Raw genomic sequence first — 60,948 nt, 5'->3', positions numbered from 1 at the left:
GCCTGGCCTAGGGGGTAGTCAATGCTAGGCAGCGAGGAGACGCGCAAAGCGGCGTGGAGGCGGCGCGTAGGCGCGTGAGCCGGACGCGCGCGCGCAAGCCCGTGAAATTTTGCCGCGGCGGCTCGGAGGCGCGAAGCTTTTCCGCATGGCTCGCGTGGCTAGGCGCGCGCATGACGTGGAATCCAGGCCAAAAGGATAAGGCAGAGGGCGCATGCCATTCTTATCCCCTGCTCCTCCCGTGCTCGTCCCCTACTCCTCCCGCTGAACGAGGTCCAGCTGCCGGACGAGCTCCTCTCGCCGGTCCTGCTTCTCCCCTGCTTGTCCCCAACTCGCTCCTGTCGGTCCTTCTTGGCGTCGACTCGCCGCTGTCGGTCCTACTCGTCCTCGACTCACCACCACCGCCTGGAAGTTGCTCATCCCCGCCGGCCACCCTAAGTCCCCAAGGTGACTTCCCTTCCCTCCCTACTCCTATCCCCCTGGTCGTCTCCCCTGCTCTGTTCTTCTCCCCTTCTCTGAACCTCTCCACTGCATTAAATCTGAATGAGTTAACTACATTGATTGGCTTGTTTGTACTTACTAGCTGCTGATATGGTGTGCTCATGGATAGGAATGGGAAGTTGCTGCAATGATTCAGATAAGTGACAAGACAACTTAGTGTTTTCTATTTTTTTTATGAACAACTTGTTGTCTATTGACTTATTAGTACTTACCAGCTGTCAGAATGTGTTGTATGAGCTAAGAACATGGAAGAAATAGCCACCAAGGAATCAGGTATGTCTACTGGACCTCTTTTTATATTTACAGTAACCTGTAAGAATTATTGCTATATATATATATATGGTAAATTTTTCCTACTCTCTAAGAGTAGTTTTACTCCCACTTTCCATGGTTCATTTCACGCACACACACGATGTAGTGCCGTGGTGGTATATTGGTTAACGGGTTCAACTAACAGATCCATTAACTAATTTAATGAATACACAATAATTTAATTTAATAAGAAAAAGATCCAGAGTTGTTTTTTGATCTCAGGCTCGTCATTTATTTGTTGGATCGACCGGCAGCGGCTCTCCGTCTCACCTCGGTGCAACCTCATGCGGTCTCGCTCCCCCGCGATCGGCGGCGGCCCCTCTCCCCCTACCGGGGCGGACGCGCTTCCCACGACCGACAACAGCACCTCCACCATGACGGCGTCATCCTCAACCGCGGCAGCGAGGTGGAGCTCTCATCCTCCCGGCCTTCTCCCCGGTCCTAAGATTCCGCAGGCGGCGGCTTCGTGCCGAGTTCTCTAGCCGGCGGTGGGCCGAAGCTTCTAAGCCGTTGCTCTCCTGGTCTTCTCTCGCCTCCTCGGATCCCACAGGATGCGGCCCTAGTCGGAGTTCTCCATCTCCCCAGCAGGCATGCGGGTGCGGGACGGAGCTTCCCGGTGAGTGCCCATGCGACGGCGGACCCTGGCCGGTTCCCCGCGGTGGCGGCATCCACCAGGTTCCGATCTTTCATCCCCATATGGTGTCGGCGCCCCTCGCCCGGAATGGCTCCAGGCACAGCGGTGGCTTTTCTGTGGAAGAAGGACACGGTGCTCTCTCTCCCATGATTGGTGGCAGTCTGATTCTGATCCACTTGCGATAGGCATCAACATTCTAAGGCCTTGTTTACTTCCCAAAAAATTTTACAAAATTTTTCACATTCCCCGTCACATCGAATCTTTAGACATATGCATGAAGTACTAAATATAGACAAAAATAAAAACTAATTGCACAGTTTGGTCGGAATTGACGAGACAAATATTTTGAGTCTAGTTAGTCCATGATTGGATAATATTTATCAAATACAAACGAAAGAGCTATATTGTCCATTTTGTAAAATATTTTGGAACTAAACAAGGCCTAGGTACAAAATCTCCGATCCCACTCTTACACCCGAAATAGTTCCGCTAGCTTTTAAAGTTTTCCACATTTATATACCAATCTCACATCGCACATCTTCTTCCTGTAGCTTTGAGTCCGTGAAATTTGTTGCTGATCCGTAATATTTTTACTGTACATCTGCACCATTCTCCTATTAGCGTATATACACGCCAGACTTGGAAGCCATCATGAAAACCACCGTGAAGCTGGATATCTTTTTTAGATGAATTGTCTGATACTTCGTCTTTCAATACTCTTGTATTACTGGATACTTTTTTAGATTATAGTATCAATTCATACATATGTAGTATGTACAAATTCTACATATGTTTGCATGAAGTATTTGTTCATAGTCTTATACTGGAAGTATTAGTCCATAGGTATATATGAGTCAGGTATATACACATACTTAAATAATTTTTGTCCACGAAAATAATACCAGTGTATATGGATATACTCCCAAATATATATATATATATATATATATATATATATATATATATATATATAGATATACTAAAATAATCTCCTAAGTATATAGATATACCAAAATAATTTTATGAGTGTATGAATATATAAAAAAAAATCCCCTTTGTATATGGGTATACTTCCTCCACATCAAGCGACAGTATCTTCGACGTCAGCGCCGGCCATGCTCGCCACCGCGCCCCTGCCCTTCCAATGGTGGCGGCAGCAGGCTCCCTCCACTAATACTCTGTCAAAACAAGTATATGTATATATACTCTCCAAGTGCAAAAGTATGTTAATATACTTATTTTTCTAATTAAAGTATGCACTTATATTTTATTCGCGCAAATATGTACGTACTTTATGTTAACCTGTGTAAGCACTAATTAATCTTGTCAAAAAGTTGTACACAAGCATAACATTTTTTTCTCCTGTAAAAATGCCGATAGATAAACAAACAATTGTATATGGAGATACTCCCAACTGATATTGTCATATACGCACTCATATTAAAAAGTATGAACGCATACTCCCTAACATATATATATATCCACATATACTATATTTGTATTAGGGTATATAGGCATACTTTAATCTTCAAAGTATGAACACATACTACATATACTTACCAAGACCATTTTTATACGTATTAAACAACATTTTTTTATGGCATGTAACCATCACCCGAGATCTAGGAGATTAGCTCTCGTGCATGCATGCAATTCTGAAAAGGTGCGACGTGGCTAATGGATCTAGTGGCTACATTGAAACCCGATTAGAAGAGGGAGTAATTACTCTTGGGAGTACAGAAAATGCATATATATATATATATATATATATATATATATATATATATATATATATATATATATATATATATATATATATATATATATATATATATAATATCGTGTGGTAAGATCTAGAGTATCTTAATATGAGTATATAAACATACTCAAACTGATAAACAAGTATGAATACATACACAATGTAGTTTATTGAAAATGAGAGTAACTACACGTACGTGTACAAAGGAATTTCCATATATATATATATATATATATATATATATATATATATATATATATATATAATATCGCGTGGTAAGATCTAGAGTATCTTAATATGAGTATATAAACATACTCAAACTGATAAACAAGTATGAATACATACACAATGTAGTTTATTGAAAATGAGAGTAACTACACGTACGTGTACAAAGGAATTTCCATATATATATATATATATATATATATATATATATATATATTTGCCAAAACGCCTAGGAAAACGATTAAGAGCGCCTAGGACCGTGTACTCCCGACTAGGCGCTAGGCAATGGGTCAGCGCCTAGATTCCGCCTAGCGCCTAGCTGAACTTTGCTTACTGGGGTGTACACACCAGATCCACGCACAGTGACGTGAGCGAGTCCGGTGTTGTGCACCCAGTGGTTCACTGCAGAAGCGCTCGCGGCGTCGGACGCATGAGAGCGTCTGGTGGCCCGCGTCCGGTGATCCCGCACAAAAAACATCCTCTCTGCGTATGGGTCCGGTGTGCACCGGACGCATTCGATGCCCACTTCACCGTGTCCGGTGGTTTGAAAGTGACTGTTAGAAATCGACGCGCGAGATTCAAAAGTTTGACACGTGGCTGCCATCTGAGCACCGGACGCAGGGTTCCAGCGTCCAGTGGTTCACAGGCAACTAGGGATGAAAACGGATCGGATACGGACGGATATCACCGATATCATATTTGTTTTTATATTTCTGGTCAGATTTGGATTCGAATACGGATAATGTCAGTCATATCGGATAAGATATGATTGGATGTCGACATCATAAATATACGATTTAAATATTTGTATACGGATATGGTATCAGATGTTAAACATTCGGACTCGCATACGGACAAATCTGAACCTCTCTAAACGAATTCGGTCTCGAATATGATCGAAAAATATTCGTACCATTTTCATCCCTGCTGGCAGCGCGTGTGGTGCCCTCGACTTTTGTCTAGTGAAAGAGCTAATGGCTCTATTTGTTGAGGGGACTTATAAATAGTTGTTGACCATCCTTGCGGGTATCCCTCTTGCACTTTGGAATACTTGAGGCATACTTTGAGCTAGGGAACACTCACTCCACTCATCTCCTTGCTTGATTGTCAATCCTAGTGAGATTAAATGAGATTCAAGTGCATTGCTTAGTGAGTTGTATCTAGTGACACTTGATCTTTGAGTTTGCTGTAGATTTCTTGTTACTCTTGGGTGTTTCGCGATGCCCTAGATGGCGCCTAGCTGAACTTTTTGGTCACTAGTGGGTTGACGATAATCCGGCGCCAGTGGTGGGCCTAGTGCCTACCGGGCTACGTCACCACCATGGGAGCGCGGCAGCGCCAGCGCTGAAGTCACCAGTGCTGCCACGAGTCCACGACGACCCTGGTCTTGCTTTAGAGGGCTTAAGAAACCGGTTTATAAAATGTTTAAAATGGGATATCAATACATTCCTCATAGAACTTGTAGTAAGACATGTTGTCAAAAAAAGAGAGAGAAAATAGTCTTAATCTCAAAGAAGCCAATTTCCCTTTGTATACTATTGTGGTAGCTCCTTAGAGTTAGGTGTCACTTTATAACTTCGTTTTTGAGATTATATGGACATTTGCATTGATGTTTGTAATAATGAACAATTATATGCATTAGTCGATACAGAAGTTGAGATATTAATATATTCTTTTTTATAAAAAAAGTGTCATAGTATGTAATAGGTAAAGAATCAATAGTACCCTGATTTAAGGTTGTGTTGTGTAAAAAAACCTGGCTAAGAGAGCATCTCCAAGGGTTTTGCATTTGAGGTTTGTATTTGAGTAATTTATCAAAAAGCTCCAAAAGAGGTATCCAACAGTTTTGCATTTGGAGTTTGCAATTTGGGCAACTTGGCAAATGAGGGAGCAAACTTGGCAAAAATGCCAAGCTGTGGACGGCTTTGCAAACCCGATCGTGCGAGCAAAGTCACGCGCGAGGAAAGCGCGTGCGCCTGAAGACCTTCTATTTTTATCCTTTGCCAAGTCCAAATGCCAATTCTCTTGGAGATGACCTATTTTTATCCTTTACATTTTGTTATGAGAGTTTGCAAACAACAACAAATGTTAAGTCAATTTGCTAAAGTCTTTGGATAAGAGAAGGGCATAGCTGCCTAGCTGCTCTTCGTGTGTGTGAGAGAGAGAGAGAGAGTGGCTCTCACTTTTGTTGATGTGAGTAGTAGTGGTTTCCTAGGTCTTTGTAGATAGATGTGATTTTTTGCAAATCTCTTCGTGTTTTTTTAAAAAAAAGATCTTTGTAGATAGATGTGATTTTTTGCAAATATCTCTGTGGGATAGGTTAGGTGCGACTCCATTATCATCAACATATATATAACCTAATCTGGAGCTATCATCATGCTTGGTTCGTTTAAAAACTTCACTAAAAAAAAGGAGGTTAAACAACAGTGAAGGAAATAGAAGAACCCTCCTGTCCGATGGCCAACGTGACAGCCGACAACAAAATCCACATCACGCTTGGCGACGAGAATCTCCACTTCCCCTTCTCCACTTCTCGCTTTCCCTGCTCAGCTCACCTCTGCTCTGCTCCTCTCGCCTTCGCATCCCCAACCAAGCAAACCGAAAAAGCAAAGCACCCCACCCCACCCCACCCCACCCAGTCAAGAATCGCCACCGGCGGAAGCAAGCCAGGCATCCCCCTCCCCCGCCCCATCCCCCAGATCGATTCCGCCGCCCGCCCATCCGTCCATGGATCCGTCAGCCGAGCCACCAGCAGCGGCATGGCCACCATGGACATCTCTCCTCCTACGAGCACTAAGCCGGCGCCGGACCTGGGTAGTCCTCTTCCTAGCCGTATACGCGGCGCTGCTCTCCTCCTCCTGGTCTCTCCTCGCCTCCGTCCGCGCCTGGTACTACTCCTCCGCCTCGTCCACCTCCTCCTCCGCCCCGGCGTGGCCCGCGGCGCTGTACGCCTCCGTCATGTACGGCGCGGTGTTCGGGCTGCTCTCCATGGGTGCCGCGCTGGCCGTGGCGGCGCCCGCCATGCTCGTCACCTGGACCACCGTCCTCGTGCTGCTCGCCTTCGCGGGACGACCGCCCCGGTCGCTCGTCGCCGAGGGCCGACGCGCCACCAGGGACATCGCGGGGCTCGCGCTCCGCGTCCTGCTGCGTGAGGGTAACGCCGTCGCCGCGCTCTGCGCTGCCGCCAGCTTCGTCGCGCTACTCCTCGGCCGCCGAGATGTTGAGGACGAGTCGGCGACGACGCTTCCTAATCAGTAGCTGTAGCTGTAGTTGCTGTCCTCTTCTTCTTCTTCTTCTCAAGCTATAGATTTGAGATTTCCCCACCTCCACCCGACAGCCCTGTCCTTCTCCGTCGGGACCGCAGCCGCCTGCGCAAGCCAAGATTGTGACATGATTTGGGGACGGGCTGGCTAGCGTCTCGGTGTGGTGTTTTCCGGCGGCCTCTCTTCTTGGTCTGCGCTGATTTGTTTACTACTTGCTAGGTGTAAATTAGTATCACACCAAGTTGTTTCAGTTTCAGTTACTCCACAAATTGGACAGTGATGGCATCTGTAATGAATGTAGCTTGTCTTTAGCTCTTGGCCATGAAATTGTCATACACAGTACAAGATACCGAGATTGGTTCTTGTAACTATGTGCCCATGTTCAAAAGATTGTTGGGATGACAAAATTGATTTCAAGGCTAACTAACCTTGCAGAAAGCATACTACATCTGTTATTGCTAGCACAACAGATATTGGAGTAGTGCTTTCTTTCAGATGATGTGATCTTTTCTTAGGGAGAATATTGGCCTCTCTGGTGGAAGCCGTCTCGACGAAATGGGCATGCATCTGTGAAGGTCCAGTTGGAGCCGGTTATTACAGATGAGATTGTAAGTATTATTTTCTTCCTTTCTTTCACAGACTTCATGATATTAATGAGCACGACAAATATTTGATTCGACTAGCACTTTCTTTGAAATGATGAGTTTATGAAATTTCTTTGTAGTTCTTAGCTAAATGTGTGGCTTATCTGCCATGCACAGTATTTATCCTCAAAATATGTTATTTAACTTGTATTGTTGTATCAACTATCCGGGTTGTGCAATCTGTTATGAAATTTTTTTGCACCTTGGGGATTACCAAGATGGTTGAAGTGACACAATGTAACCAAAGCAGATTCCACAAGTTGTGAAATGGCAGTTCCCTTAGAGTTGTCAGTCACTGTACAGTTATGATGCATGCCCATTACTACTTTATTTAGCTTGGACACAAAATTAGCAAGGGCCAACACAATGGCAATGGTAACAAATTTGAAGACTAATCAATAGAATGACATAAACATTACTACTTTACTATGAAGTTGCACAAATATAGGGTTGTTCTTAAACTTTTGTGAGTCCCTCTTTGTCATGAGTACCATCATAAAACCCCAGACAGAAATTGAATGAAGATTCTTCATATGCTGATTTGGTGGGGAAAAGCATGTTAAGTTGGCTTGATGCAACCATCTCTTGTCCGTCATCCAGCCTCCAGCCTGAGGAAAGTACTAGTGCAAGGTAGGCTTCATTGTAATTCTAGGTAGATAACTCCTGTATAATATTGCCTTTACAATGTGTTTGAGAAAAAAATGCCTTCACAGCCATGTTTTCAGATCGTATTATCGAATCTAGTTGTCTGACCACCGATCAGACGACTAATCGCGATTAGTCGTCGATCAGGGTCGATTAGTCGGTCTGATCGGTCTGATCGGGCTGATCGGACATTTAGTCGTCCTTATGCCTAGATAACCTGATCGACCATGTATATACTATATATATATGATGTAAATATATGAATTCATGGCATAATGAATCATTATCATGGTGATTTGGCCACTTACATGTAATTGCAGCTTGCTGATGCCTGATTTGGCCACAAACATGAACTCCTGCCTCCTGGACACTCACTCACTCACTCTTGTTCTTTTCTTACCCTAATTGGCCGGCTTAAGGTGGGCCGAATTCTTCCTACAGGCCTAAATACAATATTCCTGTACTGGCCCAACTTATCGTCCTGCTACACTTATCGGACGACTAATCGCGACTAATCGCATCTAATCGGACAATAAGGTTTCTGATCGACCTGATCGAATCGACGAAACTTATCGAGCACGCAATTACGATAAGGACGACTAATCACGATTAATCGCGATTAGTCGTCCGATCTGAAAACATGGCTTCACAGTCATGTAATATGACCTATTACTTTGTCAGGTATTGAGGACTTGATGCAAGTGGCACTGGATTGTTTCCCATCGAGCATAACTGGAAGAATTTAAACAGATGAGCGAGAGATCTGTGATGCAGAAAGATCTGTGTTGGCTCTCTTCAGAAATGCCAGATTTTCTAATGGTGCAGCTTTGTCATTGTCCGAAATTCTGATATTTAAGTATTTTTAGTCATCTGTTTTACTAGTGGAAGAAATGGCAGATGGCATAAATGATTCAGTAAAGATGCCTTGGAGAAGCTTAAGCTAGTGGTTAGTAGTACAGACTAGTTAACATTAAGCCTTGTGGAATCTGCTTTGGTTACATTGTGTCACTTCAACCATCTTGGTAATCCCCAAGGTGCAAAAAACTCCCAGAGTTTGCAGCTTATTAGTTCAGGGGTCTATGCTGAGAACTGCCAAGATGGTAGAGAGTTTGTCCTTGGCTTCTGGTGCTTCAGAAGACATTGCAAAACCCTTCAGTGATATGGCGTCATCTGTAGTAGATTCTAGTTGCCATGCTTATTCGCATTTTTGTGAATTTGCAGGATCATTCATAAAAAGTGGTTCACCACAGATTAGAAGGTTTGCACTGGAGTCCATGGAATTGTGGGGACTGACCAAGGGGCAAGGGTTTCACAAGTCACAGCCAATATTCACGTACCCATCCTGTCAATTTTCATTAGTCAAAGATTCTTTTTTGGGAATGAATTGCTCATCTGTTCAACAATATGACACAAGCCAAAGTGTGAGTTGATGCCAGATTCAGAGCAGACCCTATGTCTCGGTGATGAACTCTCAGCCTTAATTGAGTCTCCAAATTTCAACTCCTGAAAACAGAGCTGACAACACGAGATAAGGTATAGTATATTTACATTTTTTAGATTGAGAGGATGTTTTCATTGTCTTATGCGTAATGGTTCTTTGGTGTTTTCTCATAGAGGTTGACGTCTTAGTTACATGAGAAATGTTGTTGTCACACTTGTCACGTCTTAGAAGGTCGGCCCATGCATATTGGATTGCATTTTTCAAAACATCCCAGTACGAAAAATGCTGCATCTAGTGGGGAGAAAAAGGATGCTGAAATATCCTGTGAAAGCATTTCTCATAGAGGTTGACGTCTGAATGTTTTATCTATTCAGCACTTGTTTTACTAGTATTCAGTCATTTGTTGTGATATAAGATGAGAAAGAGAGAGCAGAGTAATGGGTGGATTAGCCAATGTATGGCTTTTATGGTCTCCTGTAATCATTTTTAATTAATTAATTTTTAGTAAACAAGTGATTACACTAGTCATAGTTGTACTATGTATCCTCTGAAATACCCTGTGAAAAGCAATATGATCAAACCTGTCAATATATCCTTTTAAGTTGCAATATGTAAATTTATTTGGTTGTTGTAATATCAATACTTTTCTCATGCTTTTGTTGCCTCCGTTTTAAATACAACTAGCTCCTGAACTGAAATATAATTTGTCCCAATGGGTTGCTGCTATATGTTATAAGATGCACAGAGAAAACTAAATAATGTACTGTTTTGAAAAACCACATTTGGTCATGTCTTTATGTTTTGCTAACTCTTGTTTGTATTTCAGCCATTGAACAAGTTGGAAGCAAAGAAACTGATGATACAAGCATGCTGATGAAGAACCGCAAGGTTAATACTAGAATAGATCGGCTATACAAGCAAATTACGTGGTTGTAAGGTCTATCTGTTTACTTATCAATTATACAAAATGGAAGCTAGTAGCTAACTAGCTATATGCTTCAGTAATAGCTATATCTCTCAGGCACACTGACATGTGAATAGGGCATGGTTTCTTGGTTCATATAGTTTCAGAGAACACGAAAACTCTTCTGGTTTCTGGTAGCTTTTTTGTTGTTTTGGCCATTCAGTTTCAGCACTCACACTTATCTAGTTATCATCTTCATGTCTGTTGCTTTTTCGCGATGGAGTTACAGTTTATCATACAAACCAATGTGGTCTTAAGTTGTTGAAAAAAAAACAGTATTAGCGAAGGTATGAATTTCTTGTACATGTTTTTTTTCCTTTCTTTGAAGAGGTCTGCACGTTCCACTTACATTAGCCTTTTAAGTTTAAGACATGTAGTCATCACGACAAAAACCATAACAGTATTTGGATAACCGACGACAACAGTTAAAACAAGGTAGGTAATAAGCAAAGTCACTGCAGCATTTGTCGTCCAATTTAACCCCCTAAGCGCCTCTGAATTAACCTACTTCTGAAAAGGCATGGATAAATTAGAATCGACGGGCTCGATCAGCTCTGAAACTCTTGGGCTTGTGCTTGAGCATGCGGATCCCCCCTTCACCGGGCACGGGCAGCACCTCGACGCCGGTGAAGACAGTCACCGGGATCCAGGGACGTCTTGCCTCACCAAAGTTAAGAATGAACTTGTTGGCAATGCAAAACCTCCCCGAGCCAAGGTTCACCAGGTCGTACGTGCACTAGAGTAAAAACCACCGTCCAAAACTAACTGAGCCGGTTTTAGAAAGTTCAAGGAATAGAAAATTCGGTTTTTATAACTTGGCTGTTATGTAGACTTCTTTCTACCGAAACTTTTGAAGGAACAAACATGTTCTTATTAACCTAGCACTACATTAATATTACCTGCAACAATAGATGAGATGTGTGGAACTCTAGGTAGTGAATATTACCTGCAACAATAGATGAGATGTGTGGAACTCTGGCCCATCAATAGCCAACAACTAATCCACCATGCCTTAGGGAATTTAACTAAAGCATGACCTGTAATTGGCATATGTGGAACTCTATACTACTAAATAGGTTCAGAACTCCACCAATAATCCTAACATCCCTTAGAGAATTTAACTTGTTAGGTATATTATATTCGTCTACTGGGTGTAGTGCAGCTATTTCCCCTTTAATTTTTCACAACCCAGAAGATATGGTTCTGCTGCATCTTTCTTCCTGTCACTTTTGGACTTGAGGGCTGTCCACGAGTTTGAAGCTCTTCATCATGCTTGATGGCTGCCTCATGCAAAACTAACTGCTCCTGCCTCCTTTGTAGTTTGTACCTCATCCTCCTTGCCTTTCAGACAATTTGATCCACCCTCAAGCGTTGATCTTGCTCGAGTCGCATTTGTCATTTCACTTGGCGAGCCTGATGCATCTTCACAAAAGTATGGACCTTTGGCTTCCATGTTGCTTGGCCATCGTTGTGGCCATGTAGACGCTACCAAATCCACCTATTCGATGAACTTGCAAGGCTATGTGTAGAGTGGTAGATGTCATGGATTATGTAGAAAAATTATAATGAGAAACAAAAGATTTAGTTGTCGCTGTTATCATAAAGTCATTATTCAGGTCCGGACACTTGAAGAATCTGTAGACGTAGTTGGCTCGAGGCACTTGACCTATCCGAACGCACAACATCGTTCTCCAGCCACAATGGCACTTTGGACACTCATGCCACTTTGGCACTTCCATTGGGTCCGACATCCATGAAGACATTGTTGTCTAGTAGAAGTGTTATGGCTTGAGGAGGAGATATGGTAGCGAACTTTGTTGAGCTTTTTACAAGCTTAGATACATTTTATATATGGTTTACAAGTCTTATTATGTATTTACTAGATTTTTTTAACTAACAAAAGGATAGAACGACTTCCAAAAGCACTCAAAACCATGGTAGGGAGATACTTTTAATTAGGGATGAAAACGGATCGAATACGGACGGATATCACCGATATCATATTTGTTTTCATATTTCTGGTCGGATTCGGATTTAAATACGGATAATGTCAATCATGTCGAATAAGATATGATTGGATGTCGACATCATAAATATACGATTTAAGTATTCAGATACGGATACGGTATCGGATGTTAAACATTTAGACTCGGATACGGACAGATCTGAACCTCTCTAAATGAATTCGGTCTCGAATACGATCAGAAAAATATTCGTACCGTTTTCATCTCTACTTTTAATAGATTTGGATGTCGTCTAGGCCCAAGCCCAACCAAACACGACGGCCCACGAGTGCACCTGAAGCGGCGCACGTTTCAGTTTCAGTTCCACTCCCAGCCTCGCGTTCGCCTGTTGTGTCTCGTCTCGTCTTCCTCGTGCCTCGCGCACTCGCCGCGCCTGCCTTTTCTGCTCTCGGCGGCATCCATAATACTCCCCCTCCCGGCTCCCGCACGCAGCCCCGGAGGTCCCCAATCTCGCCTCGCGATGGATTCGTAGCCTCGCGTCGCGAGGGTACTGTCGTTCTTTTCAGGGATAGGTAGATAGATTCCGACTGCTCGCCATTGGGGGGCTGCCGCTTGCCTCCGCCAGGTGTCGTCCGTCGGTTCGGCGAGCTGCGGGCGGGGCGCTCCTCGTCGTCCGTCACGATGGGGGGCTGGAACCGGAAGCGGTATGTGACCGGCCACCGTGACCGCTCCGCCGGCGCTTCTCGTCCTCCTCTGCCTCCGCCTGATTACGGTACGGACGGATTCCTCCCTGCTCCCTCTCTCTCTGAACCTGATGTTTCGATTTGGGTTGTATCGTCCGTAGTCTCGTAGGCTACGATCGGATGAGAACTCGTTCGGTGTCTAGATCTAGTCCTCGATTCTTTGTTGGTCAGATGATTTGGACACTGATTAAAGCTCGGAATCATAGTTATTGCTTGTCACTGTAGGCTTGCTTTCTCATGTGTACGGATTGTTCTTTCCATTGTGCATTGAAATGTCCAGAAAAAAAAATGCTATCTTTGCGTGACTATCACATCTGTTGGGCTGGAGGTAGAGGCATTCCTTTTGGGGGGAATAGGAATTGATTGGGAGGACACTGCAATTGCAAGATAGCAGTGTTGTGCAGGTGGGGATTCAGATCATCTGTTCCAGCAGCAGTCCAGTCTGCACAGTGCATATAGTATTTTGAAGATGTGTGGGAGTGCTATATCTGCAGTTATGTACCACGTCGACTTCAAAAATACTGAATGCCCGTCGCGCGCCATGGATTCGGCGGTTGGGTTCTTCCGGGCCCATGCCTCACTTCGCGCCTTTCCCGCCATCTTTGATTTGTACACTTTGTCATTTTGTGCACTTTGTCGTAACGCCTAGTCGATTGCCTTCTTCTGATTAAGTAAACGATGTCTGCTGGAATACTGGATGTGCCTGTCAATGGAATTATTTGCTACTATTCATCCCCCTCATTGTGTCTGTATTTTTTTTCCTCAAGCAATCTGACCTCAAAGTTTTGTGATCTCCTGGAAGACAAATGCTCACTTTCTTCGTACTAATTATATTATTAAATACATGACACGATGAGTCCAGTTGTGTAGGAGATATTGACTTGCCTTTAGAAGCAATGCTGTCATTTTCGGATCAAACTCTTTTGGCAAGAATTATGAACGCTCCCTTTATTTAGCATGCCATGTGTGTAGTGTAATTGTCTATTGTTTCCTGCACACCTTTGATTCATATGAATGAAAAGGAAATGAAAGACCATTCATACAATTAATGGGTTTATATCCTATCTTGAATGTTGTATGAGGGAATACCATTGTGAGCTTGGCTTATGAAATAAACACTTTACAGCTATGGGCTCAGAAGCTAGTAATCCTAGAATGTTGGGTTGTATGTATAAGCTAAGTTATAGCCTTTAGGGATATGATTTTGGTTTTAAGGTTAGGGTTTTCCTTATCATTCTCGATAACCACAGAACTCATAGGAGCTACTTTGGATTGAAATTAAATATGAGTAAAACAAAAGATTGACCACAAATAACGTAGTATTATGTTGCCACGTAACAAACACAGGAGCTACTCTGGAGGGCATATCTGCCTAGAAGGCATCTTGAATGACCACACAATAGCTTCTAAATTTATCTTTTGTTTTGGATGGATTCAGATGATCTCCTCTGTAATCGTAAACATGGAGGATTGTAACAAGCTTTATCTCTGGGGTATTCAGCTTCTACACGGTTACGGGGCTAATTTGAAAATTTTGGTAAACAAAGGCATTTTCTCTTCCAGGTTACTTGAACTAATCCTAAAATTTCAGTCTGATATCTTCCAAATCTGCAGTGGAGCTATAAGAGAATTCTATTTATGTTTTCTTTTTCTCCCACTCTACTGAATTTTGAATGCAATAATTTAGGGAATCTTTTGCCTTTCCTTGTTACCGTGCTGCAACCATTAATTCTTATACTCATTTTTCATATATGCAGGGGACAGTCACTACCCAGTCCCATTATGGGAAAGGGAATTCTGCCGCCATGTTGGCAACATTACTTGGGAGAGTTTCTGTGAAAACAAGCAATATGTTGAACCATTCGATAGACTTGAGCCCTGGGACGATTCCGAGGCATTTGATTGTTTCCAGAATGCAAAGGCAAGGTTCTGGGCGAACTATCATGGCAAGCCTTCTGACACTCCTTTGCTGGATGATCCTGATTTGTACATCGACAAGGTCGACTACGAATGCAAAGTCGACCCAGAGTTGGTTGCTGAGCTGGATAGTGTAGGGCTACCATTTGAGGATGATAAATCCGCCCCGGCCACAGGATGGCCCAACGCCGGGGCAGACAACAAGTGCACCCAGAACGGATCTGGAAACTGGGATGTATTCATAGAAAAGCCGGCCGAAGTCAATAAGTGGAAGTCTGAGGTCAATCTCGCACCCGACACGGTTTGGGGAGGCCAGGCCAAGGTAATAACACCTGAGGCAGTTTGGGGAGGCCAATCTTCCAATAAATGGGGCAATAATAGCAACACCAGCTGGGGCGCTTCTTTGGAGAAACCGAGTTGGCGTGACTGTAGCAAGAACCACTACTCATCCAACAACTGGAACAACTTTCATAGCGGGCCATCCAACGACAGGTACCGGCAGCCGGAGGATCCGAGCTACACTTCTGGGTCTGGAAGGAAACGGAACGGCAGTGGCGGTGGGTACTTCAAGCAGAGGAACAACAAACAGAGTTACCAGGACGAGGGGCAGCACCAGCAGCACAGGACCGGCGGCTGGCAGCAGGACCAAAGAGGAAGGAACAGGCAGTGGCGTCCAGTGTACAACAGAGCTCCCTAAAATGGTCCGGACTCTTGATCCCATGGCGAGAATTGCAGGTGTCTTTTCTTGTGCAGTCAGTGTTGAGCTGCTGCTAGCAAAGTGGTGCTTGTAAATAGATGTTTGTTTGTTTGAGTTTTATGCTGCAGCTGCTGAACTTCCGCAGCTGCAGCGATGAGATCCTCCATTGGAGGGTTGTGTTTCGATATTTCAGAGCTTGGGAAGAGTTTTAGTGATTTTTGTGTGGAGTGGGTTCGTAGAGAAGCGAATTCAGTGGCTCATATCTGTGCCCATATGATCTCAGCCACTGAACGTTGCTTATTTTGGTTAGATTGGATACCGGACTGGCTAATCGACTTAGCTGCCGGAGATTGTAATTCTTCCATGATATAATGAAGCTCTGAATTCTCAAAAAAAAAAAAAAAAACAGCTGCGGCCTTAGTATACTTCTGGTGTAATGTTTTTATGTTAATCAAGATGGGAGCATGACAGTTCGGTGCAAGGATAGTCCATTACTAACTCTGTTCATCTTTTCAGTGTAAGTGTAGAACGCGCCGGCGTACTGCATTTAGCGGAATGCCTTCTTCTATTTTCTTTTCTGGAATGGGTGAAAGAAGTGGCAAAACTGCTTCTATTTTTCTTTTCGAAAGCGAGCGCTGCACATTCTTCTTCATTAAGAGAGATTAGAGTTTTGTTACACAATAGGAGCCAGCCATGGCGAGCTACCAAGGCATGCCAATTGCCAACTCGAAAACACTAAAACATTGATGGCTGGCTCTAACGGCGGCGCTTGTGGTTGCACGTGTTTGGTTTCTCTTACTAAATTTTAGTTAGCTAAATTTTAGTCACTTTAATAACTAAACTTCTAAACATACTAACTAAAAATGAGCTAAAATAGTTTAATTATACTAATAATCTAATAGTAGCTAAAATAATTTTAACTAGCTAAAATTTAGTAAAAAAAACCAAACCAGACCTAACAGAACGGTTTGTGCGACGGAGGAGCAAAAGCCGTCCATGGTGCCAGCCTGGCACCATGGACGGCTTTTGCTCCTCCGTGGACGGTTTTTTGAACTAGAAAAAAACGTTAATTATGGTTGTTCGAAATGTACAAAGATTATTACGAGATAAAAAATGAAAATTAATACATAATTAACGTTTTTTTCTAGTTCAAAACTAGAACAATACTCTGTGTGTAGCTCCAGAAACAACAGATGAAACTATACTACTTAGAGCAACTCCAATAACTTGGTTATTCTTGTTGTGGATGCTATTTTAAAAATAGAAAGTTAGTTATTCCTTGATTTTAGCTGGCTATATATAGCCAAGCACTAACACTAACTATCTAATTTTGTAAAATAGCAAGGCTCTTGTGGATCTTTTTTCGAAGTTCTCTACTTTATAAAATGACTAAACAATAGAATTTGGCTACTAATTTTAGCCAAGCTCTTAGAGTTGCTCTTATATCTACTTATATAAATAAAAAATATCATAAATACATATTAGTGGATGATTTAGCACTGTACGTGGACAAATAATATATGTTAGAATGATGTGGTTTGGTGATGTGAATAGCTCTAACAAAGACATGACTGCATGTGCTAGTAGATGTTAATGTGGACAGTTATATGAAGAAAAAGAACACTAGTGGGGATTAAAAATATAAAATACTAGGATAATACCTATGCATTGTTGCGAGACTTTCTTAGAAATAAAATGGCTGTATTATCATTATATATATGCATGAGATATACCATCAAAACTAGTTAAGCTAATAGAAAAAATTAAATATAACATTTAAATATTAAATCAAATTATAGAAGAATGTGACAACCAAACAAATAGTATAACGTGGATGCCTCGAAGATGTCATAGCACTTATTAGAGGTAATGACATGGCACTTAGTGGAGTATGACATCTGGATAGTTTGAATGTGAAAACTGAAAGATAGTGATATCTCTTTTTATAAGAGATATAGATATAGAAAAACATATAGATAAGAGATATAGATATAGAAAAACATATAGATATATATTAAAAAATATAGAATATAGTTATAGATCTGGATCTAGATATAGATATAATGAAAAAAGAAGACTAGCCAATGATTAAAATTAAATAAATAAAGATAAAAGAAAACATTGACCGACTATTAAGATTGCATATGACAACAAGTAGAAAAAGCGATGGTGGGTGCTTGGGTGGTGATAACTTTTGTGTAAATAATGCGAACTTGAAGGGCCTTTATTGAAAACAAAGCCATTGTCTTGTTCGTTTGGACTTATCAGCCGAATCTGCCAGCCATTCAGCAGTGTTTTTCTCTCATAATAAATCAGCCAACGGTACTTTCCGCAATATCCATCATGTTTTGGTTAATTTCCAACTATAAACTAACTAGGCTCAAAAGCTTTGTCTTGTAAATTACAGGCAATCTATATAATTAATTATTTTTTATTTATATTTAATGCTCTATGTATATGCCGCAAGATTCAATGTGATGGGAAATCTTGAAAAAAGTTAGATTTTAGGTGTAACTAAACAAGGCCTAAATATAAAATAGGAATAGCAATGTGAACGAGGAGGAAGATTGAGTTGCGGCCTATATATGCATATGCATGTTTGGCCTCAACCAAGTCCTGGCGTCATTTAAAAGCATAGTCACATAAAACAGGTTTACTATCTTCGACCATTAACTCGGATTCATGGATCCTGACAAATTTATAGGTTCATTTTTTATTTAAAATGTAAAAATTTTCTGCGATTAGCATACCACGTAATGTGACCCCGTACCTCGACCCTATTAACCCAGAAACTTTATAACTATATATATGCTTAAAATAAATATTTTGTGTATCCCAATGTATGTCTAGAGTCAAATATGGTTAACTTTGACCAAATATTCACAAAAAATATCAATCTTTATAATGTGTAATAAGCATAGTTATATTAATTGCAGAAGATATTTTACAATAAATTTATCTGGATATTGAAATATTAATACTGATTTTATATATCTATTTAAACTTTTTAAAAAAATACTCTGAAAAATAAGATGTGCGTTTATTTGGGATGGAGGAAGAAAACAGTAAGAAAAAAGAGATTGGAACAGTGATCATCAGAGTCTACTGAACTACTCACTTCATCTTAAAATAGCTGTTTTTTAAGTTTTTGTGTCATAAATTTGATTTATAGAAAATATATATACCATTTGTATTTCTAAATAAATTTATTAAAAACTAGATTCAAAATTTTTTTTTGATGACACTAATTATGTATGATAAGGTATTAATAATTTTTAGTGTATATTTAATATTTAATTAAAGTTGTTCTTTTAGGAAGCCAGAACCACGGTTATTTTGGATTTTTTATAATGGCGCGTAAAGTGCCCCTCGACCGTGCACCCAACCCCCCACCACCCCCCTCGCTTCCGCTGCCGCTGCCGGCTAGGGTTTTACCGCCAATCTCTCACTCGCATCGAGGCGAACCGCCCGATCGGGATGGTGGAGGAGGCGGGCGACATGACCATGACGCAGTCGCAAATGCGGCTCAACCACGCGGCGGCGGAGGGCGACGCCGGCCTCCCGCCGCCGACCCTCCTCGGCGGGGCGTCACGGCTCCACGCCGTCGACCAGGTCCGTCCGTTCCCGCGTCTCCTGATACTTTCTCCGGAATCTCATCCCGCAAGGCACCGACCCTTGGCCGATCGCCGCACGTTTCCGCTCCCGGTTTCAGTTTCCGGCTCTCGGTGTCGTCTTCCTCGTGCCTCACGCGCTCGCCGCGCAGGCGGCAGCACTCCCGCTGCGTCGATATATTAATTCCCCTTCCAGGATAGGCACTGGCACCACCCGAGTCCCCATTCTCACAGCGCGAGGTTGTGTTTTGTGAGGGGCGGATTCCGGTTGCTCGCCATTTGGGTGGGCTCCGACGCTCCGTCTGGTAGCTCCGGCGAACCGTTCTTGGAGTTGGGGCGGGGTGCTCCTCCTCTTACTCCTCAAGATGGTGGCCTGGAACCGGTCGAGCGACGTGAATGGCGACCGTGAGGACTCCGGCAGCACTTCGCATCCTCCTCTGGCTCTGCCTCGGCCTGATGATAACGGTACGGACGGATTCCTCTCCCTCTCTCTGAAACTGGGTGTTCCAGTTTGGGTGGTATCATCGGCAGTCTGTTGGGTTGCGATCGGATTTGAACTTACTCGATGTCTAGATCTGCTACTTATTCTTTGTTTATCAGATGATTTGGATACTGATTCAAGATTAGGATCAGATCAAGTTATTACTGGTTAGTTATACTTGCCTGTCGCTGTAGGAGGCTTCCTCATGTATAAGAACTGTTCTTTCCATGCCAGAAATGTTATCTCTGCACGATTATCACATCTATTGGGGTTGGGGATATCCATTTCTTTTTGGAGGAATAGGAATTGGGATGGCACTGCAATTGCTAGATAGCAAGTTGTACTTGAGTGATCACATAATAGCTTCTGAATGCATCTTTCTTTATGGATCAGTTCAAATATTTCCTGCAGTCATAAACATGGATGATTGTAGTAATTTTTATCGCTGGGATATTTGGTTTACACTGAACTAATTTACTAAAATTTCAGTCCGGCATCTTCCAAATTCGCATGGTGGAATACTAATCAATCTAGCTATAAGACAGTTCTATTTATGTTCTTCCAGATTGCTGAATGCAGCACATCAGGGAATCTTTTGTCTTTCTGCATTGCCGTGCTGCTACCATGAATTCTGATACCCATTTTTTTCATATGCACAGGAGACAATAATGTCCACCCAGTCCCATTATGGGAAAGAGAATTCTGCCGCAACGCTTACGACATTCCCTGGGAGACCTTCTGCGAAAACAAGCGATTTATTGGGTTATACAGAAACGTCATGGACTGGGATGATTCAGGAGCGCTCGAGAATTTCGAGGAGGCAAAGGAAAGGTTCAGGGCACAGTATTTTGGCGAAGTTGGACCGAACAACGGTAACAATAACTTCCATGGAGGTGGATCATCTAGCAATTTGCACCAGCAGGTGGTGGATCCAGGCCACACGTCATCCGGGACTGGAAGGATGCTGACCGGCGGTGGCACGATGTGGATGAGTGGTGCCTTCACTGGCGGTGCCACAAAGTGGAATGGTGGTGGTGGCAGTGGCAATGGCACCGGCAGGAACTGGAATGTTGGCAGTGGCAATGGCACTGGCAGGAACTGGAATGTTGGCAGTGGCGGTGGCGGTGACAATGGCAATGGCAATGGCAGTGGGAGGAACCGAAATGGTGGCGGTGGCGGCAGTGGCAGTAGCAGCAATTGGAATTGTTTCGGCCGCGGCAATTACAGGAGCCAGCGCGAGGGGCAACACCAGCAGAGGAACGGCGGTGGCATCCACAGGAACCAGGACGATTTGCAGCACCGGATGAGGAGCGGTGGCCGGCAGCAGCAGGGCCAGGGGAGGATGAAGGAGTGGCGTCCTGTGCAGCACAACAGGGCTCCCAAAGATGATCCTGCCGCGTGATCTCGCCAGGTGAGATCGCAGGTGGTTTGTTTATGCAGCCAGTGTAAGTGTAAATTCAGAGGGGCTGCTGCTGGCACAAGTGGTGCCCGTAAATACAGAGGAGCTGCTGCTGGCAAAGTGGTGCCTGTAAATAGATGTTTGTTTGTTTGTTTGAGTTGTATGCTGCATCTGCTGCTCTTCCGCAGCTGCGGCCTTACTTAACTTCTCGTGTAATGTTATCATGTTATAATGTTAATTAAGGAGGTGTTTGGTTAGAGGTGTTAAAGTTTAATAGGTACAGTAGTTTTTTCGTTTTATTTGGCAATTAGTATTCAATCATTGACTACTTAGACTCAAAAGATTCGTCTTGCAAATTATTCTCTAGTTGTGTTTTTAATTTTGTAAATAGTCTATATTTAGTACTCTATGTATTTATCCAAACAATACGAGAATTAAAGTTTACCGATGAAAACCAAATATAGCCTAATATTAGAGCATGACAGATCGGTGCAAAGATAGTCCATCATTAACTCTGTTCATCTTTTCAGTATACTGTAGAACACGCCGGCTGTTGGGACCACGCCGATCCGCACACAAATCTTGAAGCCGCGACATCAGGAGAGGAAAGCCAATTCAGCAAACAGGCTCGGGGCTCCAGCTCCTTTTAGAAAACGACTTCGAATTTTGATCATGAGTAGAGCTGAACTCGTTCAAAAAAACATTTGGCAAAATTGCTTATTCAATTTTCTTTTCTGAAATGGGTGAATGAAGTGGCAAAACTTCCTCTGTTTTCTTTTGTGGAAGTCAAACGTTTAAAGTGGGTGTACATACGATTTATATCAGTTGTGATAAAGTTGTTTGAATTGAACAAAGACTATTATGAGACAAAAATGAAATTTAATCCATAATAATGGTTTCCCTTGTAATTAGAAATAATAAAAAAAATCAACATATCATTCAGATTAAAATGAATGAGGCCTGAGCGTGCTAGGGTGGTGATAATTTCCGTTTAATGATAATAATGCAAACTAAACTTGAGGGGCACTCAATTTATTTTTAAATACTTTTATCTACACATCATCTATATCTATATCTATATCTATATCTATATCTATATCTATATCTACTTATATCTTGTAATTATTCAAAACCATGTAGAGTTCTATCTCGACATACAAGACATCCATATCAACAACTCGATCACTAGCGCATGTAATTATGGCACACTACAACTATCCACGTGAACAGACCACATTAATCTCTAACATGCATTTATTTATTCACATCAACAAAGCCACTGCACATCATTCACTAAAATTCATTCGCAAGCCATATCACATTAACAAGCTACATTGTTGTTGGCATGCTTTTAGTTAAGATCGTTCGATTGTCTTATAAGCCGTATTTTTTCTGTCAGCTATTAGTGCTTTTCTCTCACGACAACAGCGAACAATATTTTTAGTCATGACTCTTCAGACCAGCGAACATGCTCTAATTTTTTATCCTCCATGTCACTACTCACTTCTTTCGGTTTCCATCTCATTTAAATAGATGTTGGAGCAAGTGTGCTTCGTATTGGATGAGAAATTACCATGCTAACGTTGAGTCACTCAGCCCAACAAAATAGGCTAAATACTTCACTCGTAGTCGTCTCTCTATTTTTCTTCTCGTCAACTCTGTCCAATCCCTTCTAGAGTACTGAACTTAGGGCATATTTGGTACAACTTTATGAGTTGTTGTAAGATGTTTTTGTTTTTGTCAAGCACTTATTTTTAAAACAGTTTGATGGATGAAGCTGTTTGTCTTTTTCTCTCACAAAGACATAAGTTGAGATAAAACTGAAAAAATAGCTTATTGTAGCTCTCTTCCTCATTTCTCTCTCGTCTATGCAAAAAGTAGTTGGTGAAACTATTTATCAAACCGTGTGTTTGGTTGGGGGTTGGGTGGGTTGGGTTGGATCCAACCCAGTTTTTGGAGACGGAGCCAACCCGTCCAGTGTTTGGTTGCACTTCTGATTTTGGGGACGGAGCCAACCCATTTTAGTGTTTGGTTGAAGAATTGGGGACAGAGCGGCTCCGTTCAGTGTTTGGTTGAAGGAATTTAGTGTTTGGTGGGAGCCAACCCGGCTGGAGCGGCTCCGTCCGCCAGATTTTGATGGACGAGTCCAACCCGCATCTGAGAGGAATATTCCACTCTAGAGCCAACCCAACCCTCCCATCCTCCAACCAAACAGCCACAAGAACGGGTTCGCTCCGACCCGGCTCGCCCCGCGCTCCAACCAAACACACGGAAATATTTTTTCTAAAACAACTTAGCTTTTACTGAAAAGTTATTCATGAAACTATTTTCTTAAAAAAATAGGTTTAAGCTATGCCTATTGTACCATAGTGGCTTGGAGCCTTGGACGGAATTTTATTTTTTTATGGCGCGTAGGTGCCCCTGAACCGTCTCGTTCCTCTTCTTCGTCCCCAATCCCCCGGCACAGTGCTGCTGCCCGAGCTAGGGTTTTACCACCAATTTCTCACCCGCATCCGGGCGACCCCGTCCGATCGAGATGGTGGTGGAGGTGGGCGACAGGACGCAGTCCCAAATGCGGTTCAACCACGCGGCGGCGGAGGGCGGCGACGCCGGCCTCCCGCCGCCGGTCCTCCTCGGCGGGGTGTCACGGCTCCACGCCGTCGACCAGGTCCGTCCGTTCCCGCGTCCTCTGGCACGCTCCGGACTTTCTCCGGAATCTCGTCTCGCAAGGCACCGACCCCTGGGCGATCGCCGCACGTTTCCGCTCCGGCCGGTTTCAGTTTCCGGCTCTCGGTGTCGTCTTCCTCGTGCCTCACGCTCTCGCCGCACAGGCAGCAACCCGCCTGCCTTTTCCGCACTCGGCTGCGTCGATATACTCCCCCCTCCTGGATAGGCACTCGCAGCCCCAGAGCCCCCATTCTCGCACCGCGAGGTTGTTCTGTGAGCGGCGGATTCCGGTTGCTCGCCATTTGGGGAGCTCAGCCTGGTGCGGCCCGGCGCTCCGGTGAATCGTTCGTGGAGTTGAGGCGGGGTGCTCCTCCTTTTCCTCCTCACGATGGCGGCCTGGAACCGGTCGAGGGACGTGAATAGCGACCCTGAGCACTCCGGCGGCAGCTGGCGTCCTCCTCTGCCTCGGCCTGATAACGGTACGGACGGATTCCTCCCCATCTCTCTGACTCCGATGTTCCGATTTGGGTGGTATCATCTGTAGTTTGTTGGGTTGCGATCGGGTTTAACTTACTCGATGTTTAGATCTACTCGTTATTCTTTGTTTATCAGATGATCTGGATACTCATTCAAGCTTAGGATCAGAGTTATTACTGGTTAAATAAACTTGCCTGTTGTTGTAGGCTTCCTCATGTGTATGAACTGTTCTTTCCTTTGCACGATGAGATGCCAGAAATGTTATCTTTGCATGATTATCACATCTATTGACTGTTGGGCATAGTGATTTCTTTTTGGGGAAATAGGAATTGGGAGGGCACTGCAATTGCGAGATAGCACTGTTTTACCTGTACAGGTGGAGATTCGACACATCTATTCAGCCACAGTCCGGTCTGCAACTCTGCACAGTGCATTGTATTTTTTGAAGATGCATGGAATTGCTAGTATCCGTTATGTACTGCGTTTGATTTCAAATACTGAAATGCTCCTTTCGCGCCATGGATTCAATGGCTGGGATCTTCCGGATCCATGACTCAATTCGCGCCTTTCGCGCCATCTTTGATTTGTATACTTTGTCGTTTTGCGCACTTTGTCATAACGCCTAGTTGCTTGTTCTGTCCTGAGTAATAAGTAACCGATGTCTGTTGGCATATCGAATACGACTGCCAATGGAATTACTGACTACCATTGGTCCCACACGTGGTGTCTGTACCTTTTATTTCCAAGCAACAATATGACCTCAAGTTATGATATGCTGTAAGACACATTTTCACTTTTTTTCTTACTATTTATATTACCATTAAATGAATGACATGATGATGCCTGTGTAGGAGATAGATACTTACCTTTAGAATCAATGTTGCCATTTTTGGATCAAACTCTTTTATTAAGAATTATGAATGTTTCCCCTTATCTAGCACGCTACCTGTGTAACTGTCTGATGTTTCTTGCACACCCTTGATCTCCATTCTTATGAATAAGAGCAAGTGGAAGACCCACTTTCAGTGTTGGAAACTTCTCATTGCCATTAATTTCTTACATCATGGCTGCCTGGCGGGGTTTTGTTAACTATTTCAGTAATACGTGTAGTTGTCCACTTTTGTTTCTAAAATATTGGAAGAGTTTGTCGTAGTTATTTATTTATCATTTTTTTAGAACAAAATGGTCAGCACCATTTCTCTACTGAAACAAGCATTACTGGTGCAGAGGTCATCATATCTTGGAAACAACAATCCCTTCTGGTAATTAGAGAGCGGCACACGGCAACATGTAAAGCTAGCGCCGCCAATGAAATTATAATGACAGGACATCACCTTTTGTTTTCTCAGATAACGTAACAAGTACAAGAGCTGGTTTGATGACTTGTGTGTCTAGACAACACCTTGAGTGACCATATAATAGCTTCTAAATGTATCTTTGTTTATGGATCAATTCAAATATTCTCTGCAGTCGAAAACATGGATGATTGTAACAATCTTTATCTCTGGGGTATTTGGTTTACTGAACTAATTTAAAATTTCAGTCTGGTGTCTTCCAGATTTGCATGTTGAATATTAATTAATCTAGCTATAAGACAATTCTATTTATGTTCTTCCAGATTGCTGAATGCAGTACATCAGGGAATCTTTTGTCTTTCTGCATTTCCGTGGTGCTACCATGAATTCTGATACCCATTTTTTCATATGCGCAGGGGACACTGTCCGCCCAGTCCCTTTATGGGAAAGAGAATTCTGCCGCAACGCTTACGACATTCCTTGGCAGACCTTCTGCGAAAAAAAGCGATTTATTAAAATATTATTCAAAAACGTCATGGACTGGGATGATTCAGGAGCACACAAGAATTTCCTGGATGCAAAGGAAAGGTTCAGGGCAAAATATTTTGGCGAACCTTATGAGGATCCTGTGGAAAACCCGGATTTGTACATCGATGAGGTTGATCACCACTGTGAAGTCAACCCGGAGTTGGTAGCTGGCCTTGATAAGATAGCTGGCAATGACTTGGTAGTCGACCTGGGTTGGGGAGGCATGGCGAATATGACACCGATGAGTTGGGGTGCACCGATAGGCAGTCTGATGCCCCCAGGTTGGGGACAACCGGTTCCTAATCTGAAACCCACTGGATGGGGGGAACCAGCCAACCCGACACCTGACACTGCTTGGGCAGGTACGGCGAATATGACACCCATGGAATGGGGAGCACCGGCTGACAATCTGATACCCCCGGGTTGGGGACAGCTGGTTCCTAATCTGAAACCCACTGGATGGGGGGAACCAGCCAACCCGACACCTGACACTGCTTCGGCAGGCACGGCGAATATGACATCCATGGAATGGGGAGCACCTGTTGGCAATCTGATACCCCCGGGTTGGGGACAGCCGGTTCCTAATCTGAAACCCACTGGATGGGGGGAACCAGCCAACCCGACACCTGACACTGCTTGTGGAGGCCAGCGTAATCAAACACCAGGGGCTGTCATGGGAGCCCAGCCTTACTCCACACCAAACAGCAGTAACAATTACTTGCATGGAGGTAGGCCATCCAACAACTGGCAGCAGCAGGGGGTGGATCCAGGACAGACATCATCTGGCACTGCAAGGATGCTGGGCGGCGGTGGCGGTGGTGGCAGGAATCGCAACCGTGGCGGTGGCGGTGGTGGCAGGAATCGCAACCGTGGTGGCGGCGGTGGCGGTGGCAGGAATCGCAACCATGGCGGCAGTGGTGGCTTTGGCAGCAATTGGAATGGCAGCGGCCGCAGCGAACAGAGTATCCAGCACGAGGGGCAACAGCGGCAGAGGACCGGCGGCGGCATGCAGAGGAACCACCAGGACGAGGGGCAGCGCCAGATGAGGAGCATGGGCCGGCAGCAGCAGGGCCAGAGGGGAAGGAGGATGGAGTGGCGTCCCGTGCAGCACAACAGGGCTCCCAAAGATGATCCTGCCGCTTGATCTCTCGCCAGGCAAGATTGCATATTTGTGCAGCCAGTTTTGGGCTGGGCTTCTGCTAGCACAAGTGGTGCCTGTAAATACAATGTTTGTCTTGTTTGTTAGAGTTGTGCGCTGCCCCCGCCGCCGCTCTTCAGGAGCTGCTGCGGCCTTGGTTTACTAATGTTGTGCTGATGATGTTGTAATGTCAATGTTAATGGGAGTATGACAGTTTGGAGCAAAGTTAATAGTGCTCATCTGGTTATATTTCACTGTCTATTTCACTGGTTAATAGTAGCTCCGACTGCAGACAGAGAGCAGGACGCGATGGACTACGGTCCGGATGTTCCGCCACGACATCCGTCAGGAGAAACAGAGGAAGGGAAACTGGACTGTGTGTGTGCATCGTTCGCTTGAGCTTACGAGCTGAATCTGTCAGCCATTATATTTCTCTCTCCTAACTAACAAATTAGATAACAGTACAAACAATCCCGGACCATCACCACCAAAGCCGTGCCCTGCCCTCGCGACGCTCACAACACGATCCCTTTTTCACGTCTCCGCGAGTCCGCCGCTGCACGATCTAGGGCTTTGCCGCTGTCGATCCACGGTCGGGTGATACTTCATTTCAGAGTACATAGAAGATGTGTTGGTGTTACCAGCAATGAACAATCACTTGGAAACTCTGGATGGAATGCCAAAGCTAGCTTATACTTGATGTTGCCGTCACATCGTCTTTTGGCTTATAATGCGTCTTTTTTCTTTGTTTCATTTTTCTTGTCCCAAATTTCGGTATAGGCAGGGTCGCAGGAATGCCAGCACGCACAGGCACTCTCGGAGCCTCCGAGGTGGGCCGATAGGACTAGTGACGGCAACATCATCTTTGGAATCAGAGGACAGGGACAGGTGTCGTTGGCTCGTTGCAGTTGAGCATGTCCTGCCACCTCGATAGCATCGTGCTCAGCCCTATAGAGCTCACGGGAAAATAAACAAAGGTCTAGTTTAGTTTTCAAAAGTTTTTAAATTTTTTATCATATCAAATTTTTAGACATATGTATATATGGAACACTAAATATAGATAAAAATAAAAACTAATTACATAGTTTATCTATAATTTTCGAGATGAATCTTTTGAACTTAGTTAGTCTATGATTAGATAATAATTATCAAATACAAATGAAAATGCTATAGTAGGTAAAACTAAAATTTTTTGTCAACTAAACAAGGCCAAAGGCGCGGGCCTGGGTGTGTGGAAGGGAATAAAAAAGGGATACATGCATGCATATTTTTATGTCTTCACTAGGAATATCTTAGAAGAATAGAATTTTATGCCTAATTCTGTTTCTTCATCAGAAATGTCTCAAAAGAATATGCATAATTTTGAGTCTTCACTAGTAACGTCTCAAAAAAGCCGAATTTTACAGAACCGGCCGCTAGAGTTCATGGGAAAAGTTGTGTGGGTGGTTAGAACAAGGCCCGCGCCTGAGCGCGTGGGTAGGGAATAAAGGAAGGATATATGTGTAATTTCGTGTTTTCACTAGCAACGTCTCAAAAAATGTATTTTATGGGTAACTTGCGTCTTTACTATAGGAACGTCTCAAAAAGTAATTTTTTATGTGTAATTTTGTGTCTTCTTCTCTAGTAATGTCTCAAAAAAGTAGAATTTTACGGAACCGACTACATCATGCTTGATAGAGTTCAGGGGAAAGTTGCGTGTCGTGGCTAGAACGAGGCACAGGCTGAGGTGCGTGGGTAGAGAATAAAAGAAGGCACATGCATAGTTGTGTTTTCACTAAGAACATCTCAGACAAGTAGAATTTTATGCGTAATTCTACTTTTTTATTAGGAATGTCTCAAAAACTTAAATTCTTATGCATAATTTTGAGTCTTCTATAGTAACATCTTGGAAAAATTAAATTTTATGGAACCGACCGCATCATGCCTCAGCGCGTGAGTAGGGAATAAAAGAAGGATACATGTGCAGTTTTGTATCTTCATTAGGAATGTCTCAAAAAAGTATATTTTTATGCTTAACTTGCGTCTTCATTGGGAACATCTCAAAAGTAAAATTTTCTATATAAATTTGTGTCTTCACTAATCACATCAAGAAAAAATAGAATTTTGCGGAGCCAGACGTATCATGCTCATAGAGCTCATGGGAAAAGTAGCGTGCGGCGACCGAGGTGAGACACAAGCCTAGGCGTTTGGGTAGAGAATAAAAGAAGAATAAATGTGTAATTTTATGTTTTCATTAGGAACGTCTCAGAAAAAGTAGATTTATATGTGTGATTTTGCTTCACTAGGAACTTCTCGAAAAAAGTAAAATTCTATGCGTAATTTTGGGTCTTCACTAGGAACGTCTCAGGAAAGTAGAATTTTACGAAACCAGTCGCATCATGATGATGGAGCTCTCTTTGGGGAAAGTTGCGTGTGGCGGACGAAATGAGGCACAGGCCTAAGCATGTGGGTAGAGAATAAAAGAATGATACAAGCGTAATTTTGTGTCTTCACTAGGAAGTTAGAGAGAAGTAAATTTATATGCTTACTTGTGCGTCTTTCACTAGGAACGTCTCTGGGTCTTCACTAGGAACGTCTTAGAAAAGTAGAATTTTACGGAACCTGCCACATAATGTTGATAGAGCTCATGGGAAAGTTGCGTGTGGTGGCCGGAACGAGGCACTGGCCTAAGAGCGTGGGTAGAGAATAAAAGAAGGATACATTCATAATTTCGTGTCTTCACTAGGAGCGTTAGAGAAAAATTGAATTATATGCTTAACTTTGCACCTTTCACTAGAAACGTCTCAAAAAAAAAAAGAAAAATTATGTGCGTGATTTCGTATCTTCACTAGAAACGTCTCAAAAAAGTAGAATTTTACGGAACCGGCCACATCACGTTAGTAGTGCTCATGAGGAAGTTGCGTGTGGCCATCCGATCGAGGCGCAAACATAGGTGTAGGGGATTAAAAGAAATATGCATATTTAATTTCACGTCTTCACTAGAAACGCCTCCAAAAAATAGAACTTTATGCGTAATTTTGCGTTTTCACTAAGAACGTCCCGGAAATTCTGCCCACGGCGGATATTTAGGAACAACTGCAATTTTATGCCAAGGACCCCTAGTTCACTCTACTCCCTTATCAACACAACACGTACGAGACAACCATTTTGTTTCACTACACTTTGTGTAAATATATATACTAGCATTGATAATCAAATAATGTTTCGTGTTTGGCAACTTAATATTTGCATTTGGTTTGAGGTTGTTTTCGGCGAAAACACTCGGCATGAGCTGACGTCACCTAGAGCATCGCACTCCACGCAGCAAGGTTTGTGCCAAGCGGTTGGCAGTTCCTTTCCCGCGCCCGGCGCGAAGCTTCCTGGAAGCTCACATCCCCCACCCCCCCGTCCTCCCCCCCCCCCTCCCCTCCCCTATAAACTCCGGCGGCCTCCCGGACCCTCTCGTCTTCTCCACCCGGCCTGCTCGTGGTCGGTCGGTCGGTCGGTCTCGATCGATCGATCCCCACCTTACCTTCCTTCCTTCCTTCCTCGGCGAGTCCTCCTCCATCGCCACCTGCAAGCAAGGTACGTATACCAACCATAGCCATGAAGCTTACCGTGTCGTTCTGCGGCGGCGGCTCCTCCTCCTCCACCGCCGCCGCCTCTCCGAAGGCGAGCAACAAGAGCAAGAGCACGAGACGGTCATCAAAGGACGGCAACAAGAGCGGCGGCGGCGGCAGCTCGTTCAGCTCCACCGCGTCCGCGTCGTCCTCCCACGAGTGCAAGTCCGCGGTCACCACGCCGCGCACCGTGCTCCTGCCAGTGCCATCGTCCTCGCCACCGCGGGCGCCCCGGACGGCCGGGACGACTAGCAGTAGCAGGAAGCCGCCGGCGGCGGTGACGAGGGAGGAGCTGGAGGTGGCGCTGCGCCGCGTGGTCTCGAGCGAGGAGGAGCTGGCGGAGATGCTCGCGGAGGTGGACGCCGGGCTCGTCGTCCCGGAGGAACTCGTCGGCGGCGACGACGACGCGGCGGACGACGATGAGGGCAACCTCAGGGAGGTGTTCGCGGTGTTCGACGCCGATGGGGACGGCAGGATCTCCGCTGAGGAGCTCCGCGCCGTCATCGCCTCGCTGGGAGACGACCGCTGCTCCGTCGAGGATTGCCGCCGCATGATCGGCGGCGTCGACGTCGACGGCGACGGCTTCGTGTGCTTCGACGAGTTCTCGCGCATGATGATGCATGGGCTGTGATGTACTGTGCGTGCGTGAATGTCAGTATGTCACCTCTTTGGTGCCGTCGATATATATGATCGACCGAGATGTCAATTGTCAATGCTTCGATATATCATTATGTAATATGTTTTCTCAGCTCTCTTGGTCTTGCGGTGGGACCCAACAATTAATAAGAGTGTCTAGAATGAGCTTCGACACCAAATGGGGGTTGCTAAAATTCAGATGTGTGATTTTCAAGCTCTTCTTTTCCAGGCAATGAACGTGAGCCGTTCGATCAAAATCTTACAACTTTCCTCTTTTCTTCTTCTTAGGCCTTGTTTGCTTGAACTTATCATCTTGATTTATCAACGGTGCAATGTTTTCTTCTCACAACAAAACAACATCAACTGACTTATCAGCCTGAAAAAAACCATGAGGTGAAACAAGACCGCTGAGCTCCAGAAAAACAAAATCTTTATTTCTTCCACTTCGTGCGGTTGGGCACGGTAGGTCTCGCTGGAGATCAGCGACCGCTTAGCTCCGGTGAGATCATGTCGCTCTAACTACTGCCCTTCTTACCCTCCCTCTCCCGCTGCCGCCATGGACATCATTGCCCTTGCCTCGACCTGGCCCAACTACCTCCTCTGCCACTAGAACATTAACTGTCGCCCACCCGCCGACCCCACAGCCTGACCGTCTTGCCTCTCATGAGCCCCTTCTAAGCCCACTAAAGCTGAGAAAGAAGAGAGGGAGCTGAACCCTAGCCGCCATTGTCGGAACCCTAGCCACCACCGTCTTTTTCTTCGTTGATGCGAGCATAGGCGCAAATGAGTGGGGTGCGGGCGCGTGGGAGCAGGTCGCCTGAAATCTAGATCGATTTTAAGCACTTGCAGTATAGGAATTGTGGAAAAATATAAATGTTGTACTAACTTTTGATTATTTAGTTCAAAGAATAAAGTTTTGTACGTAGCATTATATTCAAATATACTTGCAGGATCTCATAAAATTTATGGATTATAATATTATATTTTAAAAGAGATTTATGGATTATAATATTATTTTTAAAAGAAGTTACTGGTACAATAAATGTGCAACAAAGGACGTGCAAAGTCTAATGCAACACATATTGTATATATAGAGTTAAATATGCAAACTCGCTTTTAATTTCTTCTAGTTCAGTAATTACCTTGGTGCCTAAATAGCATGGCAAAGCTAGTGGACACCGACCCATGGAGTCCACATGTCATCGACACGGCAGCCAGAGCCTGCATTCGTCACCACCCGCCGGGCCCCTGCTTGTCCCTGATCGTGGTTGATGGATGAGAGAGAATAATAGGAGGAACAAGAGATATATGATGTGGATGACATTTGGATCCCACAGGTTAGTGTCCACATCAGTACCCCACGTAGGCTACCAACATTCCTCGCCTCCCCCCTTCCACCCATCTAAAAAAACAAAACATAGGCTACCAACATGTGGGCCCATATATATAGCGATAAGTTAATGGGATGTTCTTGTAATTATAACTCGATTTATATAGAGAGTATATATTTTTCTTGAATGAACAAGGGGCAAGGCCCCTACTGAAATTTATTGAAAGGGAAAAAACCAAACAAGGTGAGGTTACAGGGAAGTACAAATTCAGGAAACAAAAAAAGGAGAAGAAGAAAATACTCCAAGCTGAAAAAAGGAACCAAGCTAAACTAGATTTGCTATCCATTGGTTAATTTTGGGGGGAGTAGCTTTCTTTGCTCTCAGAAGCATTAGCTCAAACTCTCTTCTGAATTCATCCTTTGCATTCTGCAACCAAGGGTTGCTCTGACGAAAGATAAGATCATGCATTTCTAGTCTTCCAAACTGCCCAGCACATGAGGATGGTAGTTTTCATGAAAAAAGGCACGGAGAGCTGATCTTTGAAGCTTTGGTGTACTTGGAAAGGATACAAGTTTTGATCTACCTAGACATTTAGCCACACTCAGTAATGCACTGCAAATGGACAGTGCAGATGATGAAGTACAGAGGATGCAGTCATAATCTTGTAAAGTCATATTCTTCCTCTTCAACAGTGCTCTCGTGCTAATTCTATCTTTTAGTAACAGCCAGAAGAACTGCCCAAGTCCATTTGAATGCAGGATGTGGGCGGCAGTGGCCACTGAAGTGCTTGTAAGCCTTCTTTACTGAAAATAAGCTCTGAGTTCCAAATGTATGACCAGGTATGAGTTGTCCAAAACAATATCATTGAGTTCACTCTGTAGATTGGTTAACTGAGCTTGTTGTGATAGTGGTAGATGAAAAAGCCCATGTAGAGGGACCTGAGAAAATCCTTGTCTAAATGTGATTTGCCTTTTCACACTATAAAAGAGCGAGTTTTTTTTGAGGGAGTTCTCCATCTCTAATAACCGTTTGATCTAAACGTCATGCTATATAAGCCCTCCGTCACATGAGATCTTATATGATATAAGATGTAAGACTCCTCCTAACCCAAGATTCCTCCTAGACTCCAAAATAGAAAATAATATAAGATGTAAGACTCCTCCTAACCCAAGATTCCTCCTAGACTCCAAAACAAAAAATAATATCATACTATTTATTTTTATTACGTGTAAATATGATAAATAAGGAAGCATAACTTGAAAAGAATAAGAAAAAAAATTGTGGCCGACAAGGAGTTGGCTCTCTACATGTTTCTATATTTAGTTAAACATGTAAACGTGATAAATAAGGAAACGTAACTTAAAAAGAATAAGAAAAAAATTTCATGGCCGACAAGGAGACTCCTCCTAACCCAAGATTCTTCCTAGACTCCAAAACAGAAAATAATATAAGATGTAAGACTCCTCCTAACCCAAGATTTCTCCTAGACTCCAAAACAGAAAATAATATCATACTATTTATTTTTATTACGTGTAAATATGATAAATAAGGAAGCATAACTTGAAAAGAATAAGAAAAAAATTATGGCCGACAAGGAGTTGGCTCTCTACATGTTTCTATATTTAGTTAAACATGTAAACGTGATAAATAAGGAAACGTAACTTAAAAAGGAAAAAATTTCATGGCCGACAAGGAGTTAGCTCTCCCGTTCCCATCCGCTTGTTGGTCTTCTCCAGCCAAAAAAAAAATGAGCTCGGTCATTCTTAAAAAACTTGAAGAAAATAAGTAAAACCTAAATAAAAAAACTTGCCGTGACTTATAGCTATTATATTAGGAACATACTTTTACTCCTTTTTCTATTTGGATTAGGATTCTAGGATAATTTAGATTGGGATTCCTAACTATGTCTATACTAAAGTTATTCTAACTCATTTGAGTACGGGTTATATACATTAATCCAAATGAAAAGAAACTCTCCAGTTAGTTCAAATTGACGACTCTTTGTATATTATTTGTGCTCTATTTACAAGAGATTTTAGTTTATTTGTATCACATTAATAGTTGTATGGATATGTAGTTTTCATATCTTTTGATAATGAGAATAATTATTATTTTGAATTATAAATTTTTAGCATTATACTACAATGCTACCTTTGTCTCACGGTATACTCAAAATACAAGAGATTTAAAATCTTAGCGTGAGCATGAGGAAAATGATGAGACAACGACGAAGCTGACCTAGGGGCTGGGGCGGCACCCCATACTCTTGGACCCCCTCTTCTTCCCTATTTCCGGATTTCGGCTGCTGAGGACGCAAAAGCGAGGTACCGACGACGATGCCATGGCGAGGAGTGAGTGATGAGGAAGAAAAATATGGCGCTACTAGCCGTTTAAAAATGTGTCAAATGAAAGTACAACAATATATGCAGCTGAGGCATCCTACGAATAAATGATTTAAACCTTGTTCTACACGACCTGATCAAATCAATCAAGTACTAGCCATCTAACTTTACTGTATGCAGACAAATCAATTAATATTTCCATTGCATTTGAAATAGTTTTTACAAACACGTGCGTGTCGCACGTGCATATTTTACTAGTCTTTACAAAAGATAGAGTTCTCGGAACTTGTGAGCCAGAGTGTCTTCTCCCCATAGATCCTCCCAAAAAAATAAGCATGATTTACCATCATTAACTGTCCTCAGACAAACTCTGGATTCCGAACAAAATCACTGGAAGTGTTACCCTATTGGGAAATGCATTGTCGGACTTCATCCTTGTTTTGGTCCAATCGTTGAGTAAACTGCCAGCCATTCGGTAGTATTTTTCTCTCACAACAAATCAACGAACAGTACTTTCAGCCACGATTTATCAGCCAAGTGAACTGGTTTTGACAGAGAAAAAAAAAAGATTGAGTACCAAATCAATTGACGGGCACATAATAATCAGAAAAATCAATTGACAAGATAAAATGTTTAGACGCATGTGTATGTCGTGCATGCATGACTGCAGCGGTGGTGGCAGCTGGGATGCTCTGCAAATGAAATCCACGCAGCACCGTACAGTATGTGCCTCGCACGATCGCACCGCAACTTCTTCACTTGAATTTCAGGTCCGTCAACACTGCAAGGTTGCACCTGCACGTCCGGTGTATGTGTCTCCACGTGCAAGACAAATGCTAAGCTATCGTCGTCGTTGACTGCTGCCACCGCCTGCACTCTGGACCCTGGTGCATGCAGCATCTACACTGTGCACGAGTCAAAAGCACGGAGCCAGACTCGATCGTTTTCACTTTTCTCAAGTGACAAACACAAGAGGCCAAGATGCAGCCTTTTTTTCTACCAACTTTTCGTCAACTTTCTAGTTCCAACAAAAGCGTATTTACCCGCATGGGACGTCGACAAAAAGTGCACGACATAAATCTCACTATGGTCCATGAGACGTGCGCTTTTGAATGACGTATTCCTTCCATTGTTTTAGTAACAATTATTAAAAAGAAAAGCTTACTAGGAATTTCGATCGGTCGAGCTTTGTTTATGTTATTTTTATTAACTAGCATAGCAAGCAACGAAATATACATCTTATTGCGTTATCACCTGAACACGACTTGTGACTCAAACATTTATATAACGGTTGCATCATTTGTTCAAATATGTATTAAGTTAGACTCTATACTATCGCTTGGCATGTCTTGAAATTGGTTTCGCATCGCTAGACTCAAATTAGTCTAACTCATATGAGTATAGATTATGACTATGAGTCACATACAAGACATGGATGATGTAACGATAGCTTGGAAAGTAAAAAAACACACAAAATGAAAAAAAAAAATCTTTGTTCGTTAATATTAACTAGCAAATATGCCCGAACTATATATTAACATCTTATGTGATCTCGTTCAAATAAGCAAGATCAACTATGCTCGCTGCCACACCATGGACATCATGATGACCTTTAGTACAAAATAGGCCATGAACATCATATATAATTTTGTTTGCGGTAGAAATTAAATTAGGGGAGGGGACGCATGCCCCTCTCCTTCCGCCCATGCTTACATTTATCTAGAGTAAGTTTTGCATCTATAGCATGCTTACTTTTTAAATATGTTATATTTATTTTCTTATAGTTGTACCATGCTATAGATTTGGCGAATAATAAGGAGATTGCCGTATTTCTTGATTATGACGGACCCTGTTGTCAATACTCAATAAACATAAAAAGATTTATATGACCTCCGAAGTAAATATAACGAGTTGATATATATTAATATTCCTTGTCAGGTTCCCCTAACAATGGAAATTTGCATTGCTAGCTCTGCCACTAGTCAGAGATATATTTATTTTAACTAGTTGTTGATGACCAAAGCTACACTTTTTTTTTAACATTTTCTAATAGGAGTTACTAAGATTTCTGGTAACACCTCAAATTGTATTAGCAATGGCGAGTTCTCTTGGTTGAGTTTGAAGGGTGGGGATGCTAGGTGGAAATTGAACCGCCACTTCTACAAAGCACAGGGCTTTAGTAGGCACAATAGGACTGGTGGACAAAGCAGGTGGTGAGTGAAGCAATGAGGTGGGGCTGATTCTGCATGCCTAGAAGAGGAGGCATCAGGTGGCATGGAAGGTTGAAGACGATTTCATTATGGTTTGATCTAGATCGAACAACTACCAAGTGTCACTTAAAAAGATGCAAAAATACATTTGCTTGGCAAATAGCATTTTTTCTCTCTCAAAAGAATGGTGAAAGAATTTACTTTCTACTCCCTCCATCCAAAATTGTATGTCATTTCAAGAATCTTGGAGAGTCAAATTATCTCAAGTTTGACCAAATTTATATGGTAGGATAATAATATTTATATTATCAACTAAGTATCATTAGGTTGTTTATTAATTATATTTTCATAGTACATCTATTTGATGCCATAAAACTTTATAAATTTTCTATAATTTTGGTTAAACTTGAGATGCTTTGACTTTCCAAGATTCTGGAATGACCTACAATTTGGGATGGAGGGGGTAGTAAATATTGTTATAAGAGAAATGATCAAATTTAGTTTAGGAGGGAAATCAGGTTTAAAGAATGTACACCTATATGAGTAAAAAACCACACACAACTTGGTTCATGAATCACACAACTTTGAGGTATACATTGATCATCTCTACACAACTTCTGACCCTATAACTAGGAGATATATAACCATATCCCTAAACAACTTTGGTAGAAAAGCATTTCCCCTAAAATGGAGATGAGAGCATAATGGACTCGTGGACGAAAGGCAGGTGGTGGTCTAAGCAAGGAGACGGGGCGAGCACATCTAGAAGATGCGTGAGATGGCACATAAGTTTTTTTTTTTTTTTGATAACTGGCATATAAGGTTGAGGGCAATTTCAACATGGTTTGGTCTAGATCTTATAGCCGCCAAGCGTCACAAGAACGTAATTTTTTTACTTTCCATAAATAGTATTAGAAGATGAGAAACATGTTTAGTTTATAAAGGAAACCGGGTCTAAAAATCCTCCATCTATGAGTAAAAAACCATACAAAACTTTGGGTCTATAAACCGCACAACTAAGAGGAATACACCGACCATCTCTAGATAACTTCGATCCACCGACCCATTAACCAGGGCGGTACATATATAGTCACATCTCTGAACAACTTCGATACAAATAACATTTCCCCTTTCAAATTTCAATTTTCTATTTCAGGTGTCTAAATTTTAAGACGATTTCAAACAACGCTCTTATGTAATCAAGAAGTAAATTGTTACTTTTGTGATTTACTATATGTCTTTTGTATCATCATTTTTTTTTTGATATGCAAACCAATTGCACACTTCAAACAACAGCCAAACAGATTCAAGGGAGCACACCGTAATGGGATCGATATCGACGACGCAAATATGGCACGATCGTCGAGAGATGGCTGTACATAGAGTAGACACGTGCGTTCATGCATGCAGTGCAGCACCAGCAATCGATGCGATGGCCTAAACCGAGCTCAGCTAGTAGCCGCTAGGTGTGCCGGCACGCCGCCGCCGGCCTCCAGGCGGAGACGGAGTAGAGCGGCTTGCGGTGCCAGCAGAAGAAGAAGGCCTCGCCGCCGGCGTCGTGGGCCACCTGGTACGCGTAGTCCCCGCCGCCCCAGCCGCAGCTCTGCAGCAGCTTCCTCGCCTCCATCATGCCGGCGTAGCTGAGCCCGACGCGCTCCATCCCGGCGGCCTCCATCCGTCGCGCCCACTGCGCCAGCCGCTCGTGCCGCTCCTTCCTCTCCGCGCCCTCCCGCGCCACCACGCCGCGGATCTCCTCCCCGAGCACCAGCCGCTCGGCGCGCGCCCGCTCCCCGGCGCACCGGTGCGCCTGCGCCGCCGACGCGCGCTCCAGGCAGTCGAACAGCGACGCGTAGTAGTTGAGCGCCTCCTCGAACCGCTCCAGGAACGTCGCCGCGTTGTGGTTCGCCTCCGGCTCCGCCACCACCATGAGCGTCGGCGACAGCGCCCGCACCGCGCGCAGGAAGCTCCCCAGCTTTGCCTTTTCCCTCTGCTGCTGTTGCTGATGCGCCGGCGACAGCGACGACGACTGCGGCGACATGGAGAGCACTGCCGACGAGTCCGGGCTCAGCTGCAGCCGCGTGTTGAGCTCCCGGTCCAGCAGCTCGCCGAAGCTGCTTGGGCTGGACCGCGCGATGATCTGCACCGGGGTGAGGCAGCTGCTGCCCGGGACATGTCTGCTGTTCCTGCCACCGGCGTCGTCGACCGCCAGGAGGCGGTGCAGTTGCCCGACAACGCTGACGGCGAGCGCCTCGCCGGACCGCACGCGGAGGACGTGCCGGAGCGCGTCGGTGTCCAGCTCCTCCAGCTTGGCTTCCACGGCGCTGAACTGGAACGGGATGTCGAACGCCTCGGCCTCCTTGGCGAGCACGGCGGCCATGTTGGCCAGAAACTCCCTGCCGTCGTGCACGGCCGTGACGCGGAGGTGCGGTGGCCCGCCGCGGCGGCCGCGGAAGGCGTGGAACAGAGCGATCCACTGCACCGGGTTGGCGGCGGGGCCGGAGAGGTCGACGACGTGCACGAACCTCTCCCCTTCCATCGCCTCCAGGATGGCGTGGTTGGTGGTCAGGTACGCCAGCTTCATGAACGGCAGCACGTCGAAGAGGTGGCGCCGCGCGGCGGGCACCAGGTGCGCCTCGCCGGAGTTGCCCCCCGTGGACAGCAGCGCCCGCGACAGGCCGGGGACCAGGTTGAGCAGCTTCCGCGCCAGCGCGTCGGCGAAGACGGCGGCGAGCCGCTGCAGCGTGTGCGGCGCGTCCAGCGACGCCAGCTGCGTGATCTGCTCCAGGTAGAAGTTGGCGCGGTCGAAGGCGCCCGCCGCCACCTCCGCCGCGCACTGGTACAGCAGGTTGATGAGGCGCAGGCCCTGCTGGTCATGGCTCAGCTCCTGCACCCACGACGACCCGAGCCCGCCATGACCGTGCGGCGACGGCGTGTACAGCGACGACGCCGGCGACGACGTCGCCGACGACAGCGTGTCCTCCTGGACGAACATGTCCATGTCCAGAGTCCAAACCCCGGCCTGATGAGCGATCGAAATCCTCACCAAGCTTGAAGCTTTGGACGGACGGGGCTTCTGGTCAATGGATCGCTGCTCTGGATATGAAGGCGATCGAGCACGCCATTGTTGGGCTTGGATCTTGGTATGGCGACAAATGTTGCAATGCAAGCATGCGCCATGCCATGGTCTCGAGTTCATACGTTCCTAGGTGGTGACCTTGTCATGAGGTGCACAAGAAGACGACCCCAGGAATTGGATGTATGTGCGGCAAGGGCTAAGCCATGTCGTCTGCATCTCGGTGGAATAACTAAGCTGCTTGGAGATATTCGCTTGGAACTTATCTGCAGGGTTTTGGATCACAAGGTACCAGACAATTTTGCGATCAATTCAATCCCTACAGGCTTTGCTGCAGGCGTACTATGTACAATATATACAAAATTTTTGCATAGCTAGTGTCTGAGTGATACAAAGAATGTTTGACAGAAAACTCTCAAGCTATATGGAGATATATGTTTGTTTTCCATGAGCAGCCAGTGAGGTTCAAATGCTGTGCAGACATGGCTCCAAAATCTGCATTCATGTGCAGGCTAGAGTTTGCCAGAGGACAAGAAGCAAACACTTCAGTTTTGTCAGCTTTACAAAACAAATGGTAGGTGATTGCAAGGTGGCCTTTTTCTTGGAGTACTCGTTCAAATTTGACCACATGCTTTTTGTTTTTGCCGAATAATGCTAATTTCCCGCTGCTTATTTTACAGAAACTTTAATCAGGGGGGCCGGGCGACCCAGTGTGTTCTTGTTTCGTTTGCAAGGAAAACTTCTTGTCCATCCTAGGAATGACGTCTTAAACGTATGCACCAGAAAATTGTCCAGTCTCTTGGCATGCTCATATGCTTCGCCAATTTCCCTGTTCTCTTCTGCTGGTCCATATAGATAGCCAAAAAGAACACAACAGAACCAAGGCACAAGGCAACAACACTAATTTTAGATGAAAACAACTCTCAAAAAGAGATGTTAAACTAGGAACTGATGATGGAGAGCAATCCAAAATTGCTATTATGAATTAACTTAGACACTTCTTCCGATTCAGCTCGGTTACAATATTTAATTTTCATCTACACATCACTATGCTTCACACGAGATGGTGCTCGCTATTCTAAAAAAAAGAGATCGTCACATAGGATCGATCAGCTAGAGCATAGAACTGCCAGAAATATCCTGCACAGCACCAGCAAAATGGAGAAAGAAATTACCATCAACAGGGAGGCCTAATTGTGTGGCCATACCTGACGCTGAACTAACATATGCTCTCTGCTCCCAGAGGTTGAGCCTTTCTTCGGCCTCCATGCCGATATAGAGTAGAGCCGTGTGGAACTCCATCCCAACAAAAGGCAATCGCTTTCTACCTGGTACTGACATCCATTCAACCCGAAGCTCATGAGCTTCAGTTCACCCTCCCTAATGGCACCGAAGCTGAGCGGAACATGGTGAAACCCTGATGTATCCATGTACATTGCCCACTGGCTCAGCGTCTCGTGTCGCTCATGCCGATTGACTCCTTCACACAGTAATATGTTCTTGATCTCTTCCCCCAGGATCATCCTTTCTACTTGTGCCCGCTCATTGGCCCTTTGCGAGTTGGTGGCAGCCATTGCATTGAAGCTGTCAAAGAGGGCTGCATAATAGTTAAGTGCCTCAACAAACCGGTCGGAGAACAACAAGGCGTTGTGGTTTGCATCTTGCTCCATCACCAGCATGATGTTTGGTTTGAGCGTATGGATGGCATTGAGGAAGCTTGCCAACAAAAGAGGGGACGGTGTTCGTGGATAGTTCAGTATGGAAGCTGGGCTGTACACTGAGCTAGCCATCTGCTTAAGCTGCGCAGCGTTTGCCATTTTCTGGAGCTGATCAATAGCGGAACAGCTGGCATTGTCATCAACCACGAGCAGGCGATGCAGCTGTAGAGAACAGCTGATCGCAATCGCTTCACCATATTTTATCCCTAGGACACTACGGAGGTTACTGAAGTCCAAGGTCTCAAGCCTGCCATTTACATCATTAAACTGGAACGGGATTTTGAGCATATCAGCTTCCTTAGATAGCAATGCCCTCATGTTGGCCAGAAAGTCATTGTCATCGTGGACAACTGTAAGGCGTACTTCAGGTGGCCCTCCTGGGCGCCCATGGAAGCCATGAAGGAGCTTGAGCCACTGACGTGGGTGGGAGGCTGAGCAGGACAAGTCGATAATGCGGACAACCTGAAATACAATTGTCATCAGAAGCTCATAGGTATGTATGTAGTCTTGATAAAAAAACTAAACTGCTTTATCATAAAGTACTACTTGCTAGCCACAAATAAAATTTGAATCATGGGTGGCGATGTCATGTAACGTTTTAGAAAATCTATAAAGTTATTCAAACATGTGACATAACTATACACAATGGTTTGAATACATAGATAGTGTCAAGAAAGATGCCAGTATCATTGGGACATAGCACGGCATCTGGTGCTATAAAAGGACTAAAACGAAATCTCAGGCCAAATTAATTGTACTGTAGTGGTCTTTCTGTAGATATTGAAACTTCAATTTCTTCATATATTATATTAGCATATCAAAATTTCAAGAGTTTATCGAAACTGCATCAAAGTGGGTTTTGACTATGGTGTGTTGAAGAAAAAGATATATCTTTTGATAAAGTGTTGATATTAGATCAGCTTTATGAGAAAGCAAGCAAGAAACAATTCTGACACTGAAGCATGACACTAGCAATTTGGCTTTCATGAGAAAGAAAAAAGTTAGAGATGAAAGTTCTGGGAAAAAACATACATGTTTTTACCTTTTAGCACAAAATAGAGCAATACAAGCTAAGATAGCGAAAAGACTGTATAACGAGGATATTTGCACTGGCAAGAATATCCAAAGTACATGACCTTTTCAACCTCCATTGCTTCAAGGATGGCCCGGTTGATAGTAGCAAAGCCAGTGTTGAGGTAGGGACTGAGGCTAGCAAAGTTATAGCGAGCAGACTGAATGCTCGACTGCTCAAAGTAGTCAGATGGATGAATGAGGGAACCAGTAAGGCCCTCACAAGAGAAGAGAAGACGGCGAGCTAGGCTGTCAGCCATAATCTGGGAGAGACGCTGCAGCGGCCCATCAACTATGGAGGAGAGCCTTTTTATCTCACTAAGACTATCGTTAGTCTTTCCGATGGATCCCTCGCTTACATGTGTTGCGCACTGATACAGAGCCGGGACAAGCCGCACCTGATCCCGCACAGATGGCATACACATCATTCTTTGATATCCTGAGGCTCGCTCGGTATACTCATACACGTAGTAACTAGTGTTCTGGTGTTCGCTGGAGTAACTCCTCTAGTTGAGAGGCTGCTACATTTATAGAACTGCATTTTACACCATGGATGGACAGATAAGAACAAGATAACTGGCTTTAACTTTACACACCAGGACAATGCAACGCTTGGAATGATTCATGGTAAACACAAAGTTGCACAGGTTGAACAGTCCGCATTGAACCGAATACTATGGGAATGTTCAGTGTGTTCCCTTTGGAGTTGTCCCCTTGGACTATTCATATTTACTAGGTATAAAGTGACAAACGTTGGGGTCAATGTCATTAGACACTGCATTGGAACTTGAAGAACAATTGACAGGGAATACGCTGACCTGACCATTGTTGGGGTTTTGGCCTAGTGGCTGGCATAATTAAATCAAGCAATCAATGTGATTCAGAACAAAAGATGACCACTAGTGATGAGATCCGCGGCTCTGTCTCCTTTTTTCTACTGGAATTTGAAAAATTAGCTGCTCAATTCAGAACAAATGTACAAGCTTCAATGTCAAAATCGAAGCCACCTCCGACAGATGATTACAAAATTAATGTGGATGCTTCTTTTCATGCCTCTACAAATCAAGCAGGATGGGGCTTTGTGGCTCGGATTGGGAGGGTTAATTTCTTAGGAGGAGGAGCAGGGAGCATTTCTAGATCTGCCAGTGCCTTGCATGCAGAAACATTAGGGGGTCATGAGGAGCATGGAGTGAGCTGCTAGTTTGAGAATGACAAGAATCATAATGAAAACGGATGCAGTGATTGTTGGCAAGGTGAATCACATCTACAGTTGTCTGTTTAGATGAATTCGTGAGGTCATGATGTCACAATTTGATACTGTAATGTTTTTTTTTTTTGATGGTCACCGGGGGGGAAACGATCCCCACCTGAATACTTTATTAGCCCATCTTGGCTCAGGAGTTATATTGGGTACAGAGAGATTACAGGAATAAAACTACAAAGTACCCTAGAAATACAAACACATGGAGCCCAACTAGGCCTAGCCATGACCTTGTCTAGCCATATCAAAGATGGAGCACCAGATATCTGCAATGGGACGCTTCCTCCTGGCTAGCCTAGAGCGCCATTTTTGGGCGTCCAGTTTGCAGGCTAGCAGAACTTGTTCTACAGACCGCACCTCGGATCTGAAGACGTAGCTGTTTCTCGCCTTCCAGATGTGCCAGCACACTAGTGCTAAGAAAGTTGGGAACTCTTGTTGCGGCATAATGGCGGCAGGCGTCACGGTATGCAAAGATTTCAGTTCCGTTGAGATCACCGTTGAAAGCCCCAGTGTCCTCCACACTGTGTTGCCAAGATTGCAACCCCAGATGATATGCTCGGCCGTTTCTTCGTGTTGATGGCAGACCTCACAAGTAGTGTCGCTGACCACACACTTTTTCACTAGCACTGAGCGAGATTGCACCCGCCCCTGCAACAGTAGCCACATGAAAAGCTGAACTCGCGGGGGTGCGGCATTGTTCCAGATGAAAGATGCTTTAGCATCCACTGCAGCTTCCCTAGCCTTGAGCATCCTGTAGATAGCGCCGCTGTCGAGGTTTGAATCTCCTTTACTGAAATTGGAGATACGCCTGTCCATTGCTTCAGAAAGGGTGACAGAGCTCAAAGCAGTTCGCAGAGAGTTGAGTTCAGAAACTGCTTGACTTGAGAGCCTGGGCACGAGAGACTGCTCGATCCCCAACTCCATCATCTGACAGACGGAAGCAGTCTTCAAGGTGCAGTGTGAGAACAGAACTGGGTAAGCATCCTCCAGCGCGTCATCCCCCAGCCAGACATCTTCCCAGAACGAACAGGACTTCCCATCCCCGATGATAACTGAGGTTAGTGCTCTGTAGAGTGGCAGCAGAGATCGGAGTGTCTTCCAGTGGTCACCATGGACGTCTCCGGTTAGAGTGACAATGGAGGCCCGCCCCTGCACCCACCTTGCCCACGTAGAGGATTCAGTACAATGCAGACGGTGCAGGAGTTTCAGAAGTAGACAGACGTTCTGAGCACTTAGGTCCCTGATACCAAGCCCACCGTTCTCCTTTGGCTGACAAACGTTGGTCCAGGCAACAAGGCAAGATGCCGGTGAAGCCCTTCCGTTCGAGGATCCCGACCAAAGGAAACCTCGCCTACGCTTGTCCATCTGACTGATCGCCCCTGGAGGTAACTGCAAGGAACTCATACAGTAGACTAGTATTGAATCTAGCACAGAGTTTACCAACACAGCACGGCCCATAGAGTTGAGAAAGGATGCCTGCCAGGAGCTAAGGTATTTGTCGGCCTTGTGAATTAACGGCGTGAACGCTGAGATTGGCAGTTTGTTCACGGATAATGGAAGACCAAGGTAATTCTGAGGAAATCCCTCGCGCCTGCAGCCAAGGATATCGACCAGTGCAGAAACCGTCGCTTCTGGCACATGAATAGGTACAAGAGTGCTCTTGTGGTAGTTGATGTTGAGTCCTGTGATGTTCGCAAATAGTTCAAGGAGGACCTTCAGCTCGCTGGCCCCTGTCAAAGTAGCCTCGAAAACAATCAGGGTATCATCTGCATACTGAAGAACTGCCGGCGGAAGGTTGGCATCCGTCGGGTGTTTGATGTCTCTGCTGCCCCTTATCAACTTCTGAAGCGTCTCCGCGACAAGGAGGAACAGATAGGGTGAAATCGGGTCTCCCTGTCGCAGGCCTCGCTTGCAACTGATCCACGGTCCTGGGCATCCATTGACGAGAACAGCCGATCTGGAAGTTGTGAGCAGTGAATGCAGCCAGTTGCACCAGCGTTCACAGAAGCCTCTGGCCTGAAGCACGTTGAACAAGCCTTCCCAATTGACAGTGTCGAAGGCCTTGGCGAAGTCAAGTTTCAAGGCAATGGCTGGTCTTTTCCTCTTGTGACAGACCTGGACAAGCTCCAAAGCATAGATGAATGTGTCTGTGATCGATCTGCCTTTGATAAACCCTGTCTGGTGGATGTCAATGAGCTGGGGAATCTCTTTCTGCAGTCTTGTGGTTAGCACTTTGGTCAGAACCTTGAGTGCACAGTTCTGCAGGCAGATGGGCCTGAAAGCGTCTACATCCACAGCATCTGTCCTCTTCGGCAGCAAAACCATGAACGATCTATTAATGCACTCCAGCTGGGCATTACCGCTGTGGAACGCGTCGAGGAAATTCATAACCGAGTCTTTGACAGAGGACCAAGCAGCAGAGAAGAAAGCCGGACCAAAACCATCCGGACCCGGAGCACTGTTCTTGTTCATTGAATCGATTGCTGTCTTGGTTTCTGAGAAGGTGAAATTGGTAACCAGTTGATCACTTGGCTTGTAGTCATTCTGGAACAGGCGTTGAAGATCGAAAGCTGTTGACTCTCCAGGCACCCCAATGATCGACTGGAAGTAATCTGTTAGCGCGGCCGTTTTTCCAGAGTGCGAGACTACCTCAGCACCCTGAACCCTGATCATTCTTATGTAATTGCGACGAAGTCTTTGAGTTGCATGAGCGTGGTGGAACTTAGTGTTTGCGTCCGCCTCTCTGATTGCCTTGTATTTGCTTCGCTGTCTCCAGTACGTGGCCTGGTCTTTTAGAAGCTGTGTCAGTGTTTCCTGCGCCAGCCTTCGGACCTGAAACTCCTCATTGGACAGGTTTCTTGTTTCTTCGAAAAAGTCAAACATTTGTATAATGAATTGGCAATTTTGAGTAAGTTCGGGTGGTGCCCTGTTACACCGCGACCACGCCATAGCCGCCGCCCTGGCGGCCTTGATGCGCGCGACCAACGTACCTGCGTCGTCTGATCGTGTCGGCGCCTGCTGCCATGCCTGAGTAATCGATGTTAGGAAGGATTGGTTGCGAAGCCAACTATTTTCTAGTCGGAAGTGCGAGGGTTTAGGCAGATCAGTTGACAGGGAGAGTAAAAGTGGCGTATGATCAGAGGTGGGTTGGGGTAGGGAAGTGAGGCAGGTTAGAGGGAAAATCAGGTTAAGCTCGTTGTTTGTAAGGGCACGGTCCAACTTGGCAAGGATGGGGAAAGGCTGTTTGTTGGACCAAGTGTAGAGCCGATCCGAGAGGACGACCTCCTCGATGAGGAGATCATGAATTGTGTCATTGAAAGCCGTGGCCAGGTTAGAGTTGATCTGGCCATTGTTTTTGTCCGAGGGGCATCGAACCAGGTTGAAATCACCAAGCAAAATCCAAGGCCCATTGATTATAGGATGAAGATCCCTAAGGTGCTGGAGGAAAGAAGCAGAAGCTGTGTGGTCAGCCGGTCCGTAGGTGTTTGTCACCGTGAAGTCGAGATTAGAGGCGTTGCAGGTGAAGACGGTCGTTAAGGTGTAAGGTTTCAGGAAGTGGCTCTGCAGAGTGAAAATCGTGGGGTCCCAGGCCGTGACCAAGCCCCCACGAGTGCCAGCAGCCGGTGACAAAACGAAAGAGTTAGAGAGAGATGTAGGTAGAAAGGTTTTAGCCTTGAAGGCATCAATCTCAGCAAGTTTGGATTCCTGGATGCAGACAATATCCGGTCTAGCATCAAGAAACACACGTCGCACCAAGTTGCATTTGTCCGAGTCGCCTAAACCACGCACATTCCAGAAAACAACGTTAAAACAGCGATTGTTCGAGTTCATCTAGTCCTCACGAAACACCAAGAACAAGCAAAGGCGGTACAAGCAGAGGATTGGATTACAATAGAGGTTACAACAGCACAAACACGAAGTAAATTGAAAGTTCTTGCTCTGCAGTGACGGCAGTTGAAGGAGTGGAAGCTGACGTTGAGGCAGTACTTGGACATGGCGACCTTAAGGCACCGGGCCGTCGATGTCGACGGTCTTGCAGCCAAGCTTTGCCGCGCTGACCAGCTTCCTCAAGTCAGCAGCGCCGATAGGAAGGTGGTTGCGCGAAAGGATGTTCTTGTTGGTAACATGTTTTTTGAGCGCCTTGGAGCAAGAGGAGAGCGAGTTCAAAAGTGCCTTGCGCTGGACAGCCTGAGTGGTCATGTCCACGAATTTTGCAGGAGCTTTTGCCGCTAGGCGCGAGCTGGAGCGGCGAGCAGCAGGAACGCTAAGCATGGGGCGCTGGCGGCGGCGTCTGCTGTAAGTGAGAAGAGGAGGGCTTGCAACACGTTGGCTCATAAAAGCAGCAACCGGCGAGTCAACCAGCGAAAGGATCGGACTCGGCGGTGCAGAGACAGCAGCAGCAGTAGTTGAAAAAACAGCATCAGGAACATTTGCAGGTTCACCGGAAGAAGCAGTTGCCGGTGCACCGGGAGAAGGCAGCCTAGCAAGCAACAGAGCAAGGCTCAAGACCTGAACAGAGGGGTGGCCCTCGGGGAGCAAGGCAGGCGACGCAGCCGAGCCGAGGTTTGACACATGTAGGGGATCAAAAGCAAGTTGCTGGGAAGAAGGAGCAAGCGCGCGCTGGGGATTGAACATCCTGTTGTAGTGATGCGGTTGCTGGCGGAGTTGCTGCTGGCTCCGAAGCGGCCCACGAGGACCGAGAGAAGGTCCCGGTGCTGGAGGTGCAGGCGGACCAAAAAACCTCGCCAAGTTGCCGCGACCATCAAGCTGGAACTCGCGCGGCCAAACTCTGATCGGAATGATTTTAGCGACTGCCCCGACTCTGCCAGTCCCCTGAGCACTGGAGATTCTGAGCTCCCTTGGAAGCTCGAGGCGATCATTGACCTCCAGCAGCAATCGAAGAGGCCCAATGTTTTCCCCGGAAAGGCTCTCGGGATCGACCTCAGCCACATTGCCGAAGCCGGTGAAGCATTTCTGGATTTTTCCATCGTACCAATGTTCAATGGGGAAGTCCAGGACGGCGACGAAAGCCAGCCAAGTCGGAATGCGGAAGAAACGGTCAGAGGTTTCCTCCGGTTTCAGTAGATGCAGCTCATGGCCATCAAAAGAGATTGGAGAAAGAAGGTGGAGGGATTCCCGTTCCGGGAAGGAGGCGCAACGAAGGATCAAGGCTCCCCGGGACGAGGGAAGGAGCAGACGTTCGCCGAGCTCAGGTCGTCCTGGGGAGACCCAAGCGTCGGCATAGGCTGGACGCCCCCGCTGCCAAGAGTCGCCTTCGGAACTGGAGTCAGAACCGGGGAAGTCCCCGCTTTCTGCCTCATCGTCGGACGAGCCGAACGCCGCGTTGGTGCCGCGGTCCGCCAGGTCAGGCAAAGGCTGGTGAAGATCCTGACCAGGCGACCGACGTGACGGTGACAGCATCGGCCCTCGTGAGCCCCCCGCGCCCGCATCGCCCCTAACAGGCGACAATGGCGACGTCGGCTCGCTCAAACCTCCCGCGCCCGCGCCACCCCCGGAGCCGCGACCCGACTCGGTGATGAACTTGTCGATGCAGAGCGGCTCGGTGGGGTGGGGCTCTTGGGCAAGCGCGAGGAGGGACTGCTGGCCGAGCGCTTCGATGAACCGAGGGCCAGAGGAGCTTGAGGCCACCATGTTCTCCGGCAGGAAGGCGACCGATGGCTGGAAAGCGAAGTCCTCCAACTGAGCTTCGGCAGCTACCGGGGTTGGCGAAGGCGGTGAAGCCGGGGGCGATTGCGGGGAGGTTGGAGCCGGAGCAGAGTGGGCGCGCGTCGCCCTTGCCCTAGCAGCCCCCGGGGTGCGAAGGCGGTTGGCCGCCGCACGAATCAACCGGCGGAAGGGCATCTTGCAGTCTGGACTGCGGTGGCCGGACACGAAGCACAGGCGGCAGCGCACCGGGTCACGGCAGTCTTCGACAACGTGATCAGAGGCGAGGCAGCGAAAGCACCCGTTGCTGGGGGGCCGAGGCTTAAGGGTTTTGACGAGGGAAGGAGCAGGCGGTGCATGGGTACGCGCGACCTGCAGATAAGACCGAGGCCGCTGCGCATTGAAGGAGCACGCCTGCACCATACCTGCTGCCTTACCAGGGACAAGACCGCGCGGCGCACCCCCAGCAGGAGACAGGAGGGGGAAGCAGGGGAAAGGGATGGGCGGCAGGGATAAAAGATTTCCGGGTACAGATCCCAGCTGCGGCGCAACAAAGCCCTGAGCAGCTGGCAGGCTCTCTTTGCCAAGGTCAACTGTAGTTAATACGGTAGTTGGGGTCGTACAACCTGCAGTGACTACAGGAGGTTTTGGTACAGCAGAAGGTAAGCATTGAAACGCCCTCTCCGCCGCGGCGAGAGAAGGATGAAGGTGGAGCTCAACGTCGGCGATGCGCAGAACACCGAGGACTAGCAGCACATTCGCAATGTTCCTGGAGGACACAACGAACTCGAACACGCCGTCTACAATGCGCCGTACGTCTAGGCGACTCGGACAAGGAGCCAACAGGAAACGGAGCGAGTTTCTGATGAAGAACGTATTGAAACGACATAGGCGAGAGGGAGGAGTTACCCAGATAGGAACCGGCGAGGAGGATGGTGCGAGGAGGTTCGGCACCACGGTGGAGAAGTGGTCAGCAAGAATCCTGTTCTGAAGCTCGAGGCGGGCAGAGGCAGGAGGCACGACGACGACGCGACGACGCTCGGCGTTGAGGTCGTGGACAACAAGACGACGCCTAGGGGGCGGCGTTGGCGCGGCACGGCTCACGGGGAGAGGTGGCGGCGGTGGTGGTGGAGGCGGGGGTGGGGGTGGTGGGGGTGGCGGAGGCGGTGGGGGGGTGGGGGTGGCGGAGGCGGTGGTGGAGGAGGCGGAGGTGGTGGCGACGCGAGGTCGCCCGGAGAAGGCGACGCGGGGTCGCCCATCCTTCTCACAAGAGTCCTATCGCTCCCGGGGATGTACAACCCTGCCCGATACTGTAATGTTGTTGCATTGTATGCCCAAAAGCATGTAATAGAGTTGCTGATAGCGTAGCTGGCTACGGGTGTACATTGCAAATAAAGGTTCATGCATATATATGAGCCATGTTCCAGACTTTGTTTTAGCTTTGGCTTCGGACGACCACCTTGGAACCAGTGTTAATGTATGGAAGGTTCCATTTTGTGTCAAAAAAAAAGTAAGCGTGGAGGTCTTTGGTTTGGCACTTTGGCTAATTTTGATATACTACAAACACAATCTTAGGACAATTTGATATGAAAATCACAGTTGACATTGTACTCAATTGAATACATGGCTAGGAGGAATCAACGAGAATTTGATAGATCGCCAAGTCGCTAGACTGATATAAATTGCTGCACTTCAACATCATTTTGCCCTGCGGGCTCAAGTCTAACAAAAGAGGGAAGAGAGCTTATTTACCACTACAAGCCGCGATGAGGCTCCGATGAGGCGGGGGGTGGCAAGGTCACCGCCAGGGGCATGCGCGGTGGTGGACCGGCGCAGGTGATGGCCGCGCGAGGGGAACCGGGATCAGAGGCCAGCCGCCGGCGCACGGCCACCTGACCGACCCTCGTCTGGAGAGGAAGCATTGGCTAGGGCGGTGGAGACTGCGCTATCCGCCCTTCCGGCCCGCCGCCGGCCGGTGGCGGTCGCCGGACGGAGCACGGAGGCGCAGGGGGGCAGTGGACTGGAGGCTGGAGCAGAGTTGGATGACGGGTCTCTTTCTGCTGGGCTGAAACGAATTTAGTTTTTGGGCTGCAGCCTGGGTTGTTTGTAGAGGCTGTAGGCCCGAGACGTGTGGGCTTCGTGGGCCTCAAGGTGGGCTGGTAGCAACGGCCTAATAGTGGTGGCACATAATTAAAAAGAAAAAGTCTATTTTTCCTCCTTCAACTTTTACGAAAATTTGTTTTTCCTCCCGTAACTTCAAAACCGGGCAAATTACCTCCTCAACTTTTAGAACCGTGCATTTTACCTCTCTAGAGCGGCTTTGAAGGCGGTTTTACTATAGTGAATAGTGGTTTTGCTACCGTGACGGTGGTTTTATGGTTTTTCTTTTTTAATTATTTCGGCTGAATCTTCGAATAATCATAAAATAGAAAAAATAATTTTGTTGAACTCCACATAAGTAGATCTACATAATGAACATATAATATGATATGCTTTAGTACAAAGTTTTCGCTATAAAGGTTTTGTCTTTGTCTTTTTTTATTTATTTCGGCTAAATATTTGAAAAATCATAATAAATTACAAAATCATAAATATAAAATATAATTTTGTTAGACTCCACATGAGCATGTCTATATAGTAAATATATAATACGATATGTTTTAGTATAATTTATTTGTTGTAGCTTTAGATCTATGTTTTCGTGTAATTAATTGAAGTGTGTGTGTGTGTGTGTGTGTGTGTGTGTGTGTGTGTGTTGTTCATTGTGCGTATATTCAGTAGTGTTCATACTTGTTTATCGATTTGAGTATGTTCATATACGGAAATTTTTTATTTTTCAGTAACTATGTCTTAATTCATTCCATTCGTAAAAAAGTATTGTTATGCTAATAGAATGAAGCCATTTTATGATTCTTAAAACGTTCTTCCAATTTTTTAGCTACTTATTTCTGTTATTCCGTGTAATATTTGGTACATCCGTGATTTTTTTTGTTCCATGTAATAATTTGATCGTAGGTGTATATTCAACATTATAGCCAAATAATTTGTATTAATAATAGTACTTACTTTCCATTTTTATGATACTGGTTGCATACCCTTACTGTTTTCTTCCACGCTTCTTAACATTTTTTTCCATGACTTTGCATGATTATATATATATATATATATATATATATATATATATATATATACACGAATATTCTTGTTCCAGTTGAATAATATTGGTTAATTAGGCCAGGGGGACAAACTTTAATTTTTTATTTATGATGTGTTCCATGTATACAAAACAACATTTGATGGGATTGAACAATTCTCATCGAGTACACTAGTGAAGGGAAAAGGTGTAGTAGTGAGATAGGCAAGTGGCTTCATGCCGACCTGTCCCCCTGTCACACTCTCCATCACTGTACTGTAGTACTCTCCATCATCTTGACACTAAAGTTACCGAGAAATCAAAACAGTTAATGAGGTGACTCCCTTGAGTGTAAGAGTACAATAATACTACACCAGCTAACATTAATGAGGTGCTATGGCCAGCCCCAACCTAGGCCTTGTTTAGTTCCGAAAAGTGAAAAGTTTTTTGGTACTGTAGCACTTTCGTTTGTTTGTGACAAATATTATCTAATTATGGACTGACTAGGATCAAAAGATTCGTCTCGTGGTTTACAGCTAAACTGTGTAATTAGTTTTTGTTTTCGTCTATATTTAATGTTTCATGCATGTGCCACAAGATTCGATGTGACGGGGAATCTTGAAAACTTTTTGGTTTCCAGAGTGAACTAAACAAGGCCCTAGCTAGCTAGGGCTGCTCCCTTCGTGTTGCCGCATAAACCCTCAACGTACTCCCTTCAGGTCAAAGTTACGCTTTAGAGATCATGTCACTATCCAAAATGACCTTTTTTACTAACATGGAGGGAGTATGAGAAGTTACCAACTCTAAGACGACTTCTCCAATAAAATTAATTTTTAGCACATATAGTTCACAGTATGTATAGTCTCACATGACAACTATAACCTCACATGATTTTGGAGTCCATGCATAAGTCTAATTCTTGAATAAAAGATAGGCTTCCTCTATCTCTTCTATTGAAATATGAAATAAAATACTTAGAGCTAGAGTAAGTCACTATTAGAGGTGTTCTAAGTATATTTACATAGGTTAATGCTACATATATTGCTCCCAAACTCTCTATATCTCTCTCTAGCTTGTCCTCTAGATCTCTCCATCCTAAAATAAATCAACTTCTAGAATCACTTTAAGTCAAACTATATATATTTGAGTTTGACTAACTTATAGTGAAGATGACAAAATTTACGGCATCAAATGGGTAGATTAATGATAAAATTTACGGCATCAAATGGGTAGATTATGAAAATACATGAATGTAACTAGTGATACTAATTTCATCATGTTATAAATAAAATATTAATACTTTTTATATAAAGTTAGTCAAATTTAAAATAGTTTAATTTAAGACAAGTTAATTTATTTTGGGACCGTCGTGGGGGTATATCCTGTTTCAGCTTGCACGCAGCAAATGGAATAGCGCGGTCGGGCCGGTCCCCTCTAACTTTGTCCGTGTCATGGCTACTGTACAGTGACACCAAACGCTGTTATGGGTCTCTGCCAAAACCAAATGCATCCATGTTCACCAATTAATTTTGAAGCAGCAGCTAGTAGCACACTCGACAGTTCCTGTTGTGTGCACTTGAAATAAACGCGGTCAAAGCATACCGGATCCTACGCTATAGCAGCGCTACCCTGTGTGCATGGCATATAGCTGTGTGTATATCTCTAGTTCTCTCTATGTGGATAAACACTGCTAAATGACTGGTAGATTTAATAGAAAACTAAGCTCAAGTGTAGCAGTTTCAACAGGACCAAAATCATAACACTAAATTATTATCGAGTTACCAGAGGTCCATAAACTTAAGTTCTATATCAACTCTAAAAGTTTATTCTCATGTCTATATATAAATCTTTTTTAAAGTGGCTCACCACCCCTAGCTTGTAGCTCCATTTCATTTTTGTTTTTCCTTTTTGCTATGTGCCTCTATAAGCGCGGCTCCAAGTGGCTTAATATATAGAACAGTAGTTGCAAGTCATATGTGAGGAGGGGAGGTAGATGGTTAAATTTACACGACCACCTTAGACTTTTCTATTCCATTTTCTTTCCCCCACTCCTCTTTGTTCTTGTCGAGTCGAAGAAACTCGGAGGGGCAACCGAGACTAAGGATGAAAACGGTCGGAAATGGTCGAAAACAGAATTACAATATAGAAAACGAATGCGGTCGGTACGGAGTATTTCTAAATTTTAGCAATTAAAGAGTACAAAAAATGATTCAAAATGGTTGTGAAACCAACTAAAACTAACAAATTTTTATGTTTGACAAAATTCGAAAACGATATCATAATATAGAAAACGAAAGCGGTCGGCTCGGAATATTTCCGTTTCATTTTCATCCTTAACCGAGACTATGGTTTTCCGGAGCGGTGGCTATTGTCGAGCAATGGTGATTTGCCAATCACGAGGTCCTGATCCACCTGATGCATGTGCATTTCCCACACCGATCACAAAGAATTCGTAGGATGGTGGCTATCTTGCCCAAACAAGGGGATTCTTCGCCGCCCCAATATGCGGCCAGTAGTGAATCCATGCCTTGATCCTTAAAACTAGTGGTTGTAGAATGTAGTTCCTTGGTTGTGCTTGAACTTTGATGCAGAAAATCACACTGTTTTGCTTGGTTCCCAGCTACATCATGTCACGTATAGTCTAACTATGACGGCACCACGAAAATCTAATCTGCTATTTGGTTGATAAGACTGCATAGGCAGCCATAGAAGATTGCAGCGTAAACTAGCTAGGTTGGATTCTCGCCACTGAGTGTGGTGTCCATTTTCGTCACCTTAGCTGCAACGTCGTAGATGTAGTGTGGTGTACAATAGACCATTAGACCGTAATCAAGCACGCCCTCTATCTTTCTGTTTCCTTTGGTTTCATCTATTAGCTTTATGGAAAAATAAGGTTTTGAAAATAAGGACTTGAAATAAAAAACCTTAACAATTTGGTCCGATATATCTAATCCGCCAAATTGACCGGATAACTTGCAGCATATTTTCCCCATATATACTTTTCAAATATATCATGATGTTCTTATTTAATTAGTCATTTATTTCTGAGTAAAATGTATCGACGGTTTCAAAACATGTCTTATGGTGTCATCTAGGTCACTGAACTAGTTAACGACGACGCTACGCACAATAAGGCAATGTTTGGTTGAGGCTATTTTTTTTAACACTTATCTGATCGAATATTCTGACACATGTATATAGTACTAAATATAGACTATTTACGAAATAAAAAACATAGCTAGAGAATAATTTGCAAACGATTTGTAAGTCTAATTAGTTTATAATTGGACACTAATTACTATAATTACAATATACTACCGTCCGTGTTAAAATTTAGCACCTCTAACTGATGGTACACTGGCACCACGCTAGCTAGCTTGTCTCATTGGGCAGCAGCTAGCTGGGTCAATGGTGGCCTATGCTAGCTGCCGCGCCCGCGCGCCTTGTGTGTGCTTGCTCGATCGTTGCCCCCCCAACCCCACCCCACCCCCGGCGGCCCATCGCCATTGTGCGCGCACATCAATGGAACTGTAGACAAGGACTGTAGCGTGGCGCTGGCGATCGATCGATCGATGGCGACGCCGTCCCCACCCACGAAACGAACTGTGAAGCAGACTACAAAGCCACGCACACGCGCTTCAATTCGCACAGCCACCCTCTCTCCCCTCCTCCATCGCTCGCTCTCGATCTCTTTCGACACACCCAACCCCTAGCTAGCTAGCTAGCTAGCCTGCCTTTGCCCTTTTCTCCATCGTCTTCCTCCCCCTCCTTCCACACAGTTGCTTTGCCTGCTTTCCCCTCCAAAATCCGCGGCTAGCTCCGGCCGGCGTCTCTGCTTGGTGCTGCCGTTGTTCTTTATTTACCTCGATCTGTCATCGACGGCACGGCACACGGCACATGAGATCATGAGCTCGGAGGACTCGCTCAAGTCGCTCTCCCTCGACTACCTGAACCTGCTCATCAACGGGCAGGCGTTCAGCGACGTGGCCTTCAGCGTGGAAGGCCGGCTGGTGCACGCGCACCGCTGCGTGCTCGCCGCGCGCAGCCTCTTCTTCCGCAAGCTCTTCTGCGGCCTCGACCCCAACCACCCACCTCCTCCTCCTCCTCCTCCGCAGCCGCCCACCGGCGGAGGAGGAGGAGCACGAACGCCGGACCTCGTCATCCCCGTCAGCTCCATCCGCTACGAGGTGCTCGTCCTCGTCCTCCAGTTCCTCTACAGCGGCCAGGCCTCCGTCGCCGCCCCCAAGAGCGGACCCCTTCCCGGCTGCGGCGCTCGCGGGTGCTGGCATACCCGGTGTGGCGCCGCCGTCGACCTCGCCCTCGATACCCTCGCCGCCGCTCGCTCCTTCGGCGTCGAGCAGCTCGCCCTCCTCGTCCAGGTGGGGAAGAACACGGATCTTTTTTTTCATCCGTGTGTGTCTGTGTGTGTGTGTCAGTGTGGCATCAATTTGTTCCCTGCGCCTCTTTGTTCCCTGCATCTGCATCTGCATCTGCATGCATGCTCGAAGCTTGAGGAGAGAACTCGACTAGATCCCTAGGTCGTCGTAGTCGTGGACGCTTTATTTGCCTGTCGGATTCCATGAGTGAGGCATCAGGATTCAGGAGTAGGACATGGACGACGACGACCACGTACGTACTGTGCTCTGTGGAGCCTGCGGCGCCAGTTCTTGGCGTCGATCGATCGATATACATTTCTGTTGGGATTTTTTACTTTTTTCGTCGTCGTGTTGGTGTGTGGAATCTGAGAGGGAATGCATGGCCGGAGGAAGGAGAGATGGGGAGTGCACTGGCCATGGCAGTGGCAGGCAGGGACTGCTAGCTGGGCGTGGCTGTGGCTGTGGCTATGGCTAGTCGTCGTCTCTGCTCTCACACAGTAGTCTCCTTTGCTTTTCTGCCGCTACCTTCTCCTCCTGGCCACAGTCTGTCATCACTTGTCATGGATCCAGGATCGATCGGATGGATCGAAGATGCCGCCTGTGCCTGACTCATCTTCTTTTTACTAGGAAGGGTCTTGTCACACTCACACGCCCATCCTTGTTTATGTGTGTAGTGTCTGCTGACTGCTGCTACTGCGTGTCCCCTTCCTCACATCACATCTCGCCATTGCATTGGCCAATTGCCCATTGCAAGCAATTTGCATTCCTTAAATTGCATTGCTAGGGTTTCTGACTGGGAGATCGATCCCCAACAAGGCAGCACATGCCGTGCATCATTTCCAAAACACCTTGCTGTACTGTATGTACAATACAACTGCCATGCCGATGCAAGTGCAGTCGAGCACCATGCATGCTAGCCAGCTGCAGCAATCACAATCACAAGTCACAACTATGCAATTCACTGCTGATCGATGCTGGATTCTGTGTTAGCAGCCAGCCACTACATTTCATGCTGCTAATTAACACCTGTCTTTTTTTTCATCCTCTTCTTCTGCAATTAATATCTGATTATTAGTTTATATCTGTCTGTCTGTCTGTCTGTCTGCCATTTTTGTTGCAGAAGCAGCTGGAGAGCATGGTGAAGGAGGCATCGGTGGACGACGTGATGAAGGTGCTGATGGCGTCGCGCAAGTTCGAGATGCAGGAGCTCTGGGCCACCTGCTCCCACCTGGTGGCGCGCTCGGGCCTCTCCGCCGACCTCCTCGCCAAGCACCTCCCCATCGACGTGGTGGCCAAGATCGAGGAGATCCGCGCCAAGTCCCCAGCTGGCGCCGCCGTCTCCTCCGCCACCACGCCGCGCTCGCCGTTCCTCACCCACCACTACCTCCCCATCAACGCCGCGTCGTCGGCGGCCGACCGCGACCACAAGATCCGCCGCATGCGCCGCGCGCTCGACGCCGCCGACATCGAGCTCGTCAAGCTCATGGTCATGGGCGAAGGGCTGGACCTCGACGACGCGCTCGCCGTGCACTACGCCGTCCAGCACTGCGGCCGCGACGTCGTCAAGGCGCTGCTGGAGCTCGGCGCCGCCGACGTCAACTCACGCGCCGGGCCCACGGGGAAGACCGCGCTGCACCTTGCCGCCGAGATGGTCTCCCCGGACATGGTGTCCGTGCTCCTGGACCACCACGCCGACCCCAGCGCCCGGACGCTCGACGGCGTCACACCGCTCGACGTGCTCCGCGGCCTCACCTCCGAGTTCCTCTTCAAGGGCGCCGTCCCGGGGCTCACGCACATCGAGCCCAACAAGCTCAGGCTCTGCCTTGAGCTCGTGCAGTCCGCCGTGATGGTCACCACGCGCGACGAGGGCGCCGGCGACGCAGGGGGAAGCGATGGAGGCGGGAACTTCCCGAGGAGCGACGCCGACGACAGCTTGGTGAGCCTGACGATGAACTCCACGCTCATGTACCAAGGCCAGGAGATGGCAGCTGCAGCGGTCGCCGCCGGTGAGGCGAGGAAGGGGAACGGCGGCGGCGGCGGCCGAGGGAGCCCATCCAACTTGTACTTCCCCAATGGCGGCTTCCCATAAGTATTGTGCCCTTATTCCCTTTTATAATCCATCATCAAGATGATCTTTTTTCTGTTGGATTGGATCTTTGTAAGAGGTCATGGTGTAGCTAGCTACTATTTGACTAGGAGATATGCCTGCATGAGCAAGAATTTCATGGTATTTGATGTGGATTGTTCGATGATCCGACGATCCCGGCATTATTATTGATCGACGACTGGGGAGCAAAGCAACTGTTGCTTTGTTCAAATTCTTCACTGTGATGAAGCCTGTAATGGGGCTTCAACAATAGTAGTCCAACATACACCATGCAATCCAGAGCTTGGATTGCTAGCTAGCTCCAGTACTAGTGTACAGCATGAATAAGGTTTTTTTTTTTTTGTAGCTGCTGGTGTTTTTACATGTCTTTATGCAATGCAGCTTTTTGGTACTGTAGTCTGTAGTAGTAGCCTTTGGATGCATGGTAGGAAAGCAGGGAGCAAAGCCATTCAATCGACAAGGCGATTCTAAGTGTGGACTTAATTTCAATGATATAGATATTATATTGCACACATGTTGCTGATTATTCATTAATAATACTACTTTACATTGATTATATTAAGCACTTCGTTAATTAGCATATATAATATACTTTTCTAGATATTGCTTTAGAGTTTTTAGATTGGTTATCTAAGGAAGTACTAGTAGCTAGCTAGCGTATTCCCTCCATTAATTCATATTCTAAGACATTTTGCCTTTTTTTAGATACGTAACTTTTGCTATACATTTAGATATACTCTCTCTGTTTTTATTTATATGTCACATTAGCTTGTCATAAGTGAAACATTATTATCTTTGACCATTCATTTTAAAAATTCTTATAATTTCACAACATATGAATTACAAATTATATATGGAAGTATTTCTCATGGTGAATCTAAAATATAAATCTTATGTTATTATTGTACATAAATTTTGTGAAATTGTTGGTCAAAGATATAAGTGTTTGACTTATTAGGACAAAGCTAATAGAACATATAAATACAAATGGAGGGAGTACATAATGGTTAAACACTTAGTGAAAGTAATGTATCTAGAAAAAATTAAAACGTCTTACAATTTGAAACGGAGGGAGTATTAACAACCTGGCTAAAACATGAATTTTGCCGGTCATCTAGATGACTA

General features: G+C 45.5%; 8 protein-coding genes across 12 annotated transcripts; 6 read left to right on the top strand and 2 right to left on the bottom strand.

Moving 5' to 3' along the window:
- LOC8070358 lies at positions 5,975 to 10,587 on the top strand. 5 transcript variants are annotated; one of them, XM_021446539.1, is made up of 4 exons: positions 5,975 to 7,299; positions 8,662 to 8,799; positions 9,202 to 9,513; positions 10,248 to 10,570. In XM_021446539.1, the coding sequence occupies exon 1, from the start codon at positions 6,156 to 6,158 to the stop codon at positions 6,684 to 6,686; it is 531 nt and encodes a 176-aa protein (XP_021302214.1). In that variant the 5' UTR covers positions 5,975 to 6,155; the 3' UTR covers positions 6,687 to 7,299; positions 8,662 to 8,799; positions 9,202 to 9,513; positions 10,248 to 10,570. The 5 variants fall into 5 exon arrangements, 4 of the variants coding, with proteins under 4 accessions (XP_021302214.1, XP_021302213.1, XP_021302212.1 ...); XM_021446538.1 differs by having other exon boundaries at positions 8,662 to 8,926; XM_021446537.1 differs by lacking the exon at positions 8,662 to 8,799.
- Positions 12,662 to 16,112, top strand: LOC8070357. The gene is made up of 2 exons (XM_002442643.2): positions 12,662 to 13,121; positions 14,850 to 16,112. The coding sequence occupies exons 1-2, from the start codon at positions 13,031 to 13,033 to the stop codon at positions 15,704 to 15,706; spliced, it is 948 nt and encodes a 315-aa protein (XP_002442688.2). The 5' UTR covers positions 12,662 to 13,030; the 3' UTR covers positions 15,707 to 16,112.
- LOC110429861 (keratin, type I cytoskeletal 9-like) lies at positions 19,195 to 21,456 on the top strand. The gene is made up of 2 exons (XM_021446549.1): positions 19,195 to 19,782; positions 20,458 to 21,456. Exons 1-2 carry the CDS (start codon positions 19,683 to 19,685, stop codon positions 21,198 to 21,200), a joined length of 843 nt encoding a protein of 280 aa, XP_021302224.1. The 5' UTR covers positions 19,195 to 19,682; the 3' UTR covers positions 21,201 to 21,456.
- LOC110429591 (translation initiation factor IF-2-like) lies at positions 23,601 to 27,563 on the top strand. Its single transcript, XM_021445737.1, has 2 exons — positions 23,601 to 24,343; positions 26,053 to 27,563. Exons 1-2 carry the CDS (start codon positions 24,253 to 24,255, stop codon positions 27,306 to 27,308), a joined length of 1,347 nt encoding a protein of 448 aa, XP_021301412.1. The 5' UTR covers positions 23,601 to 24,252; the 3' UTR covers positions 27,309 to 27,563.
- Positions 30,749 to 31,711, top strand: LOC8071411 (probable calcium-binding protein CML36). Its single transcript, XM_002442638.2, has one exon. The coding sequence runs from the start codon at positions 30,888 to 30,890 to the stop codon at positions 31,530 to 31,532; it is 645 nt and encodes a 214-aa protein (XP_002442683.1). The 5' UTR covers positions 30,749 to 30,887; the 3' UTR covers positions 31,533 to 31,711.
- On the bottom strand, positions 38,724 to 40,666 carry LOC110429621 (scarecrow-like protein 3). The gene has a single exon (XM_021445832.1). It carries the CDS (start codon positions 40,614 to 40,616, stop codon positions 38,883 to 38,885), a length of 1,734 nt encoding a protein of 577 aa, XP_021301507.1. The 5' UTR covers positions 40,617 to 40,666; the 3' UTR covers positions 38,724 to 38,882.
- On the bottom strand, positions 41,441 to 43,735 carry LOC8070352 (scarecrow-like protein 3). Its single transcript, XM_021445585.1, has 2 exons — positions 43,348 to 43,735; positions 41,441 to 42,673 (listed from the first exon to the last, which is right to left on the bottom strand). Exons 1-2 carry the CDS (start codon positions 43,708 to 43,710, stop codon positions 41,684 to 41,686), a joined length of 1,353 nt encoding a protein of 450 aa, XP_021301260.1. The 5' UTR covers positions 43,711 to 43,735; the 3' UTR covers positions 41,441 to 41,683.
- LOC8071410 (BTB/POZ domain and ankyrin repeat-containing protein NH5.2) lies at positions 57,001 to 60,041 on the top strand. The gene is made up of 2 exons (XM_002442637.2): positions 57,001 to 57,719; positions 58,837 to 60,041. Exons 1-2 carry the CDS (start codon positions 57,246 to 57,248, stop codon positions 59,803 to 59,805), a joined length of 1,443 nt encoding a protein of 480 aa, XP_002442682.1. The 5' UTR covers positions 57,001 to 57,245; the 3' UTR covers positions 59,806 to 60,041.

Source organism: Sorghum bicolor, chromosome 8 (genome assembly GCF_000003195.3).
Source record: "Sorghum bicolor cultivar BTx623 chromosome 8, Sorghum_bicolor_NCBIv3, whole genome shotgun sequence".
NCBI classification, from domain to species: Eukaryota; Viridiplantae; Streptophyta; class Magnoliopsida; order Poales; family Poaceae; genus Sorghum; species Sorghum bicolor.
This window is presented reverse-complemented; position numbering and strand designations above follow the sequence as displayed.

Bases quoted from the DNA above. Each gene is read 5' to 3' on its own strand.
- LOC8070357 (XM_002442643.2), top strand. From the start codon at position 13,031: ATGGGGGGCTGGAACCGGAAGCGGTATGTGACCGGCCACCGTGACCGC. The intron at 13,122-14,849 runs GTACGGACGGAT...TCATATATGCAG, and splicing joins TCTGCCTCCGCCTGATTACG to GGGACAGTCACTACCCAGTC.
- LOC8070352 (XM_021445585.1), bottom strand. From the start codon at position 43,710: ATGATGTGTATGCCATCTGTGCGGGATCAGGTGCGGCTTGTCCCGGCT. The intron at 42,674-43,347 runs GTCATGTACTTT...ATTGTATTTCAG, and splicing joins AAGCAATGGAGGTTGAAAAG to GTTGTCCGCATTATCGACTT.
- LOC8071410 (XM_002442637.2), top strand. From the start codon at position 57,246: ATGAGCTCGGAGGACTCGCTCAAGTCGCTCTCCCTCGACTACCTGAAC. The intron at 57,720-58,836 runs GTGGGGAAGAAC...TTTTTGTTGCAG, and splicing joins AGCTCGCCCTCCTCGTCCAG to AAGCAGCTGGAGAGCATGGT.
- LOC110429591 (XM_021445737.1), top strand. From the start codon at position 24,253: ATGGCGGCCTGGAACCGGTCGAGGGACGTGAATAGCGACCCTGAGCAC. The intron at 24,344-26,052 runs GTACGGACGGAT...TCATATGCGCAG, and splicing joins TCTGCCTCGGCCTGATAACG to GGGACACTGTCCGCCCAGTC.
- LOC8071411 (XM_002442638.2), top strand. From the start codon at position 30,888: ATGAAGCTTACCGTGTCGTTCTGCGGCGGCGGCTCCTCCTCCTCCACC.
- LOC110429621 (XM_021445832.1), bottom strand. From the start codon at position 40,616: ATGAACTCGAGACCATGGCATGGCGCATGCTTGCATTGCAACATTTGT.
- LOC8070358 (XM_021446537.1), top strand. From the start codon at position 6,156: ATGGATCCGTCAGCCGAGCCACCAGCAGCGGCATGGCCACCATGGACA.
- LOC110429861 (XM_021446549.1), top strand. From the start codon at position 19,683: ATGGTGGCCTGGAACCGGTCGAGCGACGTGAATGGCGACCGTGAGGAC. The intron at 19,783-20,457 runs GTACGGACGGAT...TCATATGCACAG, and splicing joins GCCTCGGCCTGATGATAACG to GAGACAATAATGTCCACCCA.